Source organism: Ovis aries, chromosome 15, assembly GCF_016772045.2.
Source record: "Ovis aries strain OAR_USU_Benz2616 breed Rambouillet chromosome 15, ARS-UI_Ramb_v3.0, whole genome shotgun sequence".
In the NCBI taxonomy this organism is placed as follows: Eukaryota; Metazoa; Chordata; class Mammalia; order Artiodactyla; family Bovidae; genus Ovis; species Ovis aries.
This window is the reverse complement of record NC_056068.1, coordinates 5,446,165-5,518,253: the sequence shown is the minus strand read 5'-3', so window position 1 is coordinate 5,518,253 and position 72,089 is coordinate 5,446,165. Positions and strand designations below refer to the sequence as shown.

At 39.6% G+C, this 72,089-nt stretch overlaps 2 protein-coding genes across 2 annotated transcripts; both read right to left on the bottom strand.

The window, feature by feature from the left end:
* Positions 1-17,136: 17,136 nt before the first annotated feature.
* Positions 17,137-23,493, bottom strand: LOC101118895 (stromelysin-1). The gene is made up of 10 exons (XM_004015970.5): positions 23,327-23,493; positions 22,318-22,562; positions 22,072-22,220; positions 21,806-21,931; positions 21,226-21,390; positions 20,896-21,040; positions 19,871-20,004; positions 19,291-19,450; positions 18,466-18,569; positions 17,137-17,538 (listed from the first exon to the last, which is right to left on the bottom strand). Exons 1-10 carry the CDS (start codon positions 23,429-23,431, stop codon positions 17,438-17,440), a joined length of 1,434 nt encoding a protein of 477 aa, XP_004016019.3. The 5' UTR covers positions 23,432-23,493; the 3' UTR covers positions 17,137-17,437.
* A 10,247-nt stretch (positions 23,494-33,740) lies between these two features.
* MMP12 (matrix metallopeptidase 12) lies at positions 33,741-43,443 on the bottom strand. The gene is made up of 10 exons (XM_004015971.5): positions 43,288-43,443; positions 42,591-42,838; positions 41,869-42,017; positions 41,428-41,553; positions 38,309-38,470; positions 37,677-37,800; positions 36,732-36,865; positions 36,207-36,366; positions 35,422-35,525; positions 33,741-34,536 (listed from the first exon to the last, which is right to left on the bottom strand). The coding sequence occupies exons 1-10, from the start codon at positions 43,390-43,392 to the stop codon at positions 34,436-34,438; spliced, it is 1,413 nt and encodes a 470-aa protein (XP_004016020.3). The 5' UTR covers positions 43,393-43,443; the 3' UTR covers positions 33,741-34,435.
* Between the last annotated feature and the right edge of the window lie 28,646 nt (positions 43,444-72,089).

The window sequence follows — 72,089 nt, the reverse complement described above, 5'->3', positions numbered from 1 at the left end:
TTGAATTACTTAAATCCAAGGAATAATAATGAACTCCCCAAAATTATCAATATAATTACCATGTCGCTGTTGTATATGTGGACAAATACACATTAGTTAACTATTTCCCTGAACTTTGTATAAAAAATTGAATGCATATGGAAAACATACTCCATTTACTTAATAGGTATGATATACAAGGCATGATTTTAGTTTTTTGAATTATGAGTTTTAACCTGGATTTTTCATTCTCCTCTTTCGCTTTCTTCAAGAGGCTCTTCAGTTCCTCTTTGCTTTCTGCAGTAAGGGTGGTGTCATCTGCATATATGAAGTTATTGCTATTTCTCCCAGCAATCCTGATTCCAGTTTGTGCTTCATCCAGCCTGGAATTTTGCATGATATACTCCATTTATAAGTTATATAAGCAGGGTGATACTACACAGCCTTGACATACTCCTTTCCCAGTTGGAACCAGTCTGTTGTTCCATGTCCGATTCTGTTACTTCTAGACTTGCATACAGATTTCTCAGGAGGTAGGTAAGGTGGTCTGGTATTCCCATCTCTTTAAGAATTTCCCACAGTTTGTTGTGATTCACACAGTCAAAGGCTTTGGCATAGTCAGTAAAGCAGAAGTAGATGTTTTTCTGGAACTCTTTTGCTTTTTCGATGATCCAGCGGATGTTGGCAATTTGATCTCTGGTTCCTCTGCCTTTCCAAAATCCAGCTTGAACATCTGGAAGTCTTTGGTTCATGTACTGTTGAGGGCTCACTTTGAGAATTTTGAGCATTACTTTGCTAGCATGTGCAATGAGTGCAATTTTGTGGTAGTTTGAGCAATCTTTGGCATTGCCTTTCTTTGGGATTGGAATGAAAACTGACCTTTTCCAGTCCTGTGGCCACTGCTGGGTTTTCCAAATTTGCTGGCATATTGAGTGCAGCAATTTAGCAGCATCATCTTTTAGGATTTGAAATAGTTCAACTGGAATTCCATCACCTCCAGTAGCTTTGTTTGTAGTGATGCCCGCTTAACTAAGGCCCTCTTGACTTTGCACTCCAGGATGTCTGGAGTAATGTCTAGGTGAGTAATCTCACCATCATGGTTATCTGGGTCATTAAGATCTTTTTTGTATAGCTCTTCTGTGTATTCTTGCCACCTTTTCTTAATATCTTCTGCTTCTGTTAGGTCCATACCATTTCTGTCTTTTATTGAGCCCATCTTTGCATGAAATATTCCCTTGGTATCTCTAATTTTCCTGAAGAGGTCTCTAGTCTCTCCCATTCTATTGTTTTCCTCTATTTCTTTGTATTAATCACTGAGGAAGACTTTCTTATCTCTCCTTGCTGTTCTTTGGAACTCTGCATTCAAATGCATATATCTTTCTTTTTCTCCTTTTCCTTCAGCTTATCTTCTTTTCTCAGCTATTTGTAACACCCCCTCAGGCAACCATTTTGCCTTGTTGCATTTCTTTTTCTTGGGGATGGTCTTGACCAGTGTCTCCTCTACAATGTCATAAACCTCCATCCATAGTTCTTCAGGCACTCTGTCTATCAGATCTAATCCCTTGAATCTGTTGTACCTCCACTGTATAATCATAGGGATTTGATTTAGGTCATACCTGAATGGTCTAGTGGTTTTCCCTACTTTTCAATTTAAGTATGAATTTGGCAATAAGGAGTTCATGATCTGAGCCACAGTCAGCTCCTGGTCTTGTTTTTGCTAACTCTGTAGAGCTTCTCCATCTTCAGCTACAAAGAATATAATCAATCTGATTTTGGTATTGACCCTTTGGTGATGTCCATGTGTAGAGTCATCTCTTGTGTTGTTGGTAGAGGGTGTTTGCTATGAACAGTGTGTTCTCTTGGCAAAACTCTGTTAGCCTTTGCCCTGCTTCGTTTTGTACTCCAAGGCCAAATTTTCCTGTTACCCCAGGAATCTCTTGACTTCTTATTTTTGCATTTCAGTCCCCTGTGATGAAAAGGACATCTTTTGGGGAGGTGTTAGTTCTAGAAGATCTTGGAGGTCATCATAGAAAAAAAGCTAAAATCATGGCATCCAGTCCCATCACTTCATGGCAAGTAGATAGGGAAACAATGGAAACAGTGACAGAGTCTATTTTTGGGGCTCCAAAATCACTGCAGATGATGACTGCAGCCATGAAATTAGAAGACTCTTACTCCTTGGAATAAAAGCTATGACCAACCTAGACAGCATATTAAACAGCAGAGACATTAACTTTGCCAACAAAGGTCCATCTAGTCAAAGCTATTGTTTTTCTAGTAGATATGTATGGATGTGAGAGTTGGCCCATAAAGAAAGCTGAGCACCAAAGAATTGATGCTTTTGAATTGTGGTGTTGGAGAAGACGCTTGAGAGTCCCTTGGACTGCAAGGAGATCAAATCAGTCATTCCTAAAGGTAATCAGTCCTGAATATTTCTTGGAAGGACTGATACTAAAGCTGAAACTCCAATACTTTGGCCATGTGATGCAAAGAACTGACTCATTGGAAAAGACCCTGATGCTGGGAAAGATTGAAGGGAGGAAGAGAAGGGGGCAAGAGAGGATGCGATGGTTGGATGGCATCACCGGATCAATGTACATGAGTTTTTCAAGCTCCAAAGTTGGTGATGGACAGGAAAGACTGGTGTGCTGCAGTTCATGGGGTCACAAAAAGTCAGATACGACTGGGGTGACTGAACTGACCTGACACAAGGCATTGGGCTACATGCTTGGAATTGCAAAAAACAGTCAGACATCAATTTTGCTCTGGGGGTTAATTCTCTCATGAATTAGATGCAATGTGATATAGTATACATTACTACTTTTTTCAAGAAGCTGTTAAAATCTTAGGTGTAATTTACAATATACCAATGAACATTTATGTAGGCACATGTCTTCAAAAATTTTTATGGAAGGTAGAAAAAATAAGAATCAAAATACAAGTGTGTACTTTCCAGTCCATTTATCCAGAAATCTATTAATGGCTGAAACAAATTATATCAAAGTCTCCTTTTGCTTCTCATATAAGTGTGCCTCTTTTAGCTTCAGTACTTTTTAGTACTGGCAACAGATGTGGTCGTGTTGGCATTAGGAACTTCCGTTGCCCTTGTTGGAAAGGAAGTGGAGAGGGAAATAAGGGAGCTGTGTGGTTGGATAGTCGGCTGGAGTATCTTTCAATAAGCCCTTCTTGGAGGGTCTTCTGCTGGGCCCTGGGAGATGATAGAAGTGAAGGGCTCTCAAACCATTTATACAGCAAAATTCACATATGTATTAGTTATTATTCCTTTTCTTTCTTTCTCCCTTTCTTTCTTCCTTCCTTTTTTTCTTTCTCTCTTTCTTCATCTACTAAATAAATCATATACAACTAGAATATTTTCTGGCACAGAAAGTGCTAAGGAAGAGTTAGCTTTATTGTTTTTATTATTATTTGTCTCTACCAATTAAATTCAGCATAAAGTATTTGTGTTCCTTTTTCTGACTTATTTGTATAATAGGCTCCAGTTTCATCCACATTTTTGGAACTGATTCAAATGCATCCCTTTCTCTAGCTGAGTAATATTCCATTGTGTATATGTTCCATAACTTCCTTATCCATTCATCTGTTGATGGACATCTAGGTTGCTTCCGTGTCCTAGCTATTGTAAATAGTGCTGCAATGAACATTGGGGTACATGTGTAAAGTACAGAGATAGGCACAGCCATAGCCTGTCAATTCCAATCAGATTCTGTGGGAGGCCTGGGCCTGGCACAACCCACTAGAGTGTGTTGCCATTTCCTCTTCCAGAGGATCTTCCTGACCCAGGGATTGAACCCTCATCTGTTACATCACCTGCATTGGCAGGTGGGATCCTTACCACTAGCACCACCTGGGAAGCTCCTATAGTCCAATACATACATAAACAAATATACTTAACACAGTCCCTACAAAAGAATAGGAACATATATTTCTATAGACAGTATATGTCATGAGATGGTATATTCAGATGTAAAATTGCATTTTCTATTCTGTAGTTTCCCCGATCTCACCAAGGATTCTGTGTTCCCTGACCTTAGATGTGCCTTCAGGACTACAATCAAACACTACTTGATTGAAGGCAGTATCTCTTTCTAAACTTGGGAAAACCAAAGATCATTTGAGAAGGCTATGTCAGTTGTTTTCAACTAAGAGGGAGAGGGAAAAGGTTTGAGGGAAGCATAAGAGAAAGGAGCAATTTCTTTAAACTGGAAAATGTGACATTTGGGCGGTTCCTATCAGGAATAAAGATCCACACTCCATTTCCCACTCCTTGGAAGCTGCTGGGGTGGCCAGGAGGTGGACCTCCTGAATCTGGATCCTTTAGAGCTGGAGACTTCCATGGTGTAGGGGAGCAAAAATTGAAACTCAGACATTATCTTCTCCAAGGCACCAGGAGATGGCAGAGTGGAGATTTAAGCCCAGAGCTGTCTAGAAGCCAATGCATGTTCTGTTAGAAATATTTGAGATTTATGCACAAGACAGTGGTTTTCTAATTGTAGCGAGTGAGGATAGTTACCTTACATATGGGGAGGAAATTTTCTTTCAAGTATCTTGCAAAGGGTGTGGCAGGAAAAGCTCAGAATTTTGAATCAAATGACATAGGTTTGAATCACAGCTGAGCAATCTTTGATGTTGTCAACTGCAAAAAGGAAATAATAATGCCTAGCCCATTTGTTTACCGTATAATTGAACTGATATGTACCTTTTTAAATTGAAGGATTACATATTAAAATTTTCACTTCCTGCCCTTGAAGACTGTCCCTGTGATTGGGTATTACGTAATAATACAAGATAAATACTAGGGACTCATAGACATGAAACTCATTTTCTGGATTCAGAAATAAATCCAGATTCATTTTCTGGATAAGTATTTTCTTGAAATAAAAAGGTAAACTTGTCCCTAGAATATTAACCAAAATTATATGTGTACATAAAAAATTGATGTACTTTTACTGCTTGATACTCTAGAAAGCTTGATTTCAAATGTGGAGTTACTAGATGTACCCAGAAACAATATAGAACCAAAACAGCGTTCAGACTTTTGTATAAGGAAGATTTGGATTAAAAACTCAATTAGAGTTTTGCAACAATTTAGACCACTAAGCTTAGGGATGTTAACCTCTATGGTATTTCATTTTCTCACATATAAAATGAAAATAGTGATATTAAGATATGCCACAGCAATGTGTAGGATAGTGAATTCCTCAAAGGCAGGATGTACCATGCTGTCATAATAGCTGCTCAATAAGTATTAATTCCTCTTAGACTAGAAAGACACTCCAAATCACTTACCTTAACCCTGTTACATTGAGATGATGAAATCATGCCCCCAAATTTCATTTGCTTTAATTCATTGGAAGCAAAGCTATCAGAACTATTAGAACTATGAGTCCTGACAATGTATCTATAGATAAATATTGATAGTAAATAATTACCTATAACATAAATTAAATACAAGTATTGAAGAAAGTCTTATTATGCAATGAGGGAATTTAACTTTGGTTAAATGCACCATGTAAGACAGCACAGTGAGTTACCTCTTTTATTATTTTTGGAAACTTGCTCAGGAAGCAGCCGTGTTATAAGGGATCACATCATCATCATCTTCAGTGCCATAAGCTAATTGTGAGTAAATGTCAAGGCGGAAAATTTCTTAGTAGTTTAAATCATGGCCAGGAAGTCAGGTATCATAAATACCCATCTTTAGTTTTGTCTTAGGAAAGTGAAACAGCTTCCTCTTAATCGTGCTGAGGAGCTCTTGCTGATAGAGGTGGTTATACTAAGAATCAGCTGTTACTCTGTGGCCTGACCTTACCAGGACCAAACCCCAGAGTGGAATTTTCCCCAAAACCATCCTTTTTTTGCTAAGGACCATTGGATTAAGGGCCTCCCTGGTGGCTCAGACAGTAAAGAATCTGCCTGCAATATGGGTGAGCCAGGTTTGATCCCTGGGTTGGGAAGATCCCCTGGAGAAGGACATGGCAACCCACCCCACTATTCTTGTCTGGAGAAGTCCATGGGCTGAGGAGCCTAGCAGGCTACAGTCCATGGGGTCACAAACAGTCGGACACAACTGAGCAACTAACACTTTCAAGGATTAAATGACTTAAGTGAATCTTCAAGTACCTCTCTTTCAGTAAAAGCTGGGAAGGCCAGGTTTGTTTTTTTTTTTTTAATTTCTCTATATTCTTTGCTTCTTTGCATCAGGGGGCCAAAATATTGGAGCTTCAGCTTCAGTCCTTTCATGAATATTCAGGACTGATTTCCTTTAGGATTGACTGGTTTGATCTTCTTGCAGTCCAAGGGACTCTAAAGAGTCTTCTCCAGCACCACAGTTGGAATACTTTGGCCACCTGATAAGAAGAGACAACTCACTGGAAGAGACCTTGATGCTGGAAAGGATTGAGGGTAAAAGGAAAAGAGGGAAGCTAGGATGGCATGGTTAAATAGCATCACTGACTCAATGGACATGAATTTAAGCAAACTCCAGGAAACAGCGGAGGAGAGAGGAGCCAGGCATGCTACAGTCCATGGGGTTGCAAAGAGTCAGACATGACTTAGCAACTAAACAGTAACAACATTCTTTGCTTTTTTCTGAAGAACTTTTAATCAAATTCAGATATGCTTAAGAAATTTTCTTTGTGTGCAAGAAGTAATGCTCATTAGCTGAGTAAATTAGTAGTTTAATTTATTGTTTATAGCCTGACTATTTCTGAAATAGATTTATTGCTCAATTATTCACTGACTGAGTTAATTCCTATACTTTGGAGAGCACTTCCTCAGTTGTCACATTTATTAAATAACATGTAATGGACTTTTTTTTAAATTTAATGTTCTTAATTATATAATTGGGCTTCCCTGGTGGCTCAGCTGTTGAGTACTTAATATTCATCTCTCTATAATTTAGTTCAGAAAAAAAAAATTCTTCTCTTTAGTCCCCAGCTATGACATGTCCCCTTATATCATCACCCTTCCACATGGTTCTGATCCAGATCCCTTCCTCTTCACACTTGACCTGACAGACTCCTGCTGGCTCTTCACATCCAGAACTAAGAATTGCTTTTCAAGAGCAAGCCAGCTGAGAGAACGTTATGTGTGTTTTCCTCAGGAACTATACCTGTGGCGGATACATGTTGATGTATGGCAAAACCAATACAATATTGTAAAGTAATTAACCTCCAATTAAAATAAATAAATTTATATTAAAAAAAAGAAACTGATGGACATCTACGTTGCTTCCATGTTCTGGCTATTACAAACAGTGCTGCGATGAACATTGGGGTACACGTGTCTCTTTCAATTCTGGTTTCCTTGGTGTGTATGCCCAGCAGTGGGATTGCTGGGTCATAAGGCAGTTCTATTTCCAGTTTTTTAAGGAATCTCCACACTGTTCTCCATAGTGGCTGTACTAGTTTGCATTCCCACCAACAGTGTAAGAGGGTTCCCTTTTCTCCACATCCTCTCCAGCATTTATTGCTTGTAGACTTTTGGATGGCAGCCATTCTGACTGGTGTGAAGTGGTACCTTACTGTGGTCTTGATTTGCATTTCTCCGATAATGAGAGATGTTGAGCATCTTTTCATGTGTTTGTTAGCCATCTGTATGTCTTCTTTGCAGAAATGTCTATTTAGTTCTTTGGCCCATTTTTTGATTGGGTCATTTATTTTTCTGGAATTGAGCTGCATGAGTTGCTTATATATTTCTGAGATTAGTTGTTTGTCAGTTGCTTCATTTGCTATTATTTTCTCCCATTCTGAAGGCTGTCTTTTCACCTTGCTTATAGTTTCCTTTGTTGTGCAGAAGCTTTTAATTTTAATTAGATCCCATTTGTTTATTTTTGCTTTTATTTCCAGTATTCTGGGAGGTGGGTCATAGAGGATCCTGCTGTGATTTATGTCAGAGAGTGTTTTGCCTATGTTCTCCTTTAGGAGTTTTATAGTTTCTGGTCTTATGTTTAGATCTTTAATCCATTTTGAGTTTATTTTTGTGTATGGTGTTAGAAAGTGTTCTAGTTTCATTCTTTCTTGGTCAAGTGGTTGACCAATTTTCCCAGCACCACTTGTTAAAGAGATTGTCTTTACTCCATTGTATATTCTTGCCTCCTTTGTTGAAGATAAGGTGTCCATAGGTGTGTGGATTTATCTCTAGGCTTTCTATTTTGTTCCATTGATCTATATTTCTGTCTTTGTGCCAGTACCATACTGTCTTGATGACTGTAGCTTTGCAGTAGAGCCTGAAGTCAGGCAGGTTGATTCCTCCAGTTCCATTCTTCTTTCTCAAGATTGCTTTGGCTATTCGAGGTTTTTTGTATTTCCATACAAATTGTGAAATTATTTGTTCTAGCTCTGTGAAAAATGTGGCTGGTAGCTTGATAGGGATTGCATTGAATTTGTAGATTGCTTTGGGTAGTATACTCATTTTCACTATATTGATTCTTCCAATCCATGAACATGGTATATTTCTCCATCTATTAGTGTCCTCTTTGATTTTTTTTCACCAGTGTTTTATAGTTTTCTATATATAGGTCTTTAGTTTCTTTAAGTAGATATATTTTTATTGTTGTGAAATGTAGGGTTTAAAAACCCTCAATCCTCTGTTTATCATTACTCATGACATTTCTAATGTGATATAAACTACATCTAAGAGACTCATTCTTTGTCTAGTCTGCAAAATGTAATTTGAAAAATGTTTGTCACAGTGTGTTCCCCAGAATTAAATATGATTAGATTTTGGATCAAACACTGTTTTGGAATACCCCAAGCTTCCACCTATTGGGATGGATACTTGTGAACATGGTTGCTGGGTGAAAGAGTGAATTTAGTCAGAACCATTCAATGTAAACTTTGTGTAAAACATTCTTAGTGTGTCTTAACCTTGGTTCTTCTTAAAACACACATACACACACACAAACAGACAATCCCAGTTTGACTCCTAAGGCAAGTCAGATGGGTCTGGAGTACAGATGGAGGTTTCATAGTGCTGGGCATGTTATTCCTTCTTGTATTGTTATTTTTTAGGTCTAAATTCAAATATATTTATCCCAGTTTTCAAAAAAAAAAAAAAGAAAGAAAGAAACTGAATTCAAATGACGTTAATTTTAAAGACTCAAAGGAATCATATAGAAGCCAATAGCAAGAAGCGGTTTGAAGGGATGTGTTGGGCAGGGAGTTGCATCCCTCCAGCTCCTCCATTGGATTTCTCAACAGTCTCTAGCCCACTTCCCATCACTCAGAACCCTGCCATTACTGTTAGCACTCAGTAGGGCAGAGCAAGAAATGGATACAGTTCAGCCAAGTGGATGATTAATTTCCAGACACATTTTCATAATCTGAATATGAATTCAGACTATAAGGGCTTCTGGCAACAGCTATTTACTTTTTTTTTTTTTTTTTCAGTAAGGAAACCTAGACTGTAATATATCCCTCTCCTTGTAGAATTTAGATGACAGGGAGTAATTGTCAGCTTCAGACACCTTGCTTTTCAACCCAAGCCCCTAAAACTTTGCTGTCAGGGAAGCCCTGGCTTGAGTTTTCAGGAGACAATTCAACACAGATAGCAGATGAACCGGCTGCCCTATCTTCGCTTTTCATAAACTGCTGGTTGTGCCTCGACATGGCATTTTCCTCTGCCCTGCTGGGACCCCACAGCAAATCTCACATATGCTTTGAAAGCCTGTGGCTCGCCAATCCACTCCCAACTTATGTCTAAGCCAGGAATCATTTCATTGGAGGATGATTACAGTCAATTTATAATAAGGAAATGGAAGAATCTCATGGAATCCAATCTCAGGACGGCCTTCCTGAGAAATGGGACAGTTACAGGCTCTGTCTCCATCTCCCTCTCTCAGTCTCTCTCTCCCTCGTGTTCTCAGCTTTAGCCTGCAGGTTTGCTGTTCTTTTCTCTTTCTGTAGATCAGTTTTGCTTCAAGGAGGATGCTCCCCCATGAGAAAATTCTGTGCAGGACTTTGACACACCATGGTCCTGATTCGGGTTCCAACCCTAGGTGATCTTATAGATTCTGTCCACAGTATGATCTGACTGTGTATTACGGGTCGTTTCTAACTCTGGGAGAGAGCACCTCATTGGCTCTATCTTATTCCTTCTGTAATCCAATCAGATTTTTGCATGACTGTGGGACTGCAGGTACAAGCATGGCTGTTTAGCCCAACCACACCTACTGGGACCTTAGGAGGATATGTCCAGAGAAAGGAAATGAACTGGGAAGATATCCGCAATATGCCAGACAATGGGTAAAGCAAGCATAAGAGCTGAAGTTAAAGACGGGAGGGGACAGAGAGCTTGGCATGGAGAGGAAACCTCAAGTAGTTCAGTGGCTGGAGTGTAGCATTAGGGTGGGCCATAATGGGAGCTGTCATAAAGACGCAAACAGGGCTGAAATTATGAAGTACTTTGGTACCATGCTAAGGGGTTGAAGCAGATAAAGAGCCAAGATCCCGCCCCTTCAGATCTTGACACATGTTATGCCTTCTGTCTGGTGGGGATATCCTCCTTCCTTCCCTTCATTCACTAAGTGTTTGCCCTGTGGGTTTCAGCTTAAATGCTTCTCCTCTGAAATTTTTCCCTGATGTCCCCAAACTGGGTTAGTTGCTGTGTGTGTCCCCAGCTCTTTGGGCTTGGCCTGAGCAGTGCTTGTATTCCAATCTGTTTCCTGGTTGCCCATTCTGTCTCTTCCACTAGAATATGAACAGGAATCTTATCTCAGTGTATCTTCATTCCTGGCACAGGGCCAGGCAATCTCAGACACGCAGTCTGTTTAAGGAATGAATTCATCAGGGCATGAATGGGATAGAGATAAGTCAGACCACAGCAGCACCCATTTCCTGCTTGAAGGGGAAGCTTGGTTTTGCTTCTCAGGTAGACTAACTGGCCCTTCCTTGGTCCTTAGACTAGGAAGAATGAAGGCTCTCCTACAGGTTCTCTGGGCTCAGCCCTGGGGCTCTGGATGAAAATTCTCTCCAGATGCCTCCTTGTTTGCTATCCACTTCCTACGTGACCAATCTATATTCCTTTCCTTGTGTGATTCCATATTTCATCACCTTAATCCTTTGCCCTCTCCACTCGCTCCTCCCTGATTTCCTCCCTTGACCTGCTGAAACACTCCTCCTCGCTCATCATCTGCTCATCCTTGGATCACCCAGGAGGATTCACACATTCTTGCCCCAAACTGTCCATGCCAACAGCATATCCTACCCTCCTCTCTCTGTCAGACAAGCTTATATAAAAATAACAATTCACACCTGGACTCTCACAAGTAGCAAAAAAGAGGCAATATGTAATGGTAGATTATGATAAACTTGCTACCCTGCTTTGTTTCATAAATGACTCTGATGCTTCAAGTCAGTACCATCGAAGAGTGGTGGAATATAAATTTATTGTTCATGTGTTCTTTAACTCAATATTGGGATGCCCCAGGGATTTTTTTTCTTTCTTTCTTTCTTTCTTTTCTTTCTTTTCTTTTTTTTTTTTTTGAGGCCACTTCTCTTCTATATTCTTACTCCACTGTTAAGCTCAACCAATTACAGGACTTTAAAACCATCTATGTGGGACTTCCCTGGCAGTCCAGTGGTTAAGAATCTGCCCGCCAGTGCAAAGATACAAGCTCAATCACTGGCCTGGGAAGATTCCATGAGCTGCAGGGCATCTAAGCCCCTGTGCTACAACCACTGAAGCCCACACACTTGAGAGTCCACGCACCATCACAAGAGGCGCCTCCAGAAGGAGACAGCCACACGCCACAACTGGGGAATAGCCCTCACCCTTCTCAACTAGAGAAAGCCCATGTGCAGCACCAAAGACCCAGCACTGCAAAAACATTAATTGATTTTTTTAATTAAAAACAAGTAAAACAGAGAAATTTTAATAAAAAAGTGAAACCATCTATGTGCTGATGACTCCCAAGTTTGCATTTCCAACCCATAGCTTTTCCTTAAACTCCAGACTCATAAATCCAGCATCACTGTATGAATGTAAGATAAACATCGCAAATACACAACAAGCCCTAAACTAAACTTATGGTCTTTCCACCACAGCCTGCTCATGCCTCAAGTGAGGGCTGCTCAACGGCTTTGTCCTAAAAGACTCGAGGTCCTCCAGTCTCTTCTCTTTTTCTTACACTTTACAGCCTTACATTTTCACACCCTAAATCCTGTTGATTCTATTTGCAAATACATCTCAAATAACTTCTACCCACTACTACGGTTCCCACCTGGTTGGAATCACCATCCTCACTTGATTAAAATAGTACAAGTGCCTCCTAACAGGTCTCTATGCTTCTACCTATTTTCCTGTTTGATCTATTAATAATCTAACAGAGTATCCAGAGACTCTTCTGACCTATTCTCTACTATGGTTCTTCCATTTCACCCAAAACCCAAAGTTTTAAACTGACCCATCTGACCCCACAGGACTTGTTCCTGCCTCAGCCCGCATCTCTCTGCCTTTCTCTTCTAGGACTCACACCCCCTCCAACTTCACTGCCATCAGCAGCCCCCTTGCTGTTCCTTGAACACTGAGCATGGGGGACTCAGGCCTGTATCTCCTTCCAACATATGATGTAGTGTATTCATAGTTCTTAATTGTAGTTTCTTGTCCACCTCTCTCATGAATGTAAGTTTTAAGAAGACAAAATCTTCATCTGTTTTGTTCACTGATTTATTCAAATGCATCCAAGCTTTTAACACTGCGCTTAGTATATGGTGAGCATTTAGTAACTATTGCCCAAAGAGGAAATGAATAAGAAAAGGAAGAAATGAATGTCTCCTATCCTGTCTGCCCTTTATGTTTATTTCCATATCAGCAGTATCATCCCCAAATTGTGACCTCCAAAAGTGTTGGAAGCACTTCTCTCCTTTCTTAGCAGAATTTTGACCTAGATTTCTGCCAACAGTAGTCTTGCGGTTGTGACTCTCCTCCCAAGTTTTTACTTGCTCATGAGGATGTAATTTGAATCTGATTAATCACAAAACTGACATGGACTGAAAGCATTGAGAAAAAGACGTTTTCATTTGCTACAGAGTCAAATGGTAACATGTTAGGACTTCACGGAAAATGAAATTCAAAGCAATTATGTTAATAATTAATGTGCAGAAACATTTAAAAATTAAATTGTCATTTTCAGAGTGTGTCAGGGAAATTAATTTGATGTTCTGTAACAGAACTATATAAAATATTTTCATGCCTTTGAAAACATATCTGTGGTCTCATGTGTCACACGGCTTGTCCCAGGAGTGTGAGAGTCCTCTACAATGCTCTTTTATGAATCACCCATGTCCTTTCCTTTAGTACCAGATTTTGCAGTGATTTTTTAAAACCACTAATCTATAATTAAGATTAATCTATGACTCTCTTAAGGTAGCCAAATGCCTCATCATCTAATTAGTGACGTGTGTGTATGGATGAGTGAGATTCCCACTGTCCCTTTTTACTATCCAGCAAAATCCTAATTGACAAGTTATTAAATATTCTTGAATTATGAATGAACTATTTATTTTAAAAAGCCATATTCCTGTACACTTAGATGCACGTAAAATATTCTATTACCTGAGTTAATACTCCGTATTTAAATGGAAAAGTATATGAAGCAGCACTTGGAGAAATTACTTGAGTTACAAACCTTTGACTTTTGAAAGTCTGTATTACACATCCATGCCTAGGTCACTCCAACTTCCCCTTTTGATTCAGCTAGCTATAAAGAGCCAGTTCCTTTCTTTATCTTTATCTCTTTTCCAGGTCTTGACTTATTACCTCTGTCAGTCTTTCCTTTGCTTCATCTCTTTTGTTTTTCATCACATGTAGGCAATGGCACCCCACTCCAGTACTCTTGCCTGGAGAACCCCATGGATGGAGGAGCCTCGTAGGCTATAGTCCATGGGGTCGCTAAGAGTCGGACACGACTGAGCGACTTCACTTTGACTTTTCACTTTCATGCATTGGAGAAGGAAATGGCAACCCACTCCAGTGTTCTTGCCTGGGGAATCCCAGGGATGGGGGAATCTGGTGGGGTGCCGTCTATGGGGTCGCACAGAGTGGGACACGACTGACGCGACTTAGTAGCAGCAGAAGCATAGTCAGTTCATGTCAATACAAAGAGTAGGAAGCAGCAGAGTGGATCATACATAAGTTTGGTGTCAGACAAGATGGATTATATCTCTAGTTCGGCCATTTATTATCAGCATGACCTTGAGGATATGGCCTATCGTCTCTGAACAGCAATCTTTAGATTTGTAAAACTGATGTAACAATCTCTACCTCCCAAATAAGAGTTAAGTGAGGTGATGTATGTAAAGTATTTGTTTCTGCATTAAAACAGGACAAATAATTTATGTCAGACTTTCAGCTGGACTAGTTAATGTCTGAGAGCAGCTTTTTTTTTTTTTGCATGCCAATCAAATAATAGAAATAATAGTAAAATATTTAAAATCACCTACTGATACACTGAATACTGAAAACAGTATATTGATGCCTACAATTTTATTTTATTTGTTTACTATTTTTTCCCAATGCTACAATGAATATCCTTGAATACACTTGCATATCTGATGAAAAGCTTAATCTTCAAAGTCTGAGCAGAGATGGAGGGGTAAGGAAACTATTGTTTAGGTTCTCCACCACGTGAGCCATTTGGATACTCATGACAACCACAAATTACACATTACTGAATTGTCATTTAATGTAATGGTTTTATTTACTTAAAATATATATTTTTTAATTTTATATTTAAATTTTATTTCTTTGATGCATACATTTATTTAATCACTAATTTAATGACCAATAGGAAACTGAATAAGTAAATCACATATTTCTCTCACAGAATGTAGTTATGAAAAAGTGAAGCAAATTCTGCATATACTGATGTGGAATGGTTGCCAGGCTATAGTAAGTGAAAACAGCAAATGGCAGAGCAGTGTGAGTTTATATGCTACCATTTTAACTTAGGGTTTCTCTGGTGGCTCAAATGGTAAAGAATCTGCCTGCAATACAGGAGACCTAGGTTGGGATGATCCCCTGGAGAAGGGAATTGTTCCCCAATACAGTATTCTTGCCTGGAGAAGCCCATGGGCAGAGGAGCCTGGCAGACTATGGTCCATGGGTTAGCAAAGAGTCGGATACAACTGGGTGGCTAACACACACACACACTTTAAGTTATAAAGATAATATTATTGCTTGTATATGTATAAAATAGTTCTGAAAGGATTCCTAAAATTCTAGTTTGTTACTTCTGAAAAAAGGAACTAGATAGTGATGATAAATGTGCAAGGAAAATTAATTTTTCATTGCATGTTTTTTACCTTTCAAATTCATGCTGTGGATGCATAATATCTATCAAAAAATAAACCAAATAAATTTAGTTAATTTTTAAAATAAAGACATGTTCAATCCTTGGCAAAATATTGTCATTTATTAAGATTACCTCATAAAAATCTTTCATTTGATAGCTCTTGCACTATAAGACGAGTCAAATGCTGAAAAATCCCACATATTTATATCTTCTCTTTTTTAAAAAGAAAATTTACGTATAATTGACATACAGCATTGTATTAGTTTTAGGTGTACAACATAATGATTTGGTATGTGACTACAATGCAAAATGTTTACCACAGTAAGTTTAGTTAACATTTATCACCAAACATAATCACTGTATCTTCTTTTTTGAGTTCTAAGCTGATTTATTTCATGTTATCACTTGTGAATCTCTCAGACATTTCAAAAATTAGCAAAACTGATCAATTCTCCCTATTGCCCTTTCCTCACAAAACTGCCTCTTTCCGGTAAGCTCAACAAAGCTACCCAGGAGTTATTCTGGCCACTTATGTCTGTTAAATAAACTCCATATCTAAGCCATCATAGAGTTCTGTTGCCAATCATATATATATGCCCATCTAATTTACCCCTGTGACCACTTTAGTCCAAACCATCTTCTCAGCTAGCTTTCATTGTCTTCCTTCAAAACCTTCTCCAATGCCATTCTTCCAAAACTTCTAAAACCACCCAGCTCAAAGGAGTTCCTCCTGTTAGTCTGTCAAAGAAGCCTAATTTTTCATTTATAACTCTTACTAAAATTACAGTTGCGTATCCGTGTTTGTCACTCTTTGCATATAGTCTTTCTTGCTGGATTATAGTATCAGTGAGGCAGGAACAGTGTCCATTTCCTCAGGCTCCCATGCCCACAGCCTAGCTGCTGCTGCTGCTGCTGCTAAGTCGCTTCAGTCGTGTCCGACTCTTGCGACCCCATAGATGGCACCCCATCAGGCTCCCCTGTCCCTGGGATTCTCCAGGCAAGAACACTGGAGTGGGTTGCCATTTCCTTCTCCAGTGCATGAAAGGAAAAATGAAAGTGAAGTCGCTCAGTCGTGTCCAACTCGTAACGACCCCATGGACTGCAGCCCACCAGGCTCCTCCGTCCATGGGATTTGCCAGGCAAAAGTACTGGAGTGAGGTGCCATTGCCTTCTCCGCACAACCTAGCACAATACCTGAAACATGGAATACTACTAATAAATTATTCTCAAGTGAATTAATAAGTTATAGCATGAATGAGCTCTTACTGTGTAGCCAGTACTGTGCTACATGTATTACTTAGGAGTGGCAAACCTGTTTTAGGACAAGCATTTGCCCATGGGGGCTTACATGGGCATGGATAGATACAAAATGAGTAAAGGAGAGCATTTTCATCTGTGAATAGAGGCAATCTGAGCACAATTATTTACTTGGGCAGGGAAAGGAACTCCATTGATGGAATATATAAGTAAAAGGAGAAGATAAAGAACAGGTTTATTTTCCTACCAGAAAAAAATGAGGTGTGTGAACTAGGTGATTTGTTTTAATTATAGGATTTTGCTTCACAACTTTTTTCAGAGCCTGCCCTGTATGGTGACAACTCCCTTGATCTTTCTCCTTAGGTGTGTCAGGAACGCATATGATGCCTGGTTGGCAGAAATAGCATCCCTTTGGTAGGGCACCTGGGGAGGGGAAATAGCAGATTGTTTCCAGTTCTGATTGAGCCCATTTTGAGGTCCCAGCCATGGAGACCCTGATCCTGTATCTCCATTGTTGACTGATCAGTCCACAACACACCCAAGATTGTGAGGAAAGTGCATTCGTTGAAACAAACAACACAATAAAGTAACTGACAGATTCTCTTTATTAAATAATAAGTAAATAGTCTATATACAGTCACTTGCTTGTTGCACGAGTGCTAACCCTGTTCCCATGGGAGGCTAATGCACATGACCAGAGTACAAATGCACAGCCCATTTGAATGCCCTGTGATATGTAAGGCTAGTGAGCAAGACACACAGCTCACACTCTCAGTCTCCGTCACTGCACACCTAGGAGAACACGAACCATTTCAGTTCATGGAGACTTAGGTGAAAAGTTATCAGCTTAACTTAAAATGCCCATGTTATGCCTTCTAAACATCTCTCCTAACAATTCAACCAGCTGTTACTCTTCAACACATGTGTCACTTTCTTTGCATTTGGGTCAAATTCAAACTGCGAAGATCCACTGAAGAAATAGTAAAACCCTGCAAATGCAGACAGGGGAAATAATGAGATATTTTTCTTCAAGTAAATAAATTTGGCAACACACAGAACTCAGAATAACAAATACTTAAAAGTAGAAAGTGTTTGTAGAGATTTACTATGTGCCAGGAACTATGGTAAGCATTTTGCATGACTTTTATTTTCATTTCTTTCTGTAAAAGTCCTATGAGGCACATATATCTAACTCCATTTTACAGATGAGGAAGTTGAGATTCAGACAAATTTAAATGCCTGCCCAAGGTCACTTAATAAGGAAAAGATGTGAACAGCACCCCACTCCAGCTCTGTCTGACAGCAGAACCAGGCTCTGGGTTATTAGGTTATTCCGCTTGAAATCAGATAAAATTCTCTGCATCTTCAGAAACTGTGTATCTTTACACTTTTCCTTCTGAATACTCCTCCTCTCCATTGCTGACAAAGAAGCCTGATTCTTTGGCCTCAGAGAATCTCAGGGACTCTTTCAGAACCAGATGGTCCTTTCTGACTCTGCCATCCTGGTGCTCAGGTTACCTTTCAATAAAGATCATCTATTCCTCCACCCACCTATAACTAAGTGGGGGAGAAAATCCTTTTTTTTTTTTTTTAACTTTGGGCTCATGGAAAGTTAAATATTGGCAGCTGACTGACTACTCAGGAAAGACAGAGAAATTCTCCATGGGAATTAGCGGTGGGATGGAGAAGACAGCTGGCCAGTGTTGAACTTGGCCACACCACTTGAGGGTTTTTTTATACAGCTTATTATATGAAGTAGTCATACAATTGATATGAAATTTGTAAGCTGTAATTTAGGGTTGGGAGGAGGAACTGGTTAAGGAAAACTGTTATCAAATTCTTCAGCTTTCCTCTTTCTTCTGGTACTATAGAATGTTTCAAGTGCCCCACTGCCAACAAAAGGAGTATCCTCTTACCAAATACTTTAAAAACAGCATCCACCTCTGGTTCAACCCCTGGAAAATCTTCCACTATTTGCTTGGGAAAACCTGGCTCCATGGATTGTCTCTTCTCATCAAATCTGTACCAAGTAAGAGAAACAAAGCTCAGCATTGCACAGAGGCTGTGTTATCAAAATCGGCAAAAAATGTGGAATTCTAATCAATTTTCCAAGATTTGCAAATAAATGTCAGGCATGTTTAATGCTACAGAAATGTGTGATTTTAATGGTACTGCAAACTAGGCTCTAAAAATTGTATCTCTACCAGAAAGAGAGGCAACATCTTGATCTAGCAGATGCTGTTTGCTACCATATTTCTTAGGTCTGGAGAGAAAGAATCTTAATCATCCTTCTATCACAAAGATATGAACACAGAGTGAATCCAATCATTCATTTCAAATACAAATTTCAAGTTTTCTATCATATTTGGTTCATATATGTTGTCACTGGGGCTTCCCAGATGGCTCAGCAGTGAAGAATCCTCCTGCCAACATACGAGACACATATTCGATCCCTGGGTCAGGAAGATCCCTTGGAGGAGGAAATGGCAACCCACTCCAGTATTCCTGCCTGGGAAATCATGGACAGAGGGGCCTGGCGGGTTACAGTCCATGGGGTCGCAAAGGGTTGAGCATGACTGGGGGACTGAGCACAGACACAGGGACTCCCCCACAGCTGTCTAGAGCCCCACCGTTCTTCCTGTGGGGGACGAAGGTCTAAGAGGAAGATAGGCAACTTCCTTAGAGAAAGAAGATAATTTCCCTAACTAGGATCATATAAAGTTATTACAAACAAATATTACCTCCAGTATTTGTCCTCTGCAAAGAAGTACGTTTTCTTCTTTTCCTTGTCAGAAAAGGCTGCATCTATTTTCCTGACTGTTGAAGGAAGGCCCAGGGTATGGATGCCTCTTGGGTAACCTGCTTGCATCTCATTGCCTCTGATGGCCCAGAACTGATTTCCTGTATTTATGAGAAAAAAACCACAATCACACTGAATCTAAAACAATTGAGTCTTTGGTTTTGGAAATACTTCTTAGCACCTTTGATTTTCATAGTAGGAAAAGAAGCCAGAATTTTAGATTTAGCAGCCCCAAATAGACATTAAACAAAAACTTGTAGGTTGAATGAATGAACACAGATGGAATGAACACAGCTGTAAATTCCAAATGAGGGAATTTACAACTGGGCTATTTCTATTCTTGTGTTCATTTCATCATCTATAAAATATAAATAAAATAATGCCGGTTTCCATTACAGCTTTGTTACCTTTAAGCAATAAACCAGACAAAATTTGTTGTAGAAAAATATTAAAGTCTTAATCAATTTTTTGGTGAGAGGCTTTATTTCAACAAATTAAAGAAATTATTACATAATAATTACCTTTAAAAATGAAAACCGTGTCTTTGCTAGTAACTTCATATGCGGCATCTATGCCTGAAGGAAGAGATGGCCAGAATGAAGAGATCAAATGAAATTCAGGTTCGAGTGTCCTGAAAGATTTCCGCCAAAAATGTCTGAAATACATGCAAAAAGAAATGAAAATTGAAAAAAGTCTTCCACCTTTTAGCATATTTTCCTCACTCTCCTTCCTCACCCATTTTCCTCCATTCCCACATCCTCTAGGATCAATGACAGACAGAAATCAGGTATGTTGCCATTAAGGAAAAATCTTTCCTTTCTCCCCCCGCCCCCCCAGAAGACTGCATTGGACCTGTTGGCATAGGATTCCAGAATAATGTCTCTGTGAAAGGGAAGTTATCCTATAATGCAAATTAATCAACTGACTGTAAGTTTTAAACACCCACAATTCATGCAAAACAGTATATATATTACACCATCATTTATACTTTCAAAAAGAAAGGCAGATGTGTATATGTACATGTAAGTATATTTTTATACAGTCACGGAATAATTCTGGAAGGATATTTAAGCATTCATCACTATGGATGGAGATAGGGAGAACTGAGAAACTGAATCAGTGATGTGATGATGCCTTCTTTTAACTATCTTTCCACTTGTGCGGTTTTATCATGTGCATATTTATCCAGCAGTGAGTAAATTAATTGATTAAATGTAATAGTCTCCTGGTATCATTTTTAAAGGAAGTAAAGATAAAATTCAGATTCTAAAGTTTTACTTGTGACTTTTCAAAAGTAACCATGACTCAATAATATTTGGGAGTGATAGTTACAGGATAAAAATAAAATCATCTTAAGTCTTTGAAAATGAACTTGACAGTTTTAGGAAAATATGGAAAGTGGAGCGTCAGAATAATTTCAAGTCTCAGAGCAAAATTGTTTTGTTTTAAATACTTAAAAATCTCTATCAAGTTTCTATTTGTTTTCCTAAGCATTGCATTGATACATCAAAAGAATAGATAGGAATATAAAGTTTTCTGGACTGACCTGCCTTTAAAGAACAGGATTTCTCCCCTCAGTGTGCTGATTGCATCGAAGGACAAGGCAGGATCACACGCAGCTGGGGTCCCGGGCTCCGGAGGCACAGATTCCGTGGGCACCACGGGGTCATTAGGGGAAACTAGGGGAGACCCTAGAGGGGACAGAGGTGAGGATGCAAACATCAGCAGGAAATGATGCTTCTGTCCCTGTATATGCGTCCCACACGTTCTCAAAGTGCCTCGAGTAAAATTATAAATGTTTTATGCCGCATTTGGAAGCTTTCCTGAAGACCATCCTTGCAAAGCTCCCACGTCTAATTTTTCCAGCATCACTCACCGTACAGGAACTGAATGCCGTTGATATCATCCTGAGAGAGGCGGAACCGAGTGAGGTCTGTGAGAGGGTCGTAGACTGGGTACATCAAAGCTTCACGTTCGGTTGAGTGTTGGAGACCCAGGGAATGGCCAAATTCATGGGCAGCAACAAGGAATAAATTGATTCCTATTTAAGAAATCATAGATAACAGTTACTTTTTCCTTAAATACATGTACATTATACAGGTCAGCTGTGCATTATGTTCATTTGGTCAGCTGTTATAGTCGCTTATTTCCTAGACGCACACAGTACCTTTCTTGCCCCTTCTCCACCTTTTTTTTTTTTTTTGGTTAATTGATCAACTGACTGATTACACTTAATGGAAAGTCAAGTGTTTTTCAAGGCTCATTCTTGAAATCAGTCTTTGAGACAAAGTATCCAGCCATATCCAATTATTCCCATCTCCAGTCTGCCTCTGCTGATTCTTGTCCCATTGGGAAATCTGTTACACTCCATTTCTCCAATATTCTTATTTATTTAGACTTCTCCAAGTTAAAATAAAAATCAACACCAAAATCATTCTGAGGGATGTGTCACTGACCTGATGTATCCTTTGTCCATTGTTCATCATCATCAAAGTGAGCATCTCCATAAAACCCTGATCCAGGTGGATAGGCGTGAGCCAAAACTTTTCCAGGTCCATCAAAAGGCAAAAAGTCCCCATGTTCTAAGAGAGGGAAAAAAAAAATATTGAATGATCAATAATTAAGATCTCTTTAGAATCTTTTCTAATGAAACAACATTACATAAAATTTTGTGTGGGTTTCCCCCCACCCTTGTTCTGTTTGTTTGTTTGTTTGTTTTTACCTCTAACTGCAAATATGATCATTATGTCAGCTTCTCCTTCATAGATCCTGGAGAATGTAAGTGGAGTCACCTCCTCCCAGACCGTCAGAGCTTTTTCAATGGCAGAATCAACAGCATCTCTGGGTAAATCCTTTGTGTAATTCACAATTCTGTATGAAAAAAAGTAATAATAAAGGTGCTATTTTCTCCTGTGATAGTAATTTATAAAATCTCAATAGCATGTCAAAATCTCTTTGGACCCATTACCTGTAGGTAAGGTGAGTTTTCCTCCACTTGGGCATACCAGGAAAGGTGCTGAAGGAACTGACATCAGGAATCCCACATCGGGGCTTGCGTATCACCTCCAGGGTGTCAGAGTCCAGCTTTCCTGTCACCTCCAACCCCAGAAACTTCTGCATCTCTTGAATCTTTTTGACTACTGGACTACTGTCCTTTCTTCTAACAAACTGTTTCGTATCCTTTGCAAGGTTGTAGTAGTTTTCTAGATATTGCTAACGGAAAATAAGTGTAGTTTCAGGTCATCTTATGATTTTTAGTGGTTTACAGTAAATTTGTGCAGTTGCTCATTTAAGCTATTTGAAATAGTCGTCTAGCCTACTGAAATAATAGTCAATGTCATGTTTAATTCTTCAGTTACAGACTCTTCTTCACTTTTGCTTTATCTTTGTAACAGAATAATCTCTGCAGCTTATTTTACTACCAGAGCAATGAAAATCGCCATGACCTGGAAAATCAAGGTAAGTACCTAGGGAACTTACAGGAGATAAACTAAACAATCAAACTTCCTCGTGTGTATTTGTCTATTTCAGCTACATTTATTCAATTTTCCACTTTATACTGCTCATAAGGAGTTGGCTTAAGAAAAAAACTTAGAAAAATCTCTGTGTCTAATCATGACAGCAGCAATAAAAATATCCAGCTAACATTATATTGGATTAAAATACCTACAGAAGTTTCAAGATAAGACACATTTCATACACTCTCTGCTTGTTACTCATGTATCTTAAACACTGCTGCTACTAAGGTGGTTTTGATCTTAGTACCTAATATCTCTGGCTTTTGTTCCTTCCAGTATAAAAGGAGAAGCCCAGATGAGTGATACTGAGACCCTTTCCATGTGCAACACTGTAGAACTCTGCGTTTGCACTTCATACATGGTCAGTTCCAACAATTCTGTGCAAGCTTTATAAACAGAAAGCAGAGCTAGTTTCCCCACTGGGCCATCAGGGATGTGAGGACCACCCCCCTTAATTACCTGAACAAGCTCCATGCTGTCTTCCTTGTCCCTTGCAGCCCTGTCCAGTGGATAGGCTGAGCACACTGCCACACATAGCGACAGCAGAATTGGAAGGCTTCTCATTTCCACTGACTTTTCTCAGCTTGATGTGGTCTTAATGGCTTGCTCTCTGTCTATCTTCTACTATGTCCACGGTCTACAGTCCGATTTTTATAAGGTGACAGTGTTTGTTTAGATCACACGCAGCTTGACTCATGATTGCTTTCTTTCAAATGGCAACAGGACCATTTCCAAAAATTCTGAATCCAAAGTAGGATGATACAACCTACTTTACTAATTTCTCCCAACGTTTCCAATTTTGCAAGTCAAAAGAGTGATTAATCTCCAGGAAATGCTTCCTGTCTTGGTAAGAAGAAAACTGGGGCATTTTTTTTTTTTTTTTAATTCTGGAAAAAATGACTGGAATTTACTAGACAGTTTACATTTGTGGGATTGAGAGAAGAAGTAAGTTGACCTGGTAAAAAGTCAGAATTCTGTAGAACTTTTAAATGCAGTTTTAAGAAAAATGTATTTAAAATCAAATGTGATAAGAGATAAGTGAATGTGAAGCTGAATATATATAGCCACAGTCTATACTGTTAAATCCTGTAAAAACAGAAGAAATATACTCTAGAATAAAATTGAAAGGGAAATTCACTTTTTGAGCTTTTGATTTGAAATACCTAAATCTGATGCAAAATTGATTTAAAAGCAGGCAGTTAGTCCGGGTAGGACTCTATCTGATAACTTTCCACTTTTGCCTTCCTATTTATCATGCTTCTCCATGACTAGTTAGACAGGATAGCACATGATCCTTGCTGCCTCCAAGCTATATAGTCATTCTTCTAGCTATTCACTTGTTCCTCAAGTGCCACAGTTTTAAATGTTTCAGAATAAACAAATTAAGATCGCAAATTTGAAGATAACATTTAAAGGAGAAATATAGAAAAAAGTGACCACAGTAGCTGGGAAGGATGAAAGAAGGAAAAAAATAGTATAATGTACTAGAGGAGATGGTTGCTGCACAACTAATTTTATAAGAAGAAAAGAAATTGTACAGGAATTGTGAAGAAGGAAAGATATTTTCTTGAGAGAAAGCCTAGGATAAAGTCACAAATAAGTGAAGACTGAAATAGTTTGGATGTAGAGGAAAATCCAGGAACAGGATAAACAACCATACAAACTCAAGAAAGTTTAGTGTCTCTATGAAAAAATGGCAAAGGTTTGACTTTTTATTGACGTAAAAAGTGTACGAACATGAGTAGTGAAAAATGAAAAATGAAGTTGTGGGAAGATAGGTTGGAGCTTCTTTGTGGAATGCCATTAGCGACTAAGATGTTTGTGTTATTTCGTTTATTTCAGATGTTTACTTGATTTTGTTATTGCTGGAAATCCATGTTCTACAAAATATTTTCAATTAAATTTTTTATATTTCAATAAAATTTTGTATTTTTACTATAGAAAATTTAAAATTCATAAAAATGTAGAGGAAATTAAATTATTTATGGTCAAGCTACTAGGAGAAAAAATACGATTAGCACTTTGCAGTACTTTCTTCTGATTTTTGATAATTGTGTATTCCATTTTATATCATGCTCATTCATGGACAATTTATAAAATTTTATCTATTTTTCCTATGAATTTGAATGTCATCTGCCAGAAGGAAGTACTAGTAAGGCGAAGTATTTCTTCTTCACCATGTAAAAATAAAACATGTTGCTTTCAGGTTTTTTAAAATGTACATTTTCCATAGTTGAAATCAGATCATATATATTATTTTTCATGTCTAATTTCCATAGAAACATTCAAACATATTGGTTGAAAGGTGAACTAGAGGAAAAAAGGAAGTTGGGAACAGATAATATCCGCAAGTGGGGTGACTGTCTTTTTCATTTATAAAAGTCTAATGACTCAGACCACTCAGCAAGAGTAGTAAATGTGTTGAAATCCATGATTCAAATTCCTTGGCAATGACAATGACTTTTATGTGGCTCCAGGCAACTTGATTTTAGAGAAGGAAGGACAGCATTTTGTAATATGCTTGGTGTGACAATTTGACTGTGCACACACACACACACACACAATTTGGGGGGTACTCCAATAGGACGTGTATTTAATCTGATTATAGGATACAAAATATTGCTTGTGAAGCACTTTTTCTCCTATGATGATTAGAGTAAAAGCAGAAGGGAGATAGGTGTGAAAAGGTGCATGGCCCAGGCATAACCCCATACTGCCAAATCTACCTGACAAGTCACCTTTCAGCTAGAAGACTGAAAACCAACTGAGAAACAAGAACTCTGTTAAATGTTTTAAAGCTGGACCTATGCATTCTGAAATTGTCCATTTGGGGTCAATTGGCAATTGTATGTCTTTATGTAATTTTCCAAGGTGGTTCAGGAGAAATTTGATAATTCTAGCAAGTTTGAGCACCTCTTTTGGTAACTTGTCCTATGGGAGGTATCTTGGATAGGTATGAAAATCTAAGGTCACAATTTCTTGTCTCTCATCCAAAATCAACATGCCTCCAATAGAGATGTTTCAGCGTTTTCTAGTTCATTGAAAAATAAAAGTTCTGGTCCCTGATCAGACATTTGAGGAGAAGAAATATCTTTCCAGTTCTTTAAAATGACTGCAAGTTCCTGAAGTTTTATAAGATAAGCATAGATAAGCCTCCAAATCTTTTTTTCTAATATAGCTTCTCTGACCCTATAAATAGTGGAAAAGTATGTTTTAAAGCAATTTTGTTTTCAATGTTATAACTTTTCCCCTTTCATTTTATGTGCCATACATAGTACATGCTCATTGCAGCACTATTTACAGTAGCCATGACTTGGAAACAATCTAATTGTCCAATGACAGATGAACAGATAAAGATGTGGCATGCACATACAATGGAATATTACTTAGCCGTAAAGAGGAATGAAGTTGAGTCATTTGTAGAGATATGGATGGACCTAGTCTGTCATACAGAGTAATGTAAGTCAGTAAGAGAAAAGTAAATATTACATATTAATGTATATATATGAAGTCTAGAAAGATGGCTCAGATGAACCTATGTCCAGGGCAGGAATAGATACATAGACATACAAAATGGACGTGTGGGAGTGGGGGCCTGGGGAATGTGGGGCAAACTGGGAGATTAGGATTGACATATATACACTACCATACGTGAAATAGACAGCTAGTGGGAACCTGCTGTAAAACACAGGAAGCTCAGCCCAGTACTCTGCGATGTGATAGGGTGGTAGTTGAGAGGTCTCAGAGGGAGGGAATATATGTAAATATGTAGTTGATTCACTTCACTGTACAGCAGAAAGTAACACAACATTGTAAAGCCATTATGAAGTGAAGTGAAGTGATAGTTGCTGAGTCATGTCTAAATCTTTGAGAGCCCCCTGCCAGGCTCCTCCATCCATGGAGTTCTCCAGGCCAAAATACTGGAGTGGGTAGCCTTTCCTTTCTCCAGGGGATCTTCCCACCCAGGGATCGAATATGGGTCTCCTGCATTGCAGGCAGATTCTTTACCAACTGAGCTATCAAGGAAGCTCTTAGTTTGTTGAGATCCACAAAGCAACTTGCTGGTATTTTGACTGAGGCCAGTTGTCTTCTTAGACTGAAAATTTTCCCATGTAATGTTTCTGCCTGATAAGTGAGAACACTGCTTCTAGGAGATTTATCTAGTAGTAGTGACAAGCTGGACTAGCAGGGGAAGAAGGTAAAGCTGACTGGCTTATAGGGGCTATTACAATCTAAGTGAGCTGTAAGGAGAACCAGAGGACTACAGATATAAGTCCCATATAAGGAAAGAGATGATACAGATAGAAAAGGGACAGGAAGGATAAAAATAATAATAAGAAGAAGGCATCAGTTCCATTCAGTCACTCTGTCATGTTCGATTCTTTGCGACCTCATGGACTGCAGCACGCTAGGCCTCCCTGTCCATCACCAACTCCCGGAGTTTACTCAAACTCACGTCCATCAAGTCGTTGATGCCATCCAACCATCTCATCCTCTGTCGTCCCTTTCTCCTCCCACCTTCACTCTTTCCCAGCATCAGGGTCTTTTCAAATGAGTCAGTTCTTTGCATCAGGTGGCCAAAGTATTGGAGTTTCAATTTCAGAATCAGTCCTTCCAATGAACATTCAGGACTGATTTCCTTTAGGATGGACTTGTTGGATCTCCTTGCAGTCCAAAGGACACTCAAGAGTCTTCTCCAACACCACAGTTCAAAAGCATCGATTCTTTGGTGCTCAGCTTTCTTTATAGTCCAGCTCTCACATCCATACATGACTACTGGAAGAACCATAGCTTTGACTAGATGGACCTTTGTTGGCAAAGTAATGTCTCTGCTTTTTAATATACTGTCAAGGTTGGTCATAACTTTTCTTCCAAGGAGCAAGTGTCTTTTAATTTCAAGGCTGCAGTCATCATCTGCAGTGATTTTGGAGCCCAAGAAAATAAAATCTCTCACTGTTTCTATTGTTTTCCCATCTATTTGCCATGAAGTGATGGGACCAGACGTCACGATCTTCGTTTTTTGAATGTTGAGTTTTAAGCCAACTTTTCACTCTCCTTTTCACTTTCATTAAGAGGCTCTTTAGTTCTTCTTCACTTTCTGCCATAAGGGTGGTGTCATCTGCGTATCTGAGATCATTGATATTTCTCCTGGCAATCTTGATTCCAGCTTGTGCTTCATCCAGCCCAGCATTTTGCATAATGTACTCTGCCTATAAGTTAAATAAGCAGGGTGACAATATACAGCCTTGACATATCCCTTTCTTTCCCAATTTGGAACCAGTCCATTGTTCCATGTCCAGATCTAACTGTTGTTTCTTGACCTGCATATAGAATTCTCAGGAGGCAGGTAAGGTGGTCCGGTATCCCCATCTCTTGAAGAATGTTCCATTATTGAAGAAGGTATGGCATGCCATTAATCTTGTAAAATGGGAAGAACTGAGACTAACTAGTCTATAGTTAAGGGCTTCCCTGGTGGCTCAGATGCTAAAGAATTTGCCTGCAATGCGGGAGACTCAGGTTTGATCCCTGGATTGAGGAGATTCCCCTGGATAGGAAAATGGCAAGTCACTCCAGTACTCTTGCTTAGAGAATTCCATGGATGGAGGAGTCTGGCAGGCTACAGTCCATGGGGTTGCAAAGAGTCGGACAGAATTGAATGACTATCACTTTCACTTTTCACAGTTAAGATTGATTCATAGTTCCTTTCTTTGTGACTTGACAGGTCTGTGCCTAGTATGGAAAAAGGCAAGGATTAAATGAGACCAAGCATTGTCTATTTATTCAGCGCTTGCTATAGAGGAAAGTCAGCCACTGAAATTCGTGTTTTGGCAGACAAACTCAAAGGAGACAGACACATGGAAAACACTATGGTGGGAGAAAGGACGTTTTCACATGTATCCTGATTGGAAACTGTTGATATGGGGACACTGTAGCTGGGCTAACTAGAAGTGGGCATGCTGTGCTACTGGTTAGGAGGTACGTATTTGAATTTTTCTGATTGATCCAAGTTGGAAATAAGACAAAAATGAGACAGTCTGTCAGTTTCTCAGCAAATGTTGGACATTTTGGATTGCCACAAAAGCTACCTTTTAGCCTTCTAGATTGTCACTGGAGATATCAATCTAGCTTCCTGCACTTACAAGCTGCTTTCCTGGTTTGTTTATTGCACATAAAGGGATTGGTTTCCTGGGCAGACTGCTACAGATAATGGGTCAAAGTTCTGTTTTCATGTATAGTTTAATCATTGTCTGTCTCTCTGTTCAGTCTCTCACTGAAAAAGTTGTCTCTGCTCTGTGCTGTAGGCACCTCTGTAAAAGAAGAAGGTTTGGAGTATTTACACTAGGCTGAATTACTTCTTTAGTTATCCATATATTATTTACTTAAATTCTGGAATTTATAAGTGTTATATTCCAGGGCTTAGGTCAGCTATCTGTAACCAGTAATACTCATTGCCCTGACAAAGCCATGTAATGATCCTGGGCAATGCTTTGCCATGGTTAAGACAACTCATCGTCTTATGAGTCATGATTTGTAAATGTTGACACATTTTTGGATAGGTCACATTATGTAAGAAGGACAGAATGAAACTGTATTGTGGTAATAGCTAAAGTAGAGTTGGCTATGTACCAAAGCATGGCTAACTCACATAAACCTACAGAGCTAGTGATAGGGTACCAGCTTACTCTCCATTAAAATTATACCATTAGAAGAAAGAAATAAAGATTCTGAACTTTCATTATTTTATATGCTTTTAGGTAATTAAAGCCTATTACTTTTCTTGGAGTGTGTAATACAGTCTTCTCTTTTAAAAAAAGATATGATCTTGTTCCTTTGATTGGAAGATTTTCCTCTGCCCTCTCATTTTGCCTAATTTTTTGTGTTGTATTTGTATTAAGTATATCAGTTGCATTTCCAGATCTTGGAAAAGTGGCATCATGAGGCTCAACAACATGCTCCGCTCTGGATACCAAAGCTACGAGCTATAGAAGTACCCCTTTCTCTTGTGGTTGGGCCAGCTACTGTGGGCACACTGGAAGGCAGGGCTGGCACAGATGGCTGCTAGGTCTTGTCTCGTGCAGTGAGTGTGGGCCTGCTGGAAGGTGGGGTCATGTCTCTTTGGGGCTAGCTGCACAGGCTGGGTCTGCAGGCCCTCTGGGCTGGTGTCAGCTCACTGGTAGGGAGGGGTAGAATAGACATTTTTATTTCTATTTTAAGAATGAAGAAAAAAGGGCAGAGAGAAAGTAAACAAGTTGGTGTCACAGAGCCAATAAGTGCATATTGCAATTCTGAGAATTGTTTCACCCAAACTTAAGCTCTTTCTGCTTTGCCACTTTGATTCTATTGACTGATAATCTTTCAACTAAGAAGGAGCATGATCTGATACTAGTTGGCTCAATAATTAGGGGCAAGATAAAATAGTTAAGAAATTATTAATAGCAACAAGAATCTTACTCCCAGGTTCTGTTATTTTTTGGAGCAGTCAAGTTGACAAGAAAATATCTTGAGGGAGATGTGAATATAAATGAAGTTTGAGGTTTGAGAAGTTTTTCCACTTTTCCTCTAAATTCATGACCTGGAACAAAATGTTCCCATTTTATAAATGCATAAAGTATTATTTTCAAAGAAAGGAAAGATTGTGAAATATGTTTTGAGCCACAAAGGTACTGAATTGTGTGTTTATAGTCAGAACTTTAGAGATGGTTTTTTTGATGAGCACTTACGAATTCATGGCTAGCAAGATTTTCAATGGTAATTTTCTGGAATTGGAATATTGACCACCTTTGGTGAGTAAGAAGACTTAGGATTTTGGAATCTCAGCAAAATATATTCACTGCTCGCAGACATTTGTCCTAAGTGGGCAGCAAAAGTGGAAGATAATTGACAGGAAAGCCTGGACTTAGAAAGAGGAGAGGGCAGTCAGAAGGTCAGAAATTCATGAAAGGCACCTCCAAACTGAAGACCACCAGACATATGCTGGGACAAGAGACATATCCAGGTTTCAGTTTTCAAGAATATGAACATTTGAGAAAGAAAAATTTTGGAAAGGGTTAAGTCCAGGCTAAGATGATGTTAAAAACAAATGAAATGCAGAGATTGAATTTAATTTGAAGGCACGACAAACTCTTGTCTCTATTTGTTTTATAGGTTTGATTGAACACAGTTGCAACATTTCTGCTACCTAATGTGAATTTGAACAAACGTTTTAACTTTTCTGAACTTCATTTTTTCATCTGTGAGATCAAGGTACTGATACATAGCTTATAATGTGGGTGTAAAGATTCAGTTCAGTTCAGTTGCTCAGTCGTGTTCAACTCTTTCCAACCCCATGGACAATAACATGCCAGGCTTCCCTGTCCTTCACCAGCTCCTGGAGTTTACTCAAACTCATGTCCATCAAGTCAGTGATGCCATCCAACCATCTCATCCTCTGTTGTCCCCTTCTCTTCCTGCCTTCAAATTTTCCCAGCATCAGGGTATTTCCCAATGAGTCAGTTCTTCTCATCAGGTGGCCAAAGAATTGAAGTTTCAGCTTTAGCATCAGTCCTTCCAATGAACACTCAGGACTGATCTCCTTTAGGATAGACTTGTTGGATCTCCTTGCAGTCCAAGGGACTCTCAAGAGTCTTATCCAACACCACAGTTCAAAAGAATCAGCTTTCTTTATAGTCCAACTCTCACATTCATACATGACTACTGAAAAAAGCCATAGCTTTAACCAGGTGGACCTTTGTTGGCAAAGTAATGTCTTTGCTTTTTAATGTGCTGGCTAGGTTGGTTATAACTTTCCTTCCAAGGAGCAAGCATCTTTTAACTGCATGGCTGCAGTCACCATCTGCAGTGATTTTTGGAGCCCCCCCCCCAAATAAAAGTCTTTCACTGTTTCCACTGTTTCCCATCTATTTCCCATGAAATAATGGGACCAGATGCCATGATCTTAGTTTTCTGAATGTTAAGTTTTAAGCCAACTTTTCCACTCTCCTTTTTCACTTTCGTCAAGAGGCTCTTTAGTTCTCTTTCTTCCATAAGGGTGGTGTAATCTGCATATCTGAGGTTACTGATATTTCTCCCGGCAATCTTGATTCCAACTTGTGCTTCATCCAGCTGGGAATTTTGCATGATGTATTCTGCATAGAATTAAATAATCAGGGTGACAATATACAGCCTTGTCCTTTCTTTCCCAACTTGTAATCAGTCTGTTGTTCCATGTCCAGTTCTACCTGTTGCTTTTTGACCTAAATACAGATTTCTCAGGAGGCAGGTATGGTGGTCTGGTATTCCCATCTCCTTAAGAATTTTCCAGTTTGTTGTGATCCACACAGTCAAAGGCTTTGGCATACTCAATAAAGCAGAAGTAGATGTTTTTCTGGAACTCTCTTGTTTTTTGATGATCCAGTGGATGTTGGCAATTTGATCTCTGATTCCTCTGCCTTTTCTAAATCCAGCTTGAATATTTGGAAGTTCACGATTCACATTCTGTTGAAGCCTACCTTGGAGAATTTGGGGCATTACTTTGCTAGGGTGTGAAATGAGTACCATTTTGCAGTGGTTTGAATATTCTTTGGCCTTTCCCTTCTTTGGGATTGGAATGAAAAAAGATACTTTCCAGTCCTATGGCCACTGCTGACTTTTCCAAATGGGCTGGCATATTGAGTGCAGCACTTTCACAGCATCATATTTTTAGGATTTGAAATGGCTCAGCTGGAATTCCATTACCTCCTCTAGCTTTGTTCATAGTGATGCTTCCTAAGGCCCACCAGACTTCACACTCCAAGGTATCTGGCTCTAGATGAGTGATCACACCATCATGGTTCTCTGGGTCATGATAATCCTTTTTGTACAGTTCTGTGCATTCTTGCCACCTCTTCTTAATATCTTCTGCTTCTGTTAGATCCATACCATTTCTGTCCTTTATTGAGCCCATCTTTGCCTGAAATGTTCCCTTAGTATCTCTAATTTTCTTGAAGAAATCTCTAGTCTTTCCCATTCTATTGTTTTCCTCTATTTCTTTGCATTGAAAGAAGGCTTTCTTATCTCTCCTTGCTATTCTTTGGAACTCTGCTTTCAAATAGGTATATCTCTCCTTTTCTCCTTTGCCTTTAGCTTCTCTTCTTTTCTCAGCTATTTGTAAGACCTCCTGAGTTGTAATAGGCTTGACCATTTCTTAGATCTTGAGTATATCAATGAGCAATGGTGTGAAAATACATAGAAAACTACGAGCATTCCACAAACCCAAAAGTTGTTAGTGAGAATTTTAATGAATATGTAATCCAGAGAGAGAGAGAGAGAGAGAGAGAGAGAGAGAGAGAGAGAGAGAGAGAGAGAGAATGTGTGTTAAGAGAAACCCAACATGACTGTGATGAAAAGTTTACTGAAGTGGGAAGCTCCCATTTCATTCCTTTTTCTCTCCAGGCTTGCAGTCATGCCCTGCAGGTGCTCCTTGGCGTTGTTTGTAGTCTGGAGAATGCTGTCTAGATTTGAGACCAAGGATTCAGGTGGCTTTAGGCAAGTGACCAAAACGAATATAACTTTTTCCTGTTTCTGGTTGTCTTTTTTATTCAATAGTGAAAGTGAAAAGAAAGAAAGTGAAAGTGAAATTGCTCAGTCGTGTCCGACTCTTTGCCACCCTGTGGACTGTAGCCCACCAGCTCCTCTGTCCATGGGATTCTTCAGGCAAGAGTACTGGAGTGGGTTGCCATTTCCTTCTCCAGGGGATCTTCCGGATCCAGGGATGGAACCCAGGTCTCCCACATTGTAGGCAGATGCTTTACTGTCTGAGCCACTAGGGAAGTCCAACTATTATTTAATAGTAGGTCCAAAATTATTTTCAAAACACATATCCTGTTTTTCAAGAAAAAAATTCTTAAAAACCAAATACGTTCTTTCAAGTTTTTATTTGAGTAATACATATATTATTAAAGATAACAGAAAAATCAACACAGACAATGGAACAAAATTATATTATCACCATAATTATATGATTTATTTATATATTACTTTCATTAATTGTCATTTAAAAAGTTCTAAGTATAGTCTGCTTTTGTGGTTGCCGTTCAGTCACCAAGTTGTATCTAACTCTTTGCAACACCATGGACTGCAGCACACCAGGCTTCCCTGTCATTCACCAACTCCCAGAGTTTGCCCAATACGTGTCTATTGAATCACTGAGGCCATCCAACTATCTCATCCTCTGTTGCCCTCTTCTCCTTCTGCCTTTAGCCCCAAATAATTAAAATAATACCCTTGCTGAAACATACAGTGGTTACAGAGACTAATCATTTCTTGACTTAGTTAAGCCAAAGAAATAATTAAAATTGGTCAGTTCAAGGATATTAGGAACCAAGATATTCTTTTGGCCTTTGAAGGCATCTCTGACAATGAGCATTTTCAAAATCAAAGAATCTTATATATATTATATAATCACTTACTTATATAGTCATTTATCTATGGTCCATAGATTTTACCTTATGATAACATATCTCCATATCATGGTACTGGGCACATAGCAAGTATGTAATAAATACTTTTTAAACCGAAGTGAACTGGCAAACACCAGTAATTATATCACTACTAACAACCTAGCACAGTACTGCTTTTCAGACTTTCAATGACACGTTGGGCTAGGACATGATATTTACGTAGTTTAGATCCTTGGAAGAAATAGTAGTGTCCTAAAAATGAAAAAAAAAAAAAAAAGAAATGTTTTAATTTTCTGATTGCATTCTTTAATAAAAAAAGATAACCTAGATTAAATAAGGTCAGATTCAAGATTATAAAGTTGGATTTCTTACTTAGATATCCTGCCCCCAGGTATCTACCTATTACTAGTCTTTTCGCCATAAATATCTTCATTATCTTTAATGAGAAGGTTGTTTGGTCTTTAAGACTGACTCTTAAAAATGCAAATGTTTTTGAAAATTCACACTCCAGGTGGAGAATTCAGAGTGGAAGAGAGGAGAGTGAACTCAGGTAGGGTACATAGAAGTGTTGATGGGGAAAGTAAATAAAACATGGGGATAGAAATACAACCCAAAATATCTTGACCCAAAGATATCTTGCTTAGCCTGACCTTGCTGGAAGACATTCATAAACACAAATTCAAATAAATTCAAGCTTCTTTCATCCCACCCTGAGACTCAGTCCATGAGAACCCATGAAGGGTGGAAGGGACTGAAAGGAAGTTAAAGAACTCAGGACATAAAAATGTATAAAAGATTCCTGCTTGCCTTGACTGCTATCCACTCGCTTACATATACTGTGCAGCTTGACGTGATGGAAATCCCAGAGACTCAGACATATAAAAGTGGCAAGAATTATCTGCTCCCTGTCTGACAGACCACCCTAGTATAAAACTATCATTGATGCCACCTCACTCTTTCTTCTGGCCCACCTATTCTTAGCCAAAAAATTGCAGATTTTCTCTCTGTGGCCCTTTGGAGAACTGCAGAGTTCTTTCTCTTCCAGTTTGGAGCCCTTTTCTCTGATCTTGAAGACGCTATAATCCAGTATTTTAATAGGGGATTTCCACTCTCTTCATGGTTTCCCAATCCACTTACTGTTGTAATAGAAGACTGCATCAATTTTTGGGCCAATTCCTGGGAAGTATGTAGTAATCAACTTGGGATAACCAGGGTCCATGAATTGTCTCCTCTCGTCATACCTGAGCAAAGAAATAACCAGCAGAAACTATATGAAAATATGGATTTCATGACATCAAGCTTGATATTTCATGGTTATGAATCACAAAACCTGCCTTATTCTCTTCTGAAAGAGTTTAAACTGTACCCATAGGAAAACCAAGGGCCTAAATACTTCACAGATTAGGACTCGAACCCTAGGCTTCTTGACTTCCAATCAAGCACTCTCCCCACTCTGCCAGAATGCTTTCACCCATGCTAGAGCCTGACTGTCTAACTTCCAGTTAGTGAAGACCTGGAGCAACCTGCTGTCACTCACAGCATGGTTCCCTCATTCTGTCTCCTTGGGGCCCAACAGTTCCAGAAAGGAATCTGAAAATGCATACGCCCTACAAACTAACTGCAAATACTAGGTCTCATACATCTACACCACTCTTTCTCATTTCCACTGTGATTAGTAACATGACATTTTATTTAAAGCGCTCCTTTTAAAACAGGTATTTTCATCTCCTATCATAAACCAACAGTCCAGAGAAAAGAATTAGGTTGAAAACAACTGTTTCAGTGCTATATTATCTTGATCCCTCTTCCAGGAAAATCAAGGGCTTTTCAAGATTTAGATAGAAAAGGTGTCTTCTGAAAAATCCCATTCATTGACGGTTTCACAAATCTTAGGGGTCAAATCATCAACCATTAAAGCTCACCTCCAAAACTTGTTACCTACAAAGAAGTAGGTCTTATAGAAAAGTGGGTTAAAAACAGCTGCATCAATTTTTTTCACTGAGGAGGGGAAGCCCAAAGAATGTATGCTCTTGGGATAGTTTAACTGTGGTTTCAAATTGTTCATTAACCAGTACTTGTCATCTGTAAAGACAAAGAGAATGGGTACATTAGACTCATACAGAAAGAGTAATAGAAATACTGACTCAGCACAAGTAACATCATTCTTATTTCATAGATTCAAAATATATTACTCCTATTCTTAAACACGGTTTACCTTCTATAGCTCTGTATTTTTTTTCCAAAGTATTATCATCTTATATTTTATAAAATTTTGCAATAAGCTTTACATATTACCTAAGTATATTTACCCTATTTGGGGCTATATTTCAGTGCCCCCATTAATAAAAATCTGTAGTGCCTTTTATAAAGTTCTTTAAATGTAGTACTATTTCCTTAATTTGTTCTCTTCCTTAGAAGTAGACTCAATAGCAAAACATTGGAATTACCTTTAAAAAGAAAAACGTGACTTCTGTCTGCAATTTCATAAGCAGCTTGAATGTGGGATGGTAGGTTTGGACCTAAAGAAGAAATTGAACTAATGCTGCTTTTTGGACTCTCAGCAAGCTTCCACCAGAAGAACCTGACGAGAAACATTTAACACATTAAAAAATCTCTGTAGACGGAAGAACCATGAAGAGGCAAGGACCTGTGAGAGAACTTCGTGTTTCTTTCCAGTAGCTTCACATTCTACTCTATGGGCATTTGTGTAGGAGAATCACATGCAGAGGATTTTGATAACCTCCGATACTAGCAATGATCTTAACAGGCAGACTGGCATATGGAAATATATGGAGCTTGGAACCAAGGTATCTAGGTTCTAGTCTGAGCTCACAACCCAGGTGCCAGTTCTGTAACCTAAAGGAAGTCAACTCAACCTCAAGCATCTCAGTTCCATAATCTCAATAATGGGGAATATTTGTTCTATCTGTCAAATACTAATTTTCTCCACTGCCCCACCCATCCAATACCTGGTTCAATATATGTTCTAAGACAAAAACCATACGTCATCCTGGAATTCTCTTTTTTATAATAAAAAATTGAGTCTGGTACTCTGTCACAGCTCTAAGTTCAGATTTGCCCATCTTAATTTAAATCTATCAGTATGATTAAAATAGTCTGACATCCTTGCTTATCTGTCCCCAACCCAGATTCTTGCCACAGATCCATTTCTTTTTACAGCTCAGTTTTCTAGTTCAAACAAATATAATCACACTGCTCCCCTGCTTCAAGATCCTCAAGATCTCTCCATTGCCTTCAGAATCAAGTCCAAGTTCCAACTCACAGATTTTATCTGCTCCATTTTTTAAATCATTTTTCACCATTCTCTCTCACACACACAAATATAAAAGGGATCAGCCTTTAATATTTGTTAGATATGAAAATGATCTTACCTGTCTTTAAAGAAAAAAATTTTATCTCCCACTGTAGTAACAGCATCAAAACTCATATTGGGGTCACAAGCAGCTGGGTTTGTATTGCTAGGATTTGATGGAACTTGGTGTTTTTCTGGACGTCCTGAAAGTACATTTCCAGAAGCATTAGGGGAAAAAAATGTCTTTTAGTTTTTAAGATGAAGAAACACTCTTTAAAACATTCAATGTTCTTGATGAAAAATACTTAAAAAGCAATTTATGTTTTCTATAACATACATTTCCTACAACAAATATTTTTCCCCTTCCATGTGGTTGCAACATTGTGGAGAATAAAAATCTGATCACTCTGTTCTCCTGTTCTGGTTAGATTATTTCTCCATGTGCCTTCTTCAAAAGACAATGGTATGCTGGATAGGAAGAACAGATTTCAGACCAGAAGACTCAGGTTTTGCCTCTGGCTCAGGCATTAACACACTAGGTCCCCTGGTACTCATCCATTAAATGAAGATAATATCTCTGTTGCCTATACCTCACAGAATTTTCATGGGGTTCAAAGAGAAGATAAATCTTAATGTTTATACAAATGCAGATAGTATGAAATTATTCATGAGTATCTTTATTTGGCAAAATGGTGAAGAAATTCAACTCACCGTAGAGAGACTGAATGCCGTGTATGTCATCAGCAGAGAGGCGAAATATCTTGTAGTCAATATGTCTGTAGCTGGGGAACATTATGGCACTCGTATCGCTGGAATGGCCAAGACCCAAGGAATGGCCAATCTCATGAACAGCAACTAGGAACAAGTTTGGGCCTAAGAGAGAACCAGTGAAATCTATTGGCATCTATAGAACAATGACACAACATCTGACACTGTGAAAAGGGAAACTTAGAAATACCTCCTCCTTCATGAGCATGGTTTTTCTGCCTTGGCGCTGTCAACATTACAAGACAGAGCTCTCTTTGCTGGCAAGGCTGTCCTGTGCATTACAGATCTTTATAAGGCTCTCATTTTACCATTCAATTCAAGTAGCACCACTCCCCTCTAGTTCTGACCACCAAAAAAATGTTTCCACATGTTTTTTTTCTTTTCTTTTTATTGGGATATAAAGTGAAAGTGAAATTGCTCAGTCATGTCTGACTCTTTGCGACCCCATGGACTGCAGCCTGCCAGGCTCCTCCATCCATGGGATTCTCCAGGCCAGAGTACTGGAGAGGGTTGCCATTTCCTCCTCCAGGGGATCTTCCCCACCCAGGGATTGAACCCAGGTCTCCCGCACTGCAGGCAGACTCTTTACCGTCTGAGCCACCAGGGAAATAGTTGCTTTAAAATATTGTGTTAGTTTCCACAGTGCAACGAAGTGAACCAGCTATATGCATACATATGTCCCCTCCCTCTGGGACCTCCTTCCCACCCCCTCATCCCAGCCATCTCGGTCACCATAGAGCACCAAGCTGAGCTGCCTGCTCCATACAGCAGGTTCCCACTAACTATGTACCTTACACATGGTAGTGTTAAGGACCACTGCACTCTCAGAAAAATGGAATATGTTCCATTGTCAAAAATTCTGGAATATCTCACAGCTGTGTTCATTGCTCCTAAATAATTCTCAACTCACATGACCTTGTTCTGCTTTTCCCCTAATCAGGCTTCACTGGATATAGAAAAGTCTTTGGTAACCTTCCTTTACGAAACTCAAATCTTAAGTCCATATTTAGGTACGGTATTGTGAGTCACTGAGAAAAGCACCACGTTATGTCTAATCCTTATACAACCAAAAGGAAATCATTTTGTTCTCTATTTTCAGATGAGGATACAGTATCAGCAAGATTAAATGACAAATTAAGTGCCTGAGCCAAGATTCACATCCAAAGTTCTTGGCTCTAAAAATTTCTTGGATCACCCTTTTCCTAAACATGATTCCCAATGAAATCAAAGAGACTATATTTACACTTTAGACATATTTACACTACCACATTATAGTTATAACTGTTTTTTTTTTTTCCTGTATGTCCCAGAGGCTGTACCTTTGTAAGTAAGAGACAAGGGTTTGCCCTTTCTCTCAGATTTCCTAATTCTCAGAAGATTTGAAAATTCCTGATTTTTAAAAAATCTTCGTTATAGTCTAATGCCTTCATTTTGTTCTTTCTTTCTCTATGGCAAAAGGAAGCTCAGAACTGACTTCCCAGAGTCACACACCATTTAGCTACAGAGCCTGATCTTGAAATACTCTCTAGAACCCAAGATGAGCAAAGAGTTCACACCTCTCTGAGGGATCTCAAGGAATACGGATCCTCCAAGCACTCCCTGTAACACATGGGTCCAGTAACTAATGCAGAGATGCTTTCACTTCTACCAAACAATGGAAAAGAAGACACAAAGACTAATTCTCTCCACTCTGCATAAGACTGGGAAGAGTAAACAAAACCTTTTACAATTTGGTCTAAACCTGAATTTATTTTATTCTCAATTCCTGTACTACTTTGTACAAAAGATCACTATTGGTTCTCATCTCAAAATAATGGACTTTTGTTTGTGTTCTGTTTCCTTTTAGATTGTGTATTTCTCAATGGCAAGACTGTGCCCTTTTCATTTCTGAATCTAAGCACCCCCATCACCTAACACCCTAATAGAAACTCAGTAAAGACTATGGGAATTGTTCATTTAATTTACTTTCTTAAGTTTCTTTAGAATTTTAAAAATTCTCCAGGCTAATCAGCATGTTTCTCCCGTCAGGTGAAAAGACTACAAACCCCAAATACCTTTGGATAAAATTTGCACAAATTTAACATGTCTACTGAGGATCTGAGGCTCAGCCAGAACCGAATCATTTGTCTTTTGACAATTAAAAAAAAGTTGTCTTCTCAATCAAAGGTTTCATAAGCCTTAGGCCATGTGTAAGCTAAAACCAATAGCCTTTCTGGTCTATAAAAACATTGCCATCAATGCAAGCAACATCAGCTGGGGGTGGAGATGATGGTGCTGAGTAGAGCATACTCTTGATGAATTTCTCTTTCCTTCCTTTCCACATATAGTCAGTCATAGAGTCTAGAATCTCCAATAGGAATATTAGGAAGGCTTCCGATGTGATGCCTTGGATTTCCCAGTGGATAGTGACTTCTCCAAATAACAGGGGATGCTTGTTACCCTCCCCCACCACTGTCTGGGATGGACGATGAGTTTTATCCCCTCTATAAGTACACACAAGGTATTAAATGATCAATGGGGCATTTTGGAATTTTTAACCCAGACCAAAGGAGACTACCTGACCACATAACCTTGTGTTTCTTTATAGAGATCTCTAAATCCTCTATAACATAATTTCATCTTTCTATGCCACTATGAATTTAGGAAATTGTCAGCATATAATGAATCATGCAAGTGATCACCCTGTTCTAGGATTGTTGGGATACACAGCATTAGTATCTGTATTTTTCTGAGTTTATGGATTGCACTGCCAAAAACTGATCCCCTAAATAATGGCTTTTTTCTTTCCATCCTATGGTTCTTAAGGTTCCTGAGTGTATACTAATAAACTAGTTTATCTTCGTAGATTCTTGGAAATGAACTTTAAAATAATCTAGTTCAATATACTCCATTTATAGAAGTGAAGTGGAAACAGTGTTACAATTTTATTCAGTGTCAAAATTTTAATCAGAAAAAGTTTTCCTGTCCTTATAATCCTTTCTCAGAATGTGGCCTTTGAAAAACAGGATATAACTTAGAATTTGTTAGGATTTTCTAACTCTTTGGGGGTTTGGGGAGCCTACCTTTGCGTCCTTTAGTCCAGGTTTCAGCCTCATCAAAATGTGCATCTCCTCCAAGACCAGCTCCAGGTGCAAAAGCATGGGCTAGGATTCCCCACGGGCCATCAAAAGGATAGGCGTCTCTATGTTCTTGTTTTAAAAAAAAAAAGAAAAAGAAAATTAGTCTATCTACACATGTTGTGTGTGTGTGTGTGTGAGTGTATGCTCAGTCATGTCTGACTCTTTGTGGCCCCATGGACTGTAGCCTGCCAGGCTCCTCTGTCTATGGAATTTTCCAGGCAAGAATACTGGAGAGGGCTGCCATTTCCTACTCCAGGTGATCTTCCTGACCCAGGGATTGAACTTGCATTTCTCACATCTCCTGCATTGGCAAGAATATTCTTTACTACTGTGCCACCTGGGTCACGCCAAATGAGACAGATGATGTAAGTCCAAATTCTCTACCTCGAAGTGCAAATTGTATCATGATGTCAGCCTCGTTTTCATGAATCTGTCTGAATTTCAGGGGGGTCACATCACTCCATACTTGAAAAGCTTTCTGGAAGGCATCATCAACATCCTCAGGCTTCAAGTCCGGGGTGTAATTGTTGATTCTTTACCAGCAGAACAAAAGAGGAAAATACATAGAAACCATGTGTTAATTTTGTTTTATTACAATACTTCATTTCTGCTAGCATCATTCAGGAATGAATCATTACAAAAATCGGTAGTCCAGATGAGAAAAACCCACTTCATCTACAGAAATATTTATCCTTGGCACCTTACTCCTTAAACAGAATCTAACTTGATTTCTACTCATTTATGATTTACAGGCCACCATTATGAAAGATTTACATTTGTAGAGGCTTATGCCTTTTACCCCTGCTCCCAGACTTTTTCATTTATCCATCTAAATAGTCTATAAAGCTTTCTCTTGCTTCTTTTTAGATCCAGCTTCATTCTTCTTTTATTTATGGCTTTCCTACTCTGTTCTGGACTTGTAAGCCCAACAATTTCATTGAGGGAATGGTTTTGCCTTTTAGAAACACTATTTCAACACAGGAATAGTGTTAATAATTGAGGGATGCTTCCTATCTACTTCCAGACTTAGAGCTGTATCTAAGTGGCTCAAGTTTCTAGAACACAGACCTAGGGGAAAGTAGAAAAATACTTGGCTATAGTGTTACCTGTAGGTGATAAGACGTTTCTTCCAGACCGGCCGCCCTGGAAATAGTTGATAATTTTCAACATCCGGCACTCCACATCGAGGTCTGTGCATCATGTCCAGAGTAGATGTGTCCAGTTGCCCAGTCACTTTTAGCCCAAAGAACTTCTGCATTTCCTGAATTTTATTCTCCATGATGTTCCTGTTGACTTTCATTTTTGTCATTGGAGTTGTTTCCATCTCGAGGCCATAAAAGTTTGCCAAATATCTCTGGGAAAAAAATACATTTATTGATACATCATTTTATGTGGAAAGGTTTCTGTTGGAGCTCTATATTTATAACTCAGCTGCACACTGATGCCTTTTTAAGGCAAGGGTTTTGGCCATTTTGGAGAGTTACTCAGTTTTCCTGAATCTCTCACAAGATGGATGTTATGAAACTTTTGTTTGATTTTCTCTTGTTAATTTGTCTCATATCAATTTAATTTTTAGACCAGCCAGAAGAATCTAGAAAAGTAGAGGAAAGTTTTTTCTTCCCAGACGCTTTTTTCTTCCGCTTCAGCAGTAAATAAATAAAAATAAGACAACAACAAAACAATGCTAAAGTCCAATCACTCCCTAAAACAGTTTTCAACTAGTACTTTCAGAATAAAACAGGTCAGTGAAATAAATCTTAAAGACAAAAATCAGGCTAGATAAACCCTAGTGCCAATTCTTACCTGAGCAAATGCCACGTCATTTTCTTCAGGGCTTGGATAGTTAGTCAGTGAAGCAGTTCCAGAAGCAGTGACCTGCAGAGCTAGTATCAACAAAAGAAACTTCATTGTATACTTCTTCTGAACAGCTTAACCCGATTTACCCTGTTCCTTTCCAGTACAAGTTCCTTAAATGTGTCTCTTTATATAGCCCTTAAGCCATGCTCTGTGAATACGAAATTCTTTGTGTGACTCACAGTTGATATCATCCTTTGATTTACCTCAAAAATAAATATGACCTTATTCTAGGACCAACAATGGGTCAATTAATATCTAACCCATCCATGGGTGGATTGACATCAGAGTCATCCCTCACTCAGACAATTCAGGGTACATTTCTTCAAAATAAATAAGCTCCAACTTCCATCCAGCTTATAAAACAAGCCATTATATGAGAAATAATAAGCATCTAAAATATTAAAATAACTTAAAAATGCATTTTTAGGGAGTTCTGAACTTTCACTATAATACTTTCCTCATATTCTTTAGAGGTGAAATAATCTTTTTTAAAAAAACTAAATTTAAGAAGTTAGATAAATAAAATTCTTTTGCTAGAATAGAATACTCTGTAAGCTGAATCTAGCTCCCTAGAGACCTGGTATAGAGATTCCACGTTTAGAAAGGAAAAGTTTATAACATCATGATGTTTTGATGTTTGTTCTCTGTATTGTACAGATTTAGATCCTGCTTCTGTAACTTGAGATCTTCAGGCTCCTAATCCCAGCTCCATAACTGAGGAGAGAGATGCCAGGGGCAAATTTCCTCACATCCTTCATGTTGCTAGCATGAAGATCAACACTTTAACTTTGGGAGGTAGCAAAAGTTTGCCTCTGGAATCTCTCTATCTCCCCATCAGCTCAGCCTCCTCCTTCCATGACTTAATCGTCCCGTTAACACAGAATCTGCCTCTCAGTCAATAGGAAATGTTTGAAGACTGAAAGCGTTTATGACTCAAGGGATAAATTCCAAAGGTAGAAGTGCAAGTAATAGGGTTGCCTCCTGATTCTATATGAAGAGTCTGGGGGGAGTGGAGAGTGCACTGAGGAGTGGAATATTTCCTGCCTTATCAGTAGACAAGGGTGTCACAGTCATCAGTGATTGCAGCCCTACTTTGTGAGCTAGTGAGCTCTAAGGTCGCTCAGGAAGAGGAAGAATAGCTGTGGTCTAGCAGCCATCAGACTGCAGCCATTCCCTACAGTGAGCCCCAAGGGGCTCAGGATGTGAAAAACACAGGATCCTGGCTCAGATAGATGAGACACCTATGAGAGGAATGATTTTAGTGAACACAGACTCTTGCATCTTTCCACACACAGACAAGCACTGAGTTCCATAGCTTGGTATATCTGATTTTCTTTAATTAGCAATGATCTTCTGATGCTCAGACTACCTGTCCTTGGCCGCAAATCTTCTATGTAATCTGGCTCCTTCCCTTACCTCCTTGGACCAGTTCTCTCAGGATCACCTGAGATGCTGTCTCCCAGGCTTGAACTCCCAAAAATTCCCGCCAAATGAAACGTAACTCCCAACTCTTAGGTTGTGACTACTTTTTAAGTTGACAGCACAAAATTGTGTGCTATGATTCAGTCACCGCTCTGATCCATCTTCAAGGCCTAGGGAGATGCTGGCTGCTCCCTAAGAATTCCCTGAGGCTATGGCTCCAGATGAATGATTTCCTTCTTAAATGGGAAGCAAAGGGGGTCCTCTACACTGTATCTTGTATCTACTTTCAAACTCTGACTTTCTCAAGCTCTGTGATCTAACCTCTGGGACTTCCTGTTTTGTTTTGTTTTTTGGTCATGCCATGTGACTTGGGGAATCCTAATTTCCCAGTTAGGGATCAAACCCAGCACCCAGCAGTATAAGGGAAGATTTCTAACCACTATGCCACCAGGGAATTCCCTCAGGCATTTCATTTGAAAGTGAGGATGACCCAGAGAGATGGTATGGGGAGGGAGGAGGGAGGGGGATTCAAGATTGGGAACTCATGTACACCCATGGTGGATACATGTTGATGTATGGCAAAACCAATACAGTATTGTAAAGTAAAATAAAAAAAAAAGAAAGTGAGGATGATAACTTGTGCTTCCTTATGCTTTTGTGATGATTAAATGAGATGATGTTTAATAAATACAATGCATATTACAGGCACTCATTAATATTCATTGTTTTCCCCTTGGCCTCAAAGGACATCATTCATTGTAAGTTTGCAGCCAGACACAGCTCTAGGATTCATGAAGAGGAAGATAACACAGAATTGTAAGGTAATCTTTTCTGATATTGAATTTAACTAGAGGATTATAAGAGGAACCTGACTGTTTGGCTATAAATCAAGAACAATGGGATTTTTAGAAAATATGGGAGCATTTATTTCTCCACCAGCAGAACATTGCCCAGCATGGGCAGGGACAGTGTGTCCATGATTGTCTTCCTGGTGCCCAAACTGACCTGGAAGTTAGTAGGTGCTCAATAAACATGTGTGAGGGAATCGAGCTGGAGAAGCGTGTCTGAAGATTTGAGTAGTCAATTTCCTTCATGGGAGCAATCATTACATAAAGGATATGCTCCTAAACTTCTCTGAAAGCACAAACTGGTCTCAACCACAGCAAGAAGTAATCCAGTTCTTGGAAGACTTTTGAGAAGTCAAGAAATGTAGGAGGTAAGATGTATGGTTAAAATTACCCAAGATACAAAGGAACTGAAAGAATGTCCTCACTAAAAGGTTGCTAAAAACAGAAACTCGCACCCCAATTTTAATGGTCTCTGGATCTTTGCTCATCAAATGTCACAGACGGGTAATCTGTACCCCTCGGGCAGCCAGAGAATGTTGCTGCCAGTGTCATTAACTGAGAGTCTGAGGTCAAGTTGATCTGCTTTAGAATCTTGGCTCCATCATTTTATGACCTTGTGCAACCACTTCCGTCTCTTTAAGATTTAACTTCTTCTGTAAAATTGGAACAATAGTATTATCTATCTCAAGAGTTGTTGTAAGAATTACTTCAAATTATAGGGGAAATTTTTTAGCTTAATGCCAGATACAGAAGACTCAGTAATTTGACGCCTTCCTTGTTTTACTGTACCCTTATGTAAGACATTTAAAAGAGACTGGTAATGAAAGGGAGATCAACTACATACCCTGACTAATCTTCTGCGGTATTTAGAAGGAGCCTCAGTAAGACTGAGCTTCCCTGGTGGCACAGTGGTAAAGAATCTGTCTGCCAATGCAGGAGATGCAAGAGACTCAAATTTGATCCCTGGGTCTGGAAGATCCCCTGGAGGAGGAAATGGCAATCCACTCCAGTATTCTTGCTGGAAAATTCCACAGACAAGCAGACAGTGGAGTACAGAGAGCTGGACACAGCACATACACACATAAGATTATGATCGAGGCACAGGCTGAAAGCAGAGAGAACCAACACAGACATGGCTTCCAAAGGACACACTGAATGAGAGACGATCAAGGAGTCTTTGGCAATGCTTCATGTGAAAAAGCACATATCCATGAAAACGCAGAACGTGGCCAAGGTCAGAGGTCCTCACAAGGGATGACTTGCACTAAGAGCTGCACAAAACTTTCGAAAGTATCCAGAGCTTTCTTACACTGTTTCCTTCTTGACATACTCCAGGACATTTCAAGGTACATTCCTGATTCAAACACCTTCAGCTAGTTGTCATCCCTGAGGATACAGAGGCAAATAAAAGCATGGTCATCAGCAAGGGATCAAGGCAGAGAAATGCTCCCAAAATATGCAAGAAATCTCAACAAATATACAAGAAATCTCCTTATGGGTAGCTTGCTACTGCCAACACTATAACAATGAAATAACACCTCAATTTAAATATATATATTTGACTGTGCCGTGGCTCAGTTGCAGCACTCAGGACCTTTGATCTTCACTGGGACATGTAGGTCCTAGTTCCCTGACCAGAGATCAAACTTGGGCCCCCTGAATTGGGAACACAGAGTTTTGGCCACTGGACCACCAGGGCAATCCCCTATATGCCTTCAGTTTTTTCAGTTAAAGTCAAGTTGTCCCTTTTGCCGTCGGAGGGGCGAGAAGCCTGCAGACAGTCCTGGGCATGTTGCAGGTGAACCTTGATCCCGGGGCAGTGGCATCTCTGCTTTGCTCTCTGGAGACTCCTTTCTGCACACTTCTTCCTGCCTGGGCCTGGCATTGTCCTGTTGCTAAGCTGCCTTTGCTGCCAAGGCTCCCAGGAATTGGCCCAGAGCATCTCTCAAAAGCATAATGTTTAGAGTCACCCTGCTCAGTTGTGTGGACTTAGACAAGTTCACTTTTCCTTGCTTCATTTTCTTTATAAGTAAAATGGGAGTAATATTGATGTTTTATAAAGAATAAATGACATAATCTGTTAAACACCCACTTTTCCATGACAAGACCTCCATAAATCCTCATTCCTTGCCTTCTTCTTTTACCACTGTCTCTCTGTTCATCGTGCCATGTTTGGGTTAGACCAGCTAACTTTTTCCACTGTTTAGGAAAGTGAATCTAAATAATAGTGTTCAATTACAAGTGCATCTACATCCAGCAAGGAAGCATGAAGAAGGCAGTGAAGAGCTCATGTTGATGCTGTAGATGGCTCACAGAGTCTTCTCTCAATTTCCAGAATCAACTGGAACTCAGCCTCACGTGGAACTGTGACTTGACTGTCCATAAGGCAGAGAGTGTCAGAGTAACTGGTTACAAAACCCACTGCCTTTCAAACTAGTTCTCAGCCCCAAACTGTGTCAGTGGGTTCCTGAGCCCACGACGTTCCTCCCCAGGGGGAAAGGACAGAACACTGGTGAAGAACATGGTATGTGTAGGGGGTGACGCCGATTGCCCTGGATACACCCAGAGAAGTAGAGGCAGGAAATAGGGCAGGTAAAGAGGACAGTGGTTTCTTTCCCTGTCCCTTTCCTTCCTTCAGCAAATAGCTATAATCTAAGACAGAAGTGCAGCAGGAAGCAGAGGTCCTATGTGTTCATCCCGAGGTAGATATGTGATGATGGACACATATGTATGTATGATACATAGTTTATTTTCTGTGCTTTCCAACATAAAATCACCTCAGTTCAGTTCACTCTCTCAGTCGTGTCTGACTCTGCAACTCCATGAACCACAGCACATGAACCTCCTTTTCCATTACCAACTCCTGGAGTTTACTCAAACTCATGCCCATTGAGTCAGTGATACCATCCAACCATCTCATCCTCTGTCATCCTCTTTTCCTCCCACCTTCAATCTTTCCCAGCATCAGGGGCATTTCCAATGAGTCAGCTCTTCACATCATGTGGCCAAAGTATTGGAGTTTCAGCTTCACCATCAGTCCTTCCAATGAATATTCAGCACTGATTTCCTTAGGATGGACTTTGCAGTCCACAGTTATCCAAGTCTATGCCCCAACCAGTAACACTGAAGAAGCTGAAGTTGAACAGTTTTATGAAGAACTACAAGACCTTTTAGAACTAACACACAAAAAAGATGTCCTTTTCATTATAGGGGACTGGAATGCAAAAGTAGGAAGTCAAGAAACATCTGGAGTAACAGGCAAATTTGGCCTAGGAATGCAGAATGAAGCAGGGCAAAGACTAATAGAGTTTTGCCAAGAAAATGCACTGGTCATAGCAAACACCCTCTTCCAACAACACAAGAGAAGACTCTACACATGGACATCACCAGATGGTCAACACCGAAATCAGATTGATTATATTCTTTGCAGCCAAAGATGGAGAAGCTCTATACAGTCAACAAAAACAAGACCAGGAGCTGACTGTGGCTCAGATCATGAACTCCTTATTACCAAATTCAGACTTAAATTGAAGAAAGTAGGGAAAACCACCAGACCATTCAGGTATGACCTAAATCAAATCCCTTATGATTATACAGTGGAAGTGAGAAATAGATTTAAGGGCCTAGATCTGATAGATAGAGTGCCTGATGACCTATGGAATGAGGTTCATGATATTGTACAGGAGACAGGGATCAAGACCATCCCCATGGAAAAGAAATGCAAAAAAGCAAAATGGCTGTCTGGGGAGACCTTACAAATCGCTGTGAAGGGAAGAGAGGCAAAAAGCAAAGGAGAAAAGGAAAGATATAAGCATCTGAATGCAGAGTTCCAAAGAATAGCAAGAATAGATAAGAAAGCCTTCTTCAGTGATCAATGCAAAGAAATAGAGGAAAAGAACAGATTGGGAAAGACTAGAGATCTCTTCAAGAAAATTAGAGATACCAAGAGAACATTTCATGCAAAGATGGGCTTGATAAAGGACAGAAATGGTATGGACCTAACAGAAGCAGAAGATGTTAAGAAGAGGTGGCAAGAATACACGGAAGAACTGTACAAAAAAGATCTTCACGACCCAGATGATCATGATGATGTGATCACTAATCTAAAGCTAGACATCTTGGAAAGTGAAGTCAAGTGGGCCTTAGAAAGCATCACTACGAACAAAGCTAGTGGAGGTGATGCAATTCCAGTTGAGTTGTTTCAAATCCTGAAAGATGATGCTGTGAAAGTGCTGCACTCAATATGCCAGCAAATTTGGAAAACTCAGCAGTGGCCACAGGACTGGAAAAGGTCAGTTTTCATTCCAATCCCAAAGAAAGGCAATGCCAAAGAATGCTCAAACTACCACACAATTGCACTCGTCTCACATGCTGGTAAAGTAATGCTCAAAATTCTCCAAGCCAGGCTTCAGCAATACGTGAACTGTGAACTCCCTGACGTTCAAGCTGGTTTTAGAAAAGGCAGAGGAACCAGAGATCAAATTGCCAACATCCTCTGGATCATGGAAACAGCAAGAGAGTTCCAGAAAAACATCTATTTCTGCTTTTGACTATGCCAAAGCCTTTGACTGTGTGGATCACAAGAAACTGTGGGAAATTCTGAAAGAGATGGGAATACCAGACCACCTGACCTGCCTCTTTAGAAATCTGTATGCAGGTCAAGAAGCAACAGTTAGAACTGGACATGGAACAACAGACTGGTTCCAAATAGGAAAAGGAGTACATCAAGGATGTATATTGTCACCCTGCTTATTTAACTTCTATGCAGAGTACATCATGAAAAACGCTGGGCTGGAAGAAACACAAGCTGGAATCAAGATTGCCGGGAGAAATATCAATAACCTCAGATATGCAGATGACACCACCCTTATGGCAGAAAGTGAAGAGGAACTAAAAAGCCTCTTGATGAAAGTGAAAGAGGAGAGCGAAAAAGTTGGCTTAAAGCTCAACGCTCAGAAAACGAAGATCATGGCATCCGGTCCCATCACTTCATGGGAAATAGATGAGGAAACAGTGTCACACTTTATTTTTTTGGGCTCCAAAATCACTGTAGATGGTGACTGCAGCCATGAGATTAAAAGACGCTTCCTCGTTGGAAGAAAAGTTATAACCAACCTAGATAGTATATTCAAAAGCAGAGACATTGCTTTGCAGACTAATGTCTGTCTAGTCAAGGCTATGGTTTTTTTCTGTGGTCAGGTATGGATGTGAGAGTTGGACTGTGAAGAAGGCTGAGCACCAAAGAATTGATGCTTTTGAACTGTGGAGTTGGAGAAGACTCTTGAGAGTCCCTTGGACTGCAAGGAGATCCAACCAGTCCCTTCTGAAGGAGATCAACCCTGGGATTTCTTTGGAAGGAATGATGCTAAAGCTGAAACTCCAGTACTTTGGCCACCTCATGCGAAGAGTTGACTCATTGGAAAAGACTCTCATGCTGGGAGGGATTAGGGGCAGGAAGAGAAGGGGACGACAGAGGATGAGATGGCTGGATGGCATCATGGACTCAATGGACGTGAGTCTGAGTGAACTCTGGGAGTTGGTGATAGACAGGGAGGCCTGGCGTGCTGCAATTCATGGGGTTGCAAAGAGTTGGACACGACTGAGCAACTGAACTGAACTGAACTGACCATATACATATGTATATTTTATACATTAAAAAACAAGATTTTTTTTGTCCCCAGTGGCCAGTTTCCACCCACTCGGGATTGATATCACCCCACTGAGCATATATGTTCTCTGGTGGTGTATATTCTACTTAGCTGGGTCAACAAATGACCCATGACACCAGTTCTGCCTGGTATGACTTGGCATCTCACCAGATGGTTGACAAGAAATACCATCTCCTGGAAGATATCCATAAAGCCAAGAGATCTGGATTTCAGAGGCACTCTTTAGGAAACAGAACTCAATAGACTATAAAGGTAAGCCTGCTGAACTTGGTGTCAGTGAAAAGTAGTGACATTCTCACAAACGATTGACCCAATGCATTTATCGGTTAGATCAACTCACAGAGAAAACAGACCAATGGCTAGAAAAATGAGAAAAAATCAGAGAGGATATACACAGCTCTTTCCAAGAGTGAGGCAACAGAATTTTCAAATCACTAATTTTCAAATCACTGTTTTTTCCTTTATTTATCTGCTTCCCTTAAAGCACCACTCAAGTCACTAGCCAACTGTTTCAGCCTCAACATTCATAATCCTGAGTAATTATTCACATTCTGACATCTTTCCTAGAGCCTAAATCACTAAAGTGGCTATGATTTGAGAAGGGGTTTTTCCTAAACTGGGAGTGATGGAGAATCTATAGGTTCTAGGTGCCTTGAAGACCTGGGCTGCACTTCACAGCAGCCCTCCAAGGATATGTGTTACATCTGATACAGCTGCACTAAGATTCATACAAGGTACATACAGGCTACCTAACATGGTCCTTTCTACATAGAGGGTGTGCTGTATTGCTGCTATTGCTGTTATTTTTTATATATAATTTTCTAAAAGGTTTGTCTCACTTTTCCACAAAGTGTTTAAATTTTATGTTTTAGCTATCATTGTGGGTTCTCATTGAGACTGCAAAGAGCACAAAGAGATGGTATTACTAGACAATCAGTCTATAGGTGCATGTGCATGCTCAGTCATGTCCAACTCTTTATGACCCCGTGGACTTGACCCTGTGGACTGTAGCCTGTCAGGCTCCTGTGTCCATGGAATTCTCCAGGCAAGAATACTGGATTGGGTTGCTGTGACCTCCTCCGCGGGATCTTCCTTACCAATGTCTCCTGCAACTCCCACATTGTAGGCAGATTATTTACCACTGAGTCACCAGGCAAGCGCATGGAACCGAGAACAGGCAACTGGCCAAGAATACAGGTAATAATCTGGATGTGTGACCGGCACCTGAGCATTCTTTGTTCGACCATGCCAGCTGTCAGGGGAGTTTGTCACACGGGTCCCAGTCCACAAGGGGTCTTTGTTCTCTCAGCCTTCTTGCTTAACTAGTGCTGGCACTATGCAGCGAAGGTCTTTGCGTTCTTAAAGTATTTTGGGGAATAAGCTTTCTGGATCTTATGGGATGCCTCTTAGGTTTGTGGTTGTGATTTTGGACTCATGCAGTAGTGAGTGATAGCTTGCAGTGAGCAGCAGCTAGAATTGAGATGTCAGCTCCCTGACTGGGAATCAAACCCTGGTCACCCAGGTGAAAACCAGAAATCCGAACCACTAGACTGCGGGGAGCCAGCAGCTAGAGTCTAACCGCCAATCCTTGTCTGTCTTGAAAAGAAAAATGGGCAGGAAGTGTAGAGGAAAGTAAAGCATTTATTAGAAAAGCAGAGTAAATGCAGAAAGACAAATGGGCAAACTCAGCACGAGTTGCACCTTTGGGAAGTTTAAATCACTTATAAGGGGGCAGTCTCCCAGGTCTTTATCTTCCCTCTGGCCAATCATCCTGCTTTGCCCCCATGGATAATTTGTCTCAGGACCTTCCCTAGGAGCTCATGCTCCCCTCAGCTGAGATAGATTTCAGCACAAGGACGCCTGGTGGGAAGTGACGGCAAGACATGGTCTAGCAGCCACTGCCTTTTGATCCCAGAGGAGCCTTTCTGTGCGTGTGCAGTGTCTCCCTTGCCCCAAGGAGAGCATATATGTGACCTCTTGATCCTTCACTCAGAGTTTAGCCCCTTTTTGTCTCTGCCATGACTATTATCTTAAAGTGTCCACAGGAGGTAAAATCTGTCCCCTGTTTACCCTGTTCCTGTTTTGTTTCTATCTTGGAGTGTAAACTGGAGCCCACCAATCTCCTGCCTCAGATAATCCATAAAAAGCCTGATTGGTTTAAATTGATATTAAGATCCTGCTCTTTGATAACCAGATGATAGATTCTCTGAATTGGAAAAACTTCAAAATTGGTAATTTTTTAGGCAGTTCTCATCATAAACAACTATCTTATTGGTACCTATAGAAAGATCAAATTAAAAAGGTGGATACAAAAAAATATAATGGCTAATCTTGAGAAATTCCTTAAAAGTCTAATTGAATTTTTGGTCTTAGCTTCCACTCGTGGGCCTTAAAGGTACTAATGAATACATTAAGTTAATTAAGAAGATAATGGGACAAAGCTGATGGGAAATCAAGGAATTCTTCCCAACAAAGTGGAAAGTTTTAAAGGTTCTTAAGAACTAAGGTAAATAAAGCAAATACTCTTTCAGTATTCAGAGCTGGCACAAAAAGAAGAATCAGAGAGGAAAGGGTCATGGGGCACTTCCCAGCAGGCTGGCAGTCTTTAAATGGTTAAGAAATGGGATGAATATAATAGACATTGATGGGTTTAAAATAAAGGTTTTAATATAGCACTCCCCAAGGTTAGGTAGGTCAAAATGATCCCTTATTTGTCACTGAAACATTAAAGGGCCCCAAACAAGTTCAGTTTTTTCCTACCCCAATTTGGAGAAATTTTAGAAGCTGAAAGTCAAAAATTACAATGAAATTACAATTGCAATTGCTTGGAGGCAATGCTTAGGCCAATTAACCAATTAACAAAGTTAAAGATTGAATTATGGACAGAGGTTCATGACATTGTACAGGAGGCAGTGATCTCCAAGAAAAAGAAATGCCAAAAGACAAAATGTTTGTCTAAGGAGGCTTTACAGATAGCTGAGAAAAGAAGAGAGGCTAAAGGCAAAGGAGAAAAGGAAAGGTATATCCATCTGAATGCAGAGTTCCAAAGAATAGCAGAGAGAGATAAGAAAGCCTTCCTCAGTGATCAATGCAAAGATATAGAGGAAAACAATAGAATGGGAAAGACTAGAGATCTCTTCAAGAAAACTAGAGATACCAAGGAAATATTTCATGCAAAGATGGGCACAACAAAGGACAGAAATTGTATGGATTTAACAGAAGTAGAAGATATTAAGAAGAGGTGGCAAGAATACACAGAAGAACTATACTAAAAGGATCTTCATGACCCAGATAACCACAATGGTGTGATCACTCACTTTGAACCAGACATCCTGGAATGTGAAGTCAAGAGGGCCTTAGGAAGTACAACTATGAACAAAACTAGTGGAGGTTATGAAATTCCAGCTGAGCTATTTCAAGTCCTAGAAGGTGGTGCTATTAAAGTGCTGCACTCAATATGCCAGCAAACTTGGAAAACTCAGCAGTGGCCATAGGACTGGAAAAAGGTCAGTTTTCCTTCTAATGCCAAAGAAAGGCAATGCCAAAGAATGTTCAATCTACCACACAATTGCACTCATCTCATACACTATCAAAGTAATGCTCAAAATTCTCCAAGCCAGGTTTAAACAGTATGTCAACCATGAACTTCCAGATGTTCAAGCTGGATTTAGAAAAGGCAGCACCAGAGATCAAATTGCCAACATTCGTTGGATCATAGAAAAAGCAAGAGAGTTCCAGAAAAACATCTGCTTTTGCTTTATTGACTATGCCAAAGCCTTTGACTATGTGGATCACAACAAACTGCAGAAAATTCTTCAAGAGATGGGAATACCAGACCACCTGACCTGCCTCCTGAGAATTCTGTATGCAGGTCAAGAGGCAACAGTTAGAACCGGACATGGAATAGATGAGTTCCAAATTGGGAAGAGTACATCAAGGCTGTATATTGTCACCCTGCTTATTTAACTTATGTGCAGAGTACATCATGAGAAACACTGGGCTGGAAGAAGCACAAGCTAGAATCAAGATTGCCAGGAGAAATATCAATAACCTTAGATATGCAGATGACACCACCCTCATGGCAGAAAGTGAAGAGGACCTGAAGAGCCTCTTGATGAAAGTGAAAGAAGAGAGTGAAAAAGCTGGCTTAAAACTCAACATTCAAAAAACTAAAATCTTGGCATCGGATTCCATCACTTCATGGCAAATAGAGAAACAGTGGAAACAGAAAGAGACTTTATTTTCTTGGTTTCCAAAATCACTGCAGATGGTGACTGCAGCCATGAAATTAAATGATGCTTGCTCCTTGGAAGAAAAGTTATGACCAATATAGATAGCATATTAAAAAGCAGAAACGTTACTCTGCCTACAAAGGTCAAAGCTATGGTTTTTCCAGTAGTCATGTATGGATATGAGAGCTGGACTATAAAGAAGGCTGAGCGCTGAAGAATTGATGCTTTTGAACTGTGGTGTTGGAGAAGACTCTTGAGAGTCCCTTGGACTGCAAAGAGATCAAACCAGTCCATCCTAAAGAAAGTCAGTCCTGAATATTCATTGGAAGGACTGATGTTGAAGATGAATACTTTGGCCACCTGATGGGAAGAACTGACTTGTTGGAAAAGAGAGAGTCCTGATGCTGGGAAAGATTGAAGGCAGGAGAAGGGGACAACAAAGGATGAGATGGTTACATGGAATCAGTGAGTTGATGCACATGAGTTTGAACAAGCTCCAGGAGCTGGTGATGGACAGGGAGGCCTGGCGTGCTGCAGTCCATGGGGTCACAAAGAGTCGGACATGACTGAAAGCCTGAACTGAACTGAAAGATTGACAAAAGGGTCTGTGTCCCTTGACTTGACCTCTTCACTGGGGCCAAAGGCTTTTTACATAGGTGCTTCCCTGGTGGCTTAGATGGTGGAGAGGTTTTAAGAACTCCTTGATGTGGGAACCTTGTAAGTTGTGGTACCAAAATCCATTGGTGGAACTCTGACTTAAACTACAATTAAGAAAAAGTAAAAATGCAAGGTTTATAGAATTATAAAGGCAGAAATGTGTGAGCAGATTTTATGTGAAGAGGTAAGTCAGTGTTGCCTGATTGTCTTGTGGGAATGAATATTATGTCTAGCTGGGAGCACTTCTACTCAGAACTGCAAGACTGGGATTTGCTGATAGGGCCCTACTAGAGGCTATGGTTAAACATATAAGAGTTGATGGAATTGATCATGACTGTAGGAAAATTGGTGAATTTGAATGGGCATTATAGAAAGAGCTTACATCTCTTTTGCCTGATTGTATGGTGGGGATGGATACTGTGTCTCACCAGGGAACTTTCCCTGGCCTGATATTGTAAAGCAGGGCATGTACTCTTCCTCTTGGGCAGTATTAATTGAACATGCTAAAGGAAACTATCAGTGTTGCTTGAGCCCACAGTGTGAGGTGGAAGCCAGAAGCTAATGTTGAATACAAGCAACTGTCTTTACCTTGCAGAGCTCTACAAAATCAGAAATGTAAACACAGCCCACACTGCCTGAGACTGAGTTTGGTTAGTTTGATCAACAGAACCTCAACATCTCTCCCAAAAGAAAAAAGAAAACACTAATATAGAGGAAAAATGGGCTTTTAAAATACAAATGCTGAAAATATTCTCTTGTCCAAATTCTAAATCAAAGCTTCCTTAAGATTGTTTGTCAAGGAGAAATATAAACCTTAAAGGTATTCTCTATAAATAATAAGACTTAAGCAATCTGAGTGAATAAACTTAATTTATTCCAATTATTACTCACACTAGTAATTTTTGTATTGCACCTGATTCATGGGAGAAGTTTGCTTTTTTTTTTTCACTAGACAATTAAAAAAAATTTTTTTTTAATTTTTATTTTTACTTTATTTTACTTTACAATACTGTATTGGTTTTGCCATACATTGACATGAATCCACCACGGGTGTACATTCATATTTGGGAGAAGTTTTTAAGTAAGAGCTAAAAGTCTGTTTCTGTCTGAATGTGTGCATCTGTTATAGATATGATAATTTTATGCCTCTGAATGGCAATGCCAAAATTAACTTTTTAAAAAAACTTTAACTGGCTAAAACAACAAGGATAAAATGAAATTCTCAAAAATGTAAACTAATCCCCAAAATTTGCAAGTTCATATGATCTAGGATTAATCTTTAATAAATAAACACTTGGTTTAATTAAAATAAGCAGGTCTTTAAATTTATAAAGATTAAATTTCAAATTTTTATTTTACCTAAAATTAAATAAGCTCATATTATCTCTGTTACAAAATTTGTCAGCAAGATAAATAGCTTGGGATGGTGACTGGCTTTGTCTAATATCTCATGAAAGTTTCATGAGTGATCTAAACATACTTGTTGGGGACAAAGGATTTATGTAGACCTCAATGGAATAGGACTTTAGAGTTTTGCTGAGTAAGGTAAGTTAAATGATGGGAATTCATTGAATGGCTAGATCATTTGCAAATGGAACATTAATTGCTAAACAAAGTTTATTTATCTATTTTTGTCTTATTACAGAAAATCTGAAGATGTTTGGGTCTTACAGTAAATATGTTTTAAACCACATTGAAGAAAATATGTACTGAGGAACTATATGTTCCTAGAAATTATGAAATATAATCCTAAATTTGCTAATAAAATATACTGGTAGAGCAAACAGTTTACAATTGTCTTTGCTTTCACTGAAAATTAAGGTTTCTAAGGGTTAAGAATTCTAATTAATGTAATTAAAACTACTAAAATTAATGAGGAAAACATTTCATATACAAGGAAATGTTTTTAAAGTGTTGATTAAAAAGATGCACAATGTGAGAGATGTGAGTTATTAGGGGCAAAATGGGGACTCAGTAGAAAAGAATCCGCCTGTAATTCAGGGGATACAGGTCCCATCCCTAGGTTGGGAAGATCCCCTGGAGGAGGTCATGGCAACCCACTCCAGTATTCTTGCCTGGAAAATCCCATGGACAGAGGAGCCTTGTGGTCAACAGTCCATAAGGATCGCAAAGAGGGGGGCGCAATTGAAACGACTGAGCATGCGCTCATATGGACTGTAGCCCAGGAGACGCCTCAGGTACCTCTGAAAGACTGCTTCAAAGAGGCGGTGGGGGAAGGCCAACGCATGAGACTCTGGTGAAGGGGGAATTCAAAGCAATCGAGTACTCATTTTACAAAGGTTTTCTGCAGCTGAGGTCATCGTGAAAGGATTAGTGCATTTCTAGGTATATGAGGAAGATGAAAGGATGTGGATCATGATATCAGTTCCTAAAAATGTCTAGCTAAAGACCTGTTCTACCAGTTTCCCTGGAGCACACTCAGTCTCCACCCTGAGTTGCCTTTAGGGAGTGTCAAAGGTAAGCAGCTGCAGAAGCACAGGCTGATGACAAGGCCCTTGTTGCTGTTGCTTCAGTCAGTCAGTCAGTTCAGGCGCTCAGTCTTGTCCGACTCTTGGCGACCCCATGAATCGCAGCACGCCAGGCCTCCCTGTCCATCACCAACTCCCAGAGTTTACAGACTCATGTCCATCGAGTCGGTGATGCCATCCAGCCATCTCATCCTCTGTCGTCCCCTTCTCCTCCTGCCCCCAGTCCCTCTCAGCATCAGGGTCTTTTCCAATAAGTCAACTCTTCGCATGAGGTGGCCAAAGTATTGGAGTTTCAGCTTTAGCATCAGTCCTTCCAATGAACACCCAGGACCGATCTCCTTTAGGATGGACTGGTTGGACCTCCTTGTAGTCCAAAGGACTCTCAAGAGTCTTCTCCAACATCACAGCTCAAAAGCATCAGTTCTTCGGTGCTCAGCTTTCTTCACAGTCCAACTCTCACATCCATACATGCTGTTGTTTAGTCGCTGGCAAATACTCTTGGTAAGTGTCAACTTGTAGTTGACAAAGGTATAAGGAATAGAAATGCATTTTGTTAAGGGGAAAGAAAGTAATTTTGTCCTAAGGAAGTTGAGATAGAAAGAGAGAACATAGGACAAAAATCTGAATATTAATAAAAGGATGTTATAGAAAGTTTGTGGAAAAGGAGCCCTAAGAAAAGACTTTTGTGTGTGGTTAAGACAGGCTACACTTGGAATTAATTTAATTGAGTGAATAAATTTTAATTTTAATTTAATAAATTTAAATTAGTAAATTAATTAAATTTAAATTAATAATTAAATTTAAATTGATGGATTAATTTTAATTTAATTTTAATATCAAATGTAAATTATGCAAAACTAGAATTTGATTTTCTTTCTGTTAAGAGGACAAAGTTTTCTAGAAATATTGATCTACTTTTCATAACAGATTACAAGTTTCTTTGCCTTTTAAATAGTCTGTTGTAACTTTCTCTATTTGCCTTTGAAATCTTTTATTGTGATTTTGGTTAAATAAATAAGTATTGTTTCACAGTGACCTATGATCCTATTTGATCAAATCTTTAAAGCCATTTTGATATCTTCAGTAAACTTCCCTAATCAAGTTAATGAAGTCCTTTTGAGCTTTGATTAACTATGGAATTTTCAGAGGGTCCCTGAGAGATCTTGAAGAGAGGTATTAAACTTTATGTTGCCAAAATCTTGGCTCTCTGTACACCAATGCCAAAGAGAAACACGGAGACAATTATGGAGGAGAAAGAAAGAATGGCTTTATTATTTTTCCAGCAAAGGGCGAACACAGTAGGCTAGTGCCTCAAGAACTGTGCCCCCACTTGCTGGTGAGTAGGGAAACATTATATAGTCAGACAGGAGTGTCTCATAGGATCAAGGCAATAACAGTCTTGTATTCTTTCTTCTGCAGTTTCCAAAGTGTGGGGCTGCTGACAAGTGTGCACGGTCCTTGGTGGCCCATCTCCTAGTTTTGGTGAGCCTCTGCCTCAGGTGGTTTCATTGCTGCTTCTTTGATTAACAACTGTTCTGCTCTTTGGAACTCAGAGAAGGTCATGGAGGCTGGAATGGGGGACAAAATGCCTCTGTGCCCAGGAGCCCCACAGGGTCCTGCTCAGCATCAATGCCCCCTTTCTTTGATGTTCCTCAGTCTTGAGGAGCATAGAATCCCTTCCATTTTTCTTTAAGCTGCTGCTCAGGACATTATTCTTTTTCACACTTTCATCAGCTCCCAGTCTCCTGCTGTGAAGGGATGTGAAGGAGCTTCCAGGTGAGGAGGAGACCTTAGAACAGCAGTTAACAATCAGTTAGTTGTTAACAGTGAACAGTCTAGTCAGTTGAAGGAGCTAAGAGTGACCTCTTGTATATAATTTCATAAGGGCTCAATCCTAGCGTGTTTCTAATGGTCACCAGTATACAGAGAGCAATTTGCAAAACCTTGTCCCATTTTAGATGAGTTTTCCAGCATAGCTTGACAAGAGTTTCTTAATAATGTCCTTAAGAAGGATTGTCACTTCCAATGCTTTTTGCATTTTGGTTAGAAAGGCCTCTATTTTAGGCCTCTATTAGGTTAAAGGCCTCTTTAACCTTGATTCCGGTTCAGCACTCTCAAAACTTTAGCGAAACACTCATGGAAGGGAGTAGGGGAATTAATCCTTGTAGATTTGACATAGCTCAGAACATTCAAGCTGGTAACAAAACAGGAATAAATGTGTCTGAAATCACATCCACAGTGGTCACCTAGTTCTACCATACTTAGTCCATTTCACCCTCCAGTGCATTTTCCTCCTCTGTGTTAAAGTCAGTGTCACTGTTAATGGTTGTACTGCTTTTCTAGATATGGGAAAATGCATAAATTTGGGTTCATAAAATCTTCTGAAGATATCTATCTATATGCCTATCCAGCCAGTTTTTCTCAGAGCATAGGGTGTCTCACTCTTGATCTCCACCCTGAATTCTTTCAGGGGTGTTGAAGGTCAGTGGCTGCTGTGGCCATTGACTTAATCCTTGCAGAGGCAGATGGCAAGTGTCAATTTTTAGTTGGCAGAGCCCCTTCAGGGTAATAAATTTGACCGTGGCTTGGGGGCATTTCATGACCATTTCATCCCACGGTGCTAGAAAGGTTCATTCCTAGATATCACAAAGATTTCTCTGATAGACCACTCAATATGCTACTATTACTGGACTAGGCCTCATTAACTGTGCCAAAAGTCTCTGGACCACTTGTTTTACTAGCTCATGCCTCAGGAAAATATTTCCTCTTGTTTTTCCCCTTATCTAGAGTTCATCAGTTAGTTTAGTCACTCAGTCATATCCAAATCTTTGGGACTCCATAGACTGCAGCACACCAGGCTTTCCTGTCCATCATCAACTCCCAGAGGTTGCTCAAACTCATGTCCATCAACTCAGTGATGCCATCCAACCTTCTCATCCTCTGTCATCTCCTTCTTCTCCTGCCCTCAATCTTTCCCATCATCAGGGTCCTTTCCAATGAGTGAGTTCTTTGCATCAGGTGGCCAAAGTATTGGAGCTTCAACTTCAGCATCAGTCCTTCCAATGAACATTCAGGACTGACTTCCTTTAGGATGGACTGGTTGGATCTCATTGCTCTCCAAGGGACTCTCAAGAGTCTTCTCCAGCATCACAGTTCAAAAGCATCAATTCTTCAGTGCTCAGTCTTCTTTATGGTCCAACTTTCACATCCATACATGACTACTGGAAAAACCATAGCTTTGACTAGATGGACCTTTGTTGGCAAAGTTTTGTCTCTGCTTTTTAATATGCTGTCTAGGTTTGCCATAGCTTTTCTTCCAAGGGACAAGTATCTTTTAATTTCATGGCTGCAGTCAGCATCTGCAGTGATTTTGGAGCATAAGAAAAAAAAGTCTGTCACTGTTTCCATTGTTTCCCCATCTATTTCCCATGAAGTGATGGAACTGGATCCCATGATCTTCATTTTTTGAATGTTGAGTTTTAAGCCAGCCTTTTCACTCTCCTTTTTCACCTTCATCAAGAGGCTCTTTAGTTCCTCTTCACGTTCTGCCATAAGGGTGGTGTCATCTGTATATCTGAGGTTGTTGATATTTCTCCCAGCAATCTTGATTCCAGCTTGTGAGTCAGCTAGCCCAGCATTTCACATGATGTACTCTGGCATAGAAGTTTAATAAGCAGGGTGACAATATATAGCCTTGACGTACTCTTCCTGATTTGGAACCAGTTTGTTGTTCCATGTCGGGATTTAACTGTTGCTTCTTGACTTGCATACAGGCTTCTAAGGAGGCAAGTAAGATGGTCTGGTATTCCCATTTCTTTTGGAATTTCCCACACTTTGTTGTGATCCACACAGTCAAAGGCTTTGGCGTAGTCAATGAAGCAGAAGTAGATGCTTTTCTAGAAATCCCTTGCTTTTTCTATGATCCAGCAGATGTTAGCAATTTAATCTCTGGCTCCTCTACCTTTTTAAAATACATTTTGTACATCTGGAAGTTCTTGGTTCATGTACTGTTGAAGCCTGGCTTGAAGGATTTTGAGAATTACCTTGCTAGCATGTTAAATGAGTGCAACTGTGAGTAGTTTGAACATACTTTAGCATTGCCTTCTTTGGAATTGTAAAGAAAACTGGCATTTTCCAGGCTTGCGGCCCCTGCTGAGTTTTCCAAATTTGCTGACATATTGAGTGGAGTATTTTTCACAGCATCATCTTTTAGGATTGAAATAGCTCAGGTGGAATTCCATCACTTCAACTGGCAGACAGACATTACTATATTATAATCATTCTTAACAGTTTATCTAGTAGCTATCTCATTTGCATTTTGTATCCTTAAAAGCTTCCTTACATTGGATTGGACCACCACTCACAGGTGGATGTGTCACTTAGCCTGCTGATCTGTTCCAAAGAGCTTATACTGAGGCTCAAGGGCTGGTCACTATCTTGGACCCAATGGCCTCTAATCACCCTGTACAATGTCCTTAGGTTACGTCTTTCTTTGAAGTCCATGCCCTGACCCTTCCCTCCTGTTTCATTTCCCCCTTGAGAGATTTTACTCCCATCTTCTTATGGGAAGCAGAGGGGTGACAATACATCTTCTGTAAGTGCTTCAAGGCTGAGTGGAAACATCGACCTGCCTATCAAGGAGTAAATGTCTCTGGATACCTGATCTAGGGACCCAAGGGCTGGACTACTCCTTGTTTTAAGTCAATACGGACTGGAATCTCTGCATAGCCATAATTTTGATGTGAAACTGTTGTAACTCCTTTCATGCCCTTCCTATGAATCTCTCTGATAATGAAGCCCTTTTAGTAACAGCATCAGAGCACAAAAGTATCTATAAATGACAAAAGACTTAAAAGGCATGGTTAAACATCTGGAGTGATTGAACTGAACTAAAACATCTTATTTATGAATTTATTCATAAACCAGAATTATGAATGATTACATGTAACATACAAAATAATGATAGTTAAATATTTCTCTTTAAGACACCTTGAGAGCCCTCTAAATTATCCCAAAGTTAGCTGGAAAGCAAAAGAACTTTAACTAAAATTTGATATTTGGGAAGCTTGTCAAAAAGTTCTAAAATGCTTAGGCAAGATCCTCAGTCACTGTGAGACAATACCCATTCCTTAACCAAAGTAACCATAGATCTCAAAAGCAAATATTAATACAAATTATTTAAAGGCAAACAAACTCACACAGTCTGTTGTCAAAAGCAGCATTTCAAGAATACTTGAGGAAGAAACCATAACCAGTCTTGTTCGAGCCCATTTCTAACAAAATCCATTTACCCAACTAAAATCAATCCAGTCATAGAGAATCCGATCATGCATAAGACATTCAGTGTCTTTTATTCCTTGTACTTGCTATTGTAATCACATATCTTACTTTGCTTAAAGTTTTGTGTTTTTTTAACATTGAGTTACTTTTCTTGTTGACAAATCTGTAACAGGTGGAATAAGGCCTTATTTGACCTCTAGTTCTTGCCTGGAGAATCCCAGGGACAGGGGAGCCTAGTGGGCTGCCGTCTATGGGGTTGCACAGAGTCGGACACGACTGAAGCAACTTAGCTTAGCAGCAACCTAGGTACAACAGAAATATTATAGTTACCATTGATAACTCTAAAGACATTGTCTATATTAATCAAGCCAACAAGCTTAAGCCACTTTCAATAGCAGATATCAATTCAGTACTGAATATTTCTGAGATCATGGGTCCTAAAATTTATCTTGGCCAATTTTCTATATATTTAGATTTAACTTGTAAGCACTTACTTTCAAGTCAATTAAGATAGTTCATTTACTAGTTAACTTTTACATTAACACTGAACCAGAAATCTCAGTTTTTGCTACTTGAGTTCAAAAAGCTCTTGACCACTCTCCACTCCCCTGCCACCCTGAGGGCCTGGACACAAGGGAGAGAGAGAAACCCCTGCCAAAGGAAGACAAATACAAATTGCTTTTCATGGGAACACAATTGAAGTTCTCTTGGTATTGTAAAAATACTCTGGGAGAGATATAGCTGGGAGAGAAATACCAATTGCTTTTCATGGGAGCATATGTGAAGATCTGTCTTGTAAAAATACTTAGGTGAGGAGGATTCTACCAGATGGAATAAAGCTAACCCATAACAAGGCCAGTCCAAGAGTTAAAATCTCAACCAACTTCCCACCATAGGCAGAGCCTGAAGCAATAGGGAAAGGATTCTCTTGTGTTGTCACTTGTGAGCCCTGTCCTGTTATTAATATTTACCCAAGTCATTGTAAGTACCGACACACATACATCAAAAAACATACCTTAATACCAAGTATTAATTTGAAGCTGACTATTTCCCAGTTCACAAGAACCTGAAATCCATTTAGCTTAATTTCTCTTTCACTTAGAATTGTTTGATTTTTAAGTGCCTACTTTTCTTTGAGCCAATTAAATAGAGCTCATTGACAAATTTAGCAATAATATCCAAAGACAAAGACACATACTGAGACATACATATATCCAAACAGACACAACAAGAGATCTCATAGCTTTGTTTTCCAGACTTAGTCATGAAACAGATATCACAATATAAAACAATAGTTGATAAATAACAATTGGAATAAGAACAAATTTAAAGGCTTCTTTCTTGTGTGTTTCCCACCCCCACCTCAGTTTCAGGAATTAGAGATGGTTTAGATATGTGTCCCTGAGAGCTGTGGTCTCAAGGTACAAGGAGGGAAAAGTATATTCTCCTAGTAGGACAATTTGGTTAAAACAAAAAGTTTTAACCAGTGTTCTCTGGAGTCTAAAGAATATTGTGGCTGCATGGTCAAAAAATATTTTTCTGTGGTCATAGTTTCATGGCCAAAATTTAAACCAAGCAGTGCTCCAGTTGGCCCTGATAGCAAAGGCAGACTGGTCCCAACAGGGATTGTCTCTCTGGGGAGGTGAAGGTCTTAGCTAGATCACCCCCAGACTGTTGATTATAGGAGAAGAGTCCTGGAAATAAGGGAACTTCTATTTATATTCTCATCCTGTGGCAATACAGATTTAATTATAAGAGACACATTTTTAGGCCTTTTTATGTTTATTTTTGGCATTGGATCATAGCTATAGGTTGACCAGTCATTTAAAACTTTTCCAAAGGTGTTCCCAGATTGGGGGGTTGTGGTGTGGGACATTGGAGGAAATGCTTCCCATTTTAGATCAACCGGTTTGTACCATATGTCTGCAAACTCAAACCAGTCTGCAGGCTCAAACCAACCAAACCAAAATCTCACCATCTAAAAGTCACACTGCAAATAAAACAAATGGCAAAGAGATGCCCAGATATCAAAAGCCAAATGGCATAAATGCCCCAAATGTGACTTCTCAGTCCCGCTAGACCTGTGGCCTTGCCCAAAGCCCGCCTTACAAATGGAGTTGCCCTTCATAGGGAGAGAACTCCCCAGACTGGAATCAAAGCTCCCCAAGTTGGAACCGAAGTTCCCCCAAACAGGCAAGGTCGAAGAGGCCCTGGTGTGCAACCAAGAGACTCATCAGATAGCTGGTGGGTGTGTCACGGTGCGCCAAAGGCCCTCTTTCTGATCCTCCAGAAATCAAAGTCTTCCCAGAGGAGAAATCTGGGCCAGTTTGGAGAACGGAAAAAAAGGATATCCTCCGGGCAAAGAAAGCCTCGGCAGCTGCTAGGACAACCTCTCCCCTCTTCTCCACAGCAGCCTCAGGTTCTGCAGCCCAAGTAGAGGACAGGGTGTGATCAGGGCACAGCCCTGCAGCTGAGGAACCCTGATGCTCTGACCTGGGAGATCCTCCAACCTTCCACTCTCCCAGAGGAAGGAGGCTAGTGTGAGAGCAATCCCCAAGTGTCCGACCAAGCCAAGCAGCCCTGCAGGGTCAGCTGCCCATAATCAGATCCCAGACAAGCCCCCAAACTTGTTGCCAAAATATTGGCTCTCTGTGCACCAATACCAAACAGAAAAATGGAGCCAGAGTTATGGAGGAGAAAGAAAAAGTGGCTTTATCCAGGCCAGAATACTGGAGTGGGTAGCCGTTCCCTTCTCCAGGGGATCTTCCCAACCCAGGGATCGAATCCAGGTCTCCCGCATTGCAGGCAGATTCTTTACCAGCTGAGCCACCAGGGAAGCCCATTACTTTGCCAGGCAAAGGGGGGCCACAGTAGGCTAGCACCTCAAGAACTGTGCCCGCACTCCCTGGTGAGTAGGGAAAGGTTATAGTCAGGCAGGAGTGTGTGATGAGGATCCAGGCAGTGACAGTCTAGCATTCTTTCTTCTGCAGTTTCTGGAGTGTGGGGCTGCTGACAAGATTAGGGTCTGTATAGGGTCCTAGGTGGTCCATATCCCGGTGTGGATGAGCCTCTGCCCGAGGTGGTTTCATTGCTGCTTCTCCTTTGATTAACAACTCTTCTGCCCTTTGGAACTCAGAGAAGGTCATGGAGGCTGGAGTCTTGCCTACAAGGAATGGGGGACAAAAAGTCCTCTGTGCCCAGGAGTCCCACAGGGCCCTGCGTGGCATCAGTCATTTTTAAGAAATACAAGATTTGTTGTTGTGGTTCCTCTCCCTTGACTATCTAAAATAATTTCGATAAAGAGCCTGTTCCTGGAAAAGAGCTGTCACCAAATATATCTGCAAAGAACATGGACTCGGTGTGGTGGGGGATACTCTGGAGGACCCAGGGATCAGAGTCCACTCTGTCGCCTTGCCTCTGTCTGATTCAACAAACATGTGCTTTTCCATCTGCATGTGAATTGCCTTCCTCCCCCTGTGAAATCCTAAACCACTACTCCTAAAATCCACTTTCGTCTTTAGCTGAAGATAATATTTTTTAACTTCTTTTTTTTAATCAATTTATTTTTTATTGAAGGATAATTGCTTCAGAGAATTTTGTTGTTTTCTGTCAAACTTCAACATGAATCAGCCATAGGTACACATATATCCCCTCCCTGTTGAACCTCCCTCCCATCTCCCTCTCCATGCCACCCATCTAGGTTGATCCAGAGCCCTTGTTTGAGTTTCCTGAGCCATAGAGCAAATTAAGTGAAGGTTTTCCTGCATCTCTCCCATGTACACATGCTATTAACTTTGCTTTTCTCCTGTTAATGTATCTCATGTCAATTTAGTCCTTAGATGAATCTAGAAGAGGAAATTTTCTTTCCTCTTTCCAAGGACAGTTCAGAGAAGGGAAGGTCAAAAGAAGGAAACACACACACACAGGAGGAGCATAATAAAGACACTTGGACACTGCTTAACAAAATTGGAAGTGGGTCTGGTTGTCTAACATATCTCATACAAAAATGGATGAAGAGGAGAGGGCCTTCCTTAGCACCAAGGAAATTAATGAACTCAAGTTTCAAGTGTTAGTTTCATTATGAATAACAAAGCTTTTGGGGTTTTCCAAGTCAGCCTTAAGAAGATCCTCTGTGGAGACACCAAAGAACTTCCTCCTCTCTAATACCAAGTCCATTGGATGATTAATAAGCCCTGCCAAAAAACATGAATCATGCTTTGAATTCATTTTTACAAAATATCTTACAGTGAGTGACAGCAGTGCCTTAAAAACTGTTTCAGGCGTAATTCAAGGAAATTCAAGCATGTTCTTTATGTCTTTAGTCACATTCTTATCTCCTTTTGGAAAGACTTTGATCCTGCTTGTCTTTAATCGAAGGGCAGCCTGTATTCCAGGACAGTTCTGGTAACATGACTCTTGTGAATCCATTTCTTTGCTTCAAGTCCTCTTCAAGCAGCTAACAGGTTCTGTGTCTTTTGCTTCAGCATTTGTGACCCTGAATAGATTGTTTGCATTCTGATTTCTTTCCCAGAACCTAAATCCACTGAAGGAAATCAGAATGTCATCTTAGAGCATGTCTCTTTGACATAAAAATTATTTTGAGCTAAGGAAAATTAAGAAGAAGCAAATAAAGTTTTCCCCCCTTTTTGCCCAAAAATAAGATATAAATTCTTTTTTTTTTTTTTTACTTCAGATAGACTTTTAGCCCAGTGCTTAGTCACTCAGTCGTGTCTGACTCTTTGCAACCACATGGACTGCAGTCCATCAGGCTCCTCTGGCCATGGGGATTATCCAGGCAAGAATACTGGAGTGGGTTGCATGCCCTTATCCAGAGGATCTTCCCAGCCCAGGGGCTGAACCCAGTTCTCCTACATCGACTGAGCCACCAGGAAAGTTGGAGTACTTTCCTAACCCTTCTCCAGGAGATCTTCCTGACTCAGGAATCAAACTGGAATCTCCTGCACTGCAGGCGGATCCTTTACCAGCTGAGCTACCAGGAAGACACCAAGAGAATCCACAAGCTGGCCTTCCTCCAGTAATTTTCTCCTGTATGTTACCTTCTCACAGTGTGCCACCCTTGGGAGGCTAAAATTGCTTTCCTTTTTTTATTTTTATTTTTTGCCTTTCCTCTACAAATTTATTGTTCTTTCTTGAAGATGCTGTACAAACTGGATTTCTAAGCCACCTTTCTGCATTACTTTTCATTTGGATTTCTCCCTCGTACTGTGGACTATATACATTTAATAAACTGTCTCTCTCTTGTTAATCTGTCTTTTAGTTAGAGTTCAAGCTGAAAGCCTCAAATGAATTGTGATAAAGTTCTTCCTCCCTTACATCACCAAAGTGGATCTTGTGGATTCTTTTCATCACAGCTTCTCCACTGTTGCCACCCACATGTACACCTACTCACATACCATATCCTTGTTGAATCTGTCATAAAACAAGATGCATGATACAGAGACTATAATCTATGTGCTATCTCTGTCTAATTTCTGAGAATACCTAATTTAATTGCTACTGGAATTATACACTGAGCATGAGAATTATCATCTGAAATAAAAATAAGCAAGTATTTTCTTCTTTTTGCCACAATGAAATTTTTTAAATGGAATGTATAAATAATAGGTGGCAGTAATAAAAACATTTGAACCGCAAAAGATATAATAAAATGAGTAAGGAACTGGCTTTGTAAAACATGAAGGATAGAATAAACTATCCATGAATATTTCATTCACTATCACAACACCATTTTTATGTATCTCTTTATGCATATATGAACACGCAGATAATTTCACACACATAAATTCATATCATGCATACAATTTTATTGAAATAGTTTTTTTAAACTTGTTACGACTTCTTTTTTCTTTTCATCTTTTGGTAGTGCCCTGCTGCATGTATGTGGGATCTTAGTTCCCTGACCAGGGACAAAAACCGCGTCCCCTAAATTGTCATCATGGACTCTGAACCACTTGACAGCAGGGAAATCCATGCAATTTTTATTCTGTACATCTTTCTTTTTAAAAATAGTGGGTCTTTTTGTTGCTGTTTGTTTGTTCATTTGTTTGCATGCATATGTATTCCACCTCACTTTTTCTCCTTCCATTGAATAACTCACCCATCCTGCTCTCTGGTTTGTCTTCTTTAATAATCTGGTATACAGTTTTTTCTCCTTGCTCATACTGTGTATACAAACACACATGTACACATACACCCATACGTAAGGAAGAAGGTTTGTCGTGAGTTGTTTTATAAAGTGGAATTATACTATGTGCATTTCTCTGAACCTTGCTTTTTTCACATGATAGGAAACCATCCAAAACAGATCTAAATTGTTCCATGCAAATCCTTGTATTGCGTAGCTTGGATATACCACAATTTTGTATATACTCTGTTTCCAGTTTTTTACTTCCACAACAGTGGAGAGGGAATCTAAAGTCTACTATACATTAGCACTTTTCTTCCTTTATTGTTCCAGATTTATAAAGATTTAAAGTAATTTTATTCCATATTTAAAGAAATTTTGTTTGTTCTTGCTATCTCATAGTCTAGTAACTTGAATGAAGCTGTGGTTCAGAACACTTTGGATATTGTACATCTTTGAAAAAAATCTCATGAAAATGATAAAACCTCCCCAGGAAAACATACTTACACTTTTTAAAAGTTGCTTATAATTTTAATGGCCTTGATCCCAGAAGAGTATTTCTTGAATATAAGAAAACGCCACACAATAAAGTTACAAAGGGGATTCTCTCACGTTAGTAATCACCACCAAATCTCCAGACCTCCTCCTCCTCATGGTGACCTGTAACAGATTATGGACCTGCTGGGGAGGAAACAATGTTCCTTTTATCATTCTAGGTTCTTCTGGCTGATCCAAGAATTAAACTGACATGAGACTGATTAACAGGAGAAAACCAAAGTTTAAGAACACTCATGCTTGGGAGACTGTAGCCCACCAGGCTCCTCTGTCCATGGGATTCTCCAGGCAAGAATACTGGAGTGGGTTGCTATGCCTTCCTCTAGGGGATTTTTTCCAGCTCAGGGATCCAACTCACGTCTTTTATGTCCCCTGCATTGGCAGGTGAGTTCTTTACCACAAGCACTACCCAGGAAGCCCCACACACTTGGGAGAAACCTAGAGGAACTAAGTAACTCACCAAAATGGCAAAGCCTTCTCTTTAAATAATTAGTAATCTTAATACTGAAATAAATTTTCAGCTAAACATGAAAGAGAATTTTAGTGAAGTGGTTTGGAACTTCAAAGGAGAGGAAGGCAATTCACATGAAGATGGAAAAGCAATTGGTAAACAAATGTTTTCTGGGTCACGTGGAAAGGAATTTTAACAAATAGACATTTTTAAAATTCCTACTTGTTTACCACACTTAGTCCCTGTTGTACTATAGTTACCTGTGGTGGTAGCTCCCTTTCTGGAACAGGTTTTCTGTCTCACTTTTTTAGGCAGTTAAAGGGAAGGTCAAAGTTTCTTCTTGAGTCTTTTGGGCCTTGATTGTTTTCAGCTCACAATAATCCACATGCCAGAGAGGCATAAATTGGGGTGTCAAATTTTGCTCTCCTACAGACTTTACAGTGGAAAAGGAAATGGCAACCCACTCCAGTTTCCTTTCCTGGAGAATCCCATTGGCAGAGGAGCCTGGCAGGCTACAGTCCATAGGGTTGCAAGGAGTTAGACATGACTGAGTGACTAACACACACACAGACTTTACAGTGGCACAGTAGAGGCAGGCCGCTGAGAAAGCAATGCTCCCAACCTGCTCTGTAGAAGTCAGTATGTTCTACATATTGACTTGGGTAAGTCTGAGGGGTTACTGTGGAGGTGCTGTCTTTCATGCAACCTGATTTTAAGTGCTTATCATTCACTTGTCACTTCATTCCCATGAAGTTGCCATTTGTCATTGTTAATATTGTCTTGGTTCTCATTCTTACAGGGAAAATAGATAGAGTAATTCCTTAGACCCCAGTCCCTTTAAGAGCACTTTTGTCACATGCTCAGACTAGTGGTTGAGAGACTAAAATCCTTTCTGAGTGCCAGTCCTTGTTTCTGTTGTAAAAATAAAGAAGTGGGTTGGAGATGCTCAGGTTAAAGAAATGGACTCCAAATGTCACCTCTCCTATGTCAATTTTGCCTT

Bases quoted from the DNA above. Each gene is read 5' to 3' on its own strand.
- LOC101118895 (XM_004015970.5), bottom strand. From the start codon at position 23,431: ATGAGAAGCCTTCCAATTCTGCTGTCGCTATGTGTGGCAGTGTGCTCA. The intron at 22,221-22,317 runs GTAATGGGTCCA...TTTTTCATACAG, and splicing joins AAAACTCACCTTACCTACAG to AATTGTGAATTACACAAAGG. The intron at 17,539-18,465 runs GTAAGAGGATAC...CTGCATTTGCAG, and splicing joins TGCTGTTTTTAAAGTATTTG to GGTTTTACTATTTCTTCAGT.
- MMP12 (XM_004015971.5), bottom strand. From the start codon at position 43,392: ATGAAGTTTCTTTTGTTGATACTAGCTCTGCAGGTCACTGCTTCTGGA. The intron at 42,018-42,590 runs GTAACACTATAG...CTGCTGGTAAAG, and splicing joins AAACGTCTTATCACCTACAG to AATCAACAATTACACCCCGG. The intron at 36,367-36,731 runs GTAATTCCAATG...TTGTCTTTACAG, and splicing joins TCACGTTTTTCTTTTTAAAG to ATGACAAGTACTGGTTAATG.